We start from the raw sequence: 71,753 nt of genomic DNA, 5'->3' as shown, positions 1-71,753 counted from the left end.
CAGAGACAGAGAGACAGAGACAGGGAGTGGTATGTGCAATTCATTCTCTACCTTTTTTTTTTTTTTTTTTAAAGCAATGTCTCTCATAGAACCTAAAATTCATCAACTAACTAGACTGTCTAGTCAATGAGCTCCAGGGATCTGTTCATCACTGGCATCCCAGCCCTCCTTTTCCTCCCTCCTCCCCCAGGCACTAGGTTATATGGCCAGTGGGAATTGCCTGCCCACCATAAGCTTTGCCCTCTAAGCCATCTCCCTGCACAATATCTCTATTTAAAGCTCATTCTTGTAATCTCAACACTTGAGAAAATGAGGCAGGAAGATTATCATGAGTTTGGGGCCAACTTGGACGACAAGCTGAATTTATAGGTCAGCCTGGGCTTATCTAAACAGAGAGAGAAAGAAAGACAGAGACAGAGACAGAGAGACAGGCAGACAGAAGTGCTCTGGAGCCAGGCATGGTGGTGAATCCTGTAATCTCAGCATTTGGAGGCAAGAGGCAGAAGGATCACATGGTCAAGGTCTCAAAATAGAAAATGGAGTAAAACCTGTGATTTAAAGCTGAGGTGTGGATGCAGTAGGGCAGGACGCTATGCACGTTTTAAGGGAAAGAGTTTACTAAGCAGAGGAATAAAGAAATACTAAAGTCTTGAGATCTGAAGATGGCTGACATGTTGAAGATGAGTAAGCCAGGGACAAGCCAGATGACAGAGCTACTTGGAAAAGTAGGAAGGAACAAGATCCTGAAGAACACTTACTTGTTGATTTAATTTTTGAGACAGACTCACAATGGGACCTTGAACTTAAGATAATGCCCAGACTAAACTCAAATGAAGTATCCTGTGCTATCCTCCCGGGTGCTAGGATTCTGAACATAAGCCACAACACTTGGCTCATTTTATTTTCCTTTAATTGAGGTAAAAGTTATATAAAATACAATTTACCATCCACGTGTGCATGTATATACGTGTGTGTGTGTGTGTGTGTGTGTGTGTGTGTGTGTGTGTGTGTGTGTGTACATGTAATTCTGGGGATCAAATCCAGGGCTAGTGCCCTACAGAGGCCAGAGGTCAGGATCTGTTGTCGTCCGCTGACATCCTCCACTTTAGTTTTTGAGATAGGGTCTCTCACTGAACCCAGAGCTCACCAATTGGGCTAGACTGGCTGGCTAGCAAGCCCCAGGGATCGCCCTGCCTCTACCTCCAACTTCAAGATTACAAGGATACACCACTACAACCCACATTTCCCCCCACGAATACTGGGGATCATACTCAGGTCTTCATGCTACAATGGTACTCTACCAACTAAGCCATCTCCCCATGTTTTATTGTGTCGTTGTTGTTGTTTTTTTTTTTTTTCTTTTACAGTTTATGTGCTTGTTTCTTTGTTTTGAGACAGTTTCTTTGTACAGCTCTGACTGTCCTGGAACCTGCTCTGTAGACTAGGCTGGCCTCAAACTCACAGAGATCCACCTGCCTCTGCCTCTGCCTCTCAAGGGCTGGGATTAAAGGTATGCAACACACACACACTCGCCATGCACATATAAATATGCTTAGCACTACTGAATTGTAGTGCTAAACGTATTTACACACAACCAACTCAGTTCTTTGTACGCATGTTTGTTTTTAACACAAGGTCTTATGTAACCTAGATTGGTCTTAACTCACTACATAGCCCAGGATGATCTTGAGCTACTGATCTTCCTGCCTCAATCTCTCAACTGCTAGGATTACATACGTTGTTGTCCACCACATGACGGGGCCTGTTGCAGGGCTCACTCTGGAGCTGGTAGAGAGCAATGGGCAGAAGAGAAGGATGGGTGTGTGAATTATGGAAGCCAATAGAGCCAAACACCCAAGGGGGAAGGTTCAGGACAACAGGTCTCAGAGCATCGGAGAGGGTTTTGAAAGGTTGAAAAAAAAAAAATGGTAAGAGGCAAAGCTCCTCAGGACAAGGTGTCAGAGTGGCAAGGCCCAAAGTGTTACCTCAGTTTACCCAGTCCTTTGGCACCAGCATGTTGATAAGAAAGAAGAATAAACCTGAAGTGCTCGTTCACTGCAGACAGGCCCTTTGATAATGTTGGCCACTCACAGTAGGAGGCTGGAAAACGGGGAGCTCCAACAGCAGCCAACAGAACAAAGAAAGTTCCTTACTTTCCTAAACTTTACAAGGGAAGGGTCTCAGCTTAGCAGATTGGTGGAGGTGGCAACCACCTGACAAGGCCATAATTTAGGAAGTGATCGTGTTGTCTCGCTGGACCTTGGAGCTAGGAGTTTAGCAACTCCAGGAAGCTATTAGACAGGATGTGAGGTACAGCAGACTGTTTACAGGGGCAGCATCTGTGATCTAACATCTCCACTGTCCAGGCACTGTCTTCAAGGCCCAAGTTTTTGTCTTGTCCACAGGCATGAGTCTGCAGGGAGAACTGGGCAGGCCCGCCAAGCTTTTGGAAAATATATACAGCTTTCTCTTTTAAAGCAAAGAACAGAGTTTGGGTCCCTTAAGGAGAGGGTGGGGGTGGGGAGCAGTGAATTTTCACCAGGATGAAAACTAGGCTAGAACTAGGGACCTCACATCTATAGAACCTCACATCTGTAGAACAATTTGTTTGGTTGTCACCACAATTATCACATTGGCTCCGGACAAAGCCTAGTCACAACTGAGGGCAGCATCTTAAATCACGACTTTCCAGAGTCTCATTTAGTAATTGGTTCTGATTACAATGTTTAATGAGTAGCAATAAAATGCTCGATATTTATATTACAGTAGGCAGGGGAAGGGCTCAGCTAACCAGGTAATTGACAGATGATATGGAGACCTTGTATAAGGGTCGGGGGGAAAAAGCAGGAGACTGGGAAGTTTTTGCTCATCTCTGGTTTTTGGCTTCTCACTAGTGATGCTCGCTTGACTGAATTCAGAAGAAATTGCCCTGGTCCTCATGAAAGCCCAGAATTGCTTCCCAGAAACCAGACACTGAGATAAGAATTGTCATTTAATGGGATTTTCTACAGCTGGCTAAATCGTTTGCTAAGTGAGCAATTTCGACCATCCTTCCTCTATTCACTAGCAGGGAGTTAAGCTTGCTTTTCCTCTGGCTTGAACCCCCACCTCTCACAGCCTCATCCCCTCCCCAGCCTTTAGTTACAAAGAAGGTCTTGGTTGAGACACAGACAGAACCAACTGTAGCAAGATTTGCTGGGCTCAGCTGCAGTCAACAGATCACATAGCTGTAAGAAAGTCACAGATAGGGTTTCAGCTCAGCTAATGAGTGCTTTACCTGGCATGCAGGAAGCCCTGGTGTTCAGTCCTCAACATCCAATAAACTGGGCATTGTGGCACGTTTCTGGAAAGCTCAGCACTAGAAGTAGAAGCAAGAGAAATAAAATGCAAGATCATTGTTGGGCAAAGAGCTTGAGGCCAGTCTAGATTGTATGAGACCCTGTCAAAAGAAAAGAAGGAAAAGAGGGAGTGAGGAAGGGAAGAAGAGAAAAAGAGAGTCACAATTCTAATCCCAACCCCATATACCCAAGAGTAGAGCTCCGTTGGAGATCATGCCCATCTTCCATAGGCCAGTATCTCCTGACTGGAAGCCAAAAACATGCCACTCCCACCATCTTAGCCCTCTAAGGGTGTAGCTTAGTTGATGCAGTGTTTGCCTGGTGTGCACAAAGCTCTGGGTTCTATCCCTAGGTCTTCACAGACTGCCCACGGTGTCATAGGCCAGAAGTTCTGCTCTACAGGTAACAGTAGAGTGAGCGAAGTTCAAGGTCATCCTCAATCTCATAGTATGTTCTAGGCTAGCCCAGGCTAATGAGGCCCTGGTGGAAAATTAAATTCCTGTCTTTCTCTAACCTTCTCCCCATTGCTTTGTTTTCTTGAGACAATCTCTCTCTGTAGCCGTGGCTAGCCTCATGCTTGCCATGTAACCTAGTTTGTAGAGTTCTGCCTGCCTCAGTCTCTAGAGTAAGATTGCAGAAATGAGTTGCCATGACTGCCTGTAAATACCCTCTTTTGTTTTGTTCTGGGGATGGAACCCAGAACCTCAAGCATGCCACACAAGCTACTGTATGGCTGAGCTATACTCCGCGCATCTTGTCACATTGAGACAGGTTTGTCAACAGGGGCCTCGTATTAAATCTCACAAATCAAGGGATATTTAGTATCCCTATAAATACCTATTTACTAGGTATTTGGAAGAGATACTAGAAAAAAAATGCAGAAATAATCATGGTGTTGGGGAGCCGGGTCATCTTCTGATATATGAACTAAAGCTAGGGTGAATCAAAGACACATCTGATGAGGAAGAATTCCATTTCCCAAGATCCTCCCTCCCGGCCAGCCTATGACTCTTCTGCACCCGAGTTCTCTGCTCTCTATGGATGAGCACTCCTCTCCTCTCTGCTTCCTCCTGCTCTTTCCTCTCTCTGCAGGCCCCTCCCTGCTCCCTCTCTTTGGGATTGATGGGTTGTGTCCCAGTGAGGGTGGAGGATGCTCTGTCTTGAATGTCTGTCCCCTCCAAGGTTCATGAAATCTAATACTATTGTGACATCACTAAGAAACAGGATGTTTCAGAAGTATTTAGAGGCTGAGCATAGTGGATCACATCTATAACCCCAGTACTGGGGAGGCTAAGGCAGAAAGAGAATGAGCAGAAGACATTATTATAGCTAAGATACATGACTGTTGTATTTTAAGATAATTTTATATTATTATTATTTGACTTTTTGAGACAGGGTTTCTCTGTGTAGCTCTGGCTGTCCTGGAACTCACTCTGTAGACTAGACTGGCCTTGAACTCAAAAATCCACCTGCCTCTGCCTCCCAAGTGCTGGGATTAAAGGCGTGCGCCACCACTGCTCGGCACTATGTCCAGTTTTATGTGGTCCTGGGGGTTAATCCCAGGGGCTTATGCATGCTACACATGCACTCTACCAACAGCAATATCCCAGGCCCCAAAACTTTTAAGACAATAAAAATGTGAGTACTTTGCAACCAAACTTCAGCTCTGACACCTGTTGACTCCACAATCTTAGGAACTTACTGTCCCTAGTGTTCTTATTTGTGAAATGAGCATTAGGTCATCACGAGGATTAAGTACATTACAAATATGTGTAAAAAACCAGCCTGTAGCAAACATTTAGCAAATGTGAACCATAAGGAAGAGTTAGAAAAATACCAGTTAAAGAAGAAAACTGAGTCAGGTGGTGGTGGTTCACACCTTTAATCCCGGCAGAAGCAGAGGAGCCAGAGGCAGAGGTAGGTGAATCTCTGAGTTTGAGGCCAGCCTGGTCTACAGAGTGAGCTCTGGGATAGCCAGGGCTACACAGAGAATCCCAGTCTTGGAAAAAGAGGGAAGAGGAATAGGAGGGGGAGGGGAAGGGAAAGAAGGAGGAGGAGGAAAAAGAGGAAGAAGAGGAGGAGGAGGAGGAGGAGGAGACAGTGGGTTGAAAGAAGAACCAAGTGTTTGATGACAGCATGGGCCACATTGCAAGGCACCCTCTTGTTAGGTGTGGTGATGGCACAACCCTGCAATTTTAGAACTTGGGTAGTTCAGGCAAAAGTGTCAAGAGTTCAGGCCAACCTTGGACACATGGAAAATTTGAAGTCTACCTGGGCTATAGGAGACACTGTCTAAGACAGAAAGACGAAAGTGGGGAGTAAGGGTGTTGGGAGGCAACCTTTAGCAGAAAGCGGCTAGAAAGCAGCTATCCACATGCTAGCCACAACTCCAAGGCTTACATCATATCCACGCACCTACAAGGGGCATGGCAAAAGTGTATAAATACCCTAGATTTCCCTTCAAATAAAGAGACTTGATCAGAGACTTGATCAGAGACTTGATCAGAATCTCTGTCTTGTCTCCATTCCTTGTGTCTTTTCTCCTTATCCTCACTCTCTCTCTCTCTCTCTAGACCCTGACCCGAAGACTGGAGTGGCAGTTTGAAGCCAGGCAGAGTGGAGCAGGTGGCAACATAGTAACTATTCAGGCTTGTTAAGTCTTTTTGTCTCAAGCCAGGTAGAGCAGAGCAGGTTGCAACAAAGGGAGAGAAGAGAAAAAGGAGGAGAGGTAGGAAAGGGAGGGAGGGAGAGAGAAAGGGAGAGAGAAAGAGAGAGGGGAGTGGGAGGAGGGAGATTAACTCAATTTGCCAAATCTGTACAAAAGGATCAAGCATTCATAGGTGAAAAAAAAAAATCCTCCCAAATGAGCCAATAGACAGAATAAAATCGTGGATAAAATGCTCAGAGCCAAAGGAAGACTATGGACGGAAGGAGACTTTGAGTTGGCCCGATGAAACAGGGAGGCATGGACTCTGGTTCTCTCCTCTATGAAGGATATGAAGCATCCTCCTCTGGAGAAAACTGGGCAACCAGAGACAGAAGTCTGAAGAGCAATTGTAGATGGGTTCTGCTGGTCCCTTGTGGGCCCTGAGCTGGCACTCAGTAGCAGGCAGGACCTGTTCTGGTGCACAGTAAGTAAGCTGAGCCTTGGAAGCTCCTCCCTGCTCCCCGAGGCCCCGCCCATCCCACCCCTTGCCCCTGAGCTCTAGATCTGCCTCCCACCATACCTCTTTTGGGGAGCAGAACCTGATGCTCTGGGGGCAGAGCATGCTGCCTCCATCACTCCTCCCTCTAGTGACTCATTCCCAAGACTGGGGGTGGCAGGAAGTGCCAGGGCCCGAAAACTGCGGCCCCATCCGGCTGGCAGCTTAGAGACATCCTATACTCTTCCCTCCTCCCTCCACCCCCGCCACCTCCCTCACTTCCAGCACTGACTCTTGACATTTCTAAGTAAGAGACACCCACCTCCCCCAAAACTCTTCTTGCCTTTCTGTTACCTCCTCCAGAACTTCAACTGCATCCCCAGAGGACTGCTGGGTTGAAACAGCCTCATCCCAAGAGAAGCAGGCACAACTCAGACCTCCAGCCCTTTTCTGGGGAAGGTGACTAGGTCTTGGAAGGGGAAGGCTCCTGATCTAGAAAGCACTCTGGCACTTCAAACGACAAAATGATTTTCCTACATGCTCAGCTCTTCACATGCTCTACCTCATTTATCCTCACATCAACTCTATGAAGCAGACACTGTTTCACTGGCGCGCTGCAAATGAGAAAAGTGAGCGAGAACTAACTTCAAGGAAGCCAAGCTGGGGCTCAAACCCACACCTTGCCTCCCACACCTAAGTCACAGGTTCTCCTACCATCCTTGTGACCACAGGACAATGTCGGCCCCTCTGCATACAACCTTTGAGCAACTATGGATAGCATATGCCATCCTCAGGCTTCAGTCCTGTGGCTTGGGGCCTGTGAGGGAGGGGCTCCAACCCTAACTGCTCTCCTGCTTCAGACAGATCCATCCTACCCTCCACTCCAGTGAGCTGGGAATGGTAAGAGCTGCTCAGGGAATTTTCAGCCCCCTTAATCTTCCTATTAAACCTGCAGGACAAGCAAACATCTGTGTGACTCTGGGGTGCCTAGGGACTACCTACCTAAAAATAGGAGAGAGGGGAGCACGGCTTATAGATATGGACAGCAAAGGGAAGCTACAGACACGCATGCCTAGGATTAGCTCTGGGTTGCAGACAGAGCTGACATCTGTCAAACCAAAAGCAGAAAGATGGCCCACATGACAGCAGAAATAATAATACCCTTGAATTATGTAGCACTTGCTAATTTTTCAGGCACTTTACAAACATTTGGTCCTCTAGATGACCTCCTAGGACCCAAGAAAGCAGAAAGCATCTTTTATTAGCTGCCACAACCTGCCAAAATGTACCCTAAGAGCAGGCAAGGTAATGAGCGAGTTAAGCAGACTGAAGCCTCAGTGGGTAATTGATAGTTTTTATGGCGGCTCTATCCTCAGGCTCCTTAGATGCCATATTTTCATTGGATTGCCACATTTACATAACAGTGCAGGGTGAGAGACCCTGATAAATCTTCCCTGCATGGGGATAAATACAGTGAAAATGTACTTCTGTTGACAGCAATTTGTTTTACTACACCACTGCCCTTCAATTTTGGAAGAAAAGAGCAGGCTATTGCTTTATGAAGAGAGGGAAGGAAGGAGGAGGAGAAGGGGAGGGACAATGATGAGAGAGCCAGAACCAGAAGAATGAATAGAGGGGAAGATGCTGAGGGAAAGAGGGCTTTAGGCAAGATAGACAGAAGCAATGCATAGAAGGAAGCCCACTGTCTCTGCTGCCAAGGTTCAGCAGCAGACATGGGATGGGTGCGCAGAAGCCAGGCTAGCTGCTGGGGAGAGTGAGAAAGATTCCAGGTCATTTTTGTGTTGCTGTTTGTTTGTTAGACAGAGCCTCACATATGCCAGGCCAGACTAAGATTCCGTATATAGCTGAGATGAACTCAAACCCCTGGCTCCATGGCTGAGGGGGCCAGGATTATGGGCATGGGCCACCATGCCCAGCTAAATTCCCAGGTCTTTAGAGGCTGTGCCAGGCTCTCGTTTTTGTCCTTAGTTAGGAGAGGGTAGGAAAATAAGAAGCGCCACAAGGTTCCTTTTGAGCTCACTTTTGATGAGATATCAAAGTCTTCTAAGGCTTGTATCCCATGACACCCCATAACCCCCTTCCCCACAAGCCTTTATTCAGAGAATAAGTGTGCCCTTGGGCATCCGAACTAAACTCAAAGAATCTCCAAACAGGAACTTAACTGAATATATTTAATCCTGTAACCTTTTTAGTCCTCCTACTCAGTCTCTCTGCAGCTCAGGCTGCAGTCAAAGGTACAATCCTCCTGCCTCGGCCTCTCCAGTTCTGGAATTACACACATACACCCCCATTCTCAGCAACTGTGGCTTCTCTGTGGATCAAATGGGAACCTATCTATTTGTCTGATCAATATTTACAGATTGTGTCCCACACAGTGTGCTATCGGGCTGACTATGCAATAGAAAACAAGTCCTTTGCTTCGAAGGGTGCTCAGCCTGGGCTGACAGAAGCAGCCAAGGCAGAGAGGGCTTATTCTGGCTTACAGTGCTGGAGGACAGAATTCATCATGGTGGAGAATAACTAGTAGCCGACAGGGGAGAAATGGTGGCAGAAACAGGAAGTAGGCCAGGCTATAATACTTCAAGGCCCACCCTTTCTGACCTACTTCCTCCAGTGAGGTTCCACCTCCTAAAAGTTCTCAACTTTCCCAAACAGTGCCACCAGATGGAGACCAACTCCAAATGGGAGAGCTTATGGGGGATGTTTCATATTCAAACCACAGTACCGTGCAAACATGAGGACCTGAGTGAGTCTCCAGAACCAGGATGGCAGCAATACATGCAACCCTGGTGCTTAGGAAGCAGACAGGTGAATCCCAGCTAGCCTGGCTGAAATGTCAAGACCGCAGTTCAGTGAGAAACTCATTCTCAAACACTGGTAGAGGCCCAGGCATGGTGATGCACACCTTTAATCCAAGCATTCTGGGGGCAGAGGCAAATAGGTAAGCACCTTCAGCATATCAAAACAAACAACGAGTAGCAAAAGAGGAAAAGAGATGGCAGAGACAGGAGGGGCCAGCCAAGCTAGCCCCATCGTTGAACTCCAAGTTTAATGTGAAAACCTATTTCAGAAAATAAACCAGAGAGGTAGCTCAGCCACTAAAAGCAATGACTGAGCTTCCAAAGTTGGAGTCCAACCTCCAGCACTCACACGCTGGCTCACGGCTGTCTTTGACTCAGCTCCAGGGGATCTGGCGCCCCCTTCTGGCCTCTGCAGGCACCAGGCACCCACATGGAGCACAGGCGTGGTTGTGAGCCATTCTGTGGGTTCAGGAAAGAAAACCAATTCCTTTGCAGAAGAAGCCTCTGCTCTTAAGCATCAGTCCACATCTCCAACCCTATGTACATGCCTTTCCACGTCTCCACATAACTGTACTCTATATCTGGGGGCCTTGGCTGAGGCTCCTGAATGGATCAAATAAACGCCTGGGCAATATGCAGGTCTACAATTCTTCTCAGAGAACCTGGACCCTGGTGGAAGGTAGGAGGGGAAAAACATGGAGGGTGTGAAAGTTCAGGACAGTGTTGAAGTTGCTAAGCCCTTTCCTTTTCTTCTTCAATCTTAGTCTCCTGGTCTAAAGAAGCACATACACCAATGTCTGCTCCTATGTCTCATCTAAGCACTCTGACACACGTCATAATTTGATCTGCATTAACTGTGTCCTGGTCCTCTTTCTCTTTAGGACACTATGTCTCAGCACACGCATGCTGAGTCTTTTCCCAACGCCTGCCCCAGGTCTCTTTTATGGCTTTGGCTTCTCCATATTTGATACAAAGACAGCAGTGAAAGACTATTTTGTTTCCAGAAGAACAGCTCGTGCAAGAACTTGAAGGGCCTGATACAATTTTATGAGTGACAGTGTCATGTTTAATCTAGAAAATTACATTGTAAGCGATGGGAGAGGAGCCAGGATGGCCAGGTGAAACTGTCTTTGATTGATGTGTTAGTCTGTGCTGTGCTACACAATACCTAAGAGTGGATAACTTATAAAGGACAGGGAGTCGTTTCTTACACTTTTAGAGGCAAGATTAACGGCTAATATCTGATGAAAGTCTTCTTGCTGAAGCATGCCATGGCAGACTACAGATGGCGAGGAAGCATGGGAAGGCTGAGCTGTAGCTCAGTTGGTACCGTGTTTGACTAGAATGTACAAAGCTGTAGTTCAGTCCCAAGCACTGGGTGAACCAGGTGTGCTGGCACACACTATAGTTCTAGTCTTTAATCCCAGTGCTTGGAGGGTAAAGGGAAGAGCATCTGAAATTCAACATTGTCCTCGGTTACATAGTGAGTTCAAGGATGGCCTGAGCTACATGAAATCCTATCTTTTACTTATTTTTCATTTTTAATTTTTTCTTTTGTGTATGAGGGTTTTGTCAGCATGTATGTGTACCACACACATGTAGTGCCTGCAGAGACCAGAAGAGGGCATTAGATCCCCTGGAACTGGAATTCCAGATGGTAGTGAGGCACCATTTGGGTGCTGGGAACAAAATGGGCTGGATAGGTTGATAGCACACACTTCTAATCCCAGCAGTCAGGAGGCAGAGGCAGATGGATCTCTATGAGTTTGAGGTCAGTTTAGTCTAATATAGCAAGTTCCAAACCAGCGTGAGCTGCATAATGAACCTCGTCTCCAAAACAAGGATGGGGAGAGGGGTGCTGGGAAGTAACTCAGTAAAGTGCTTGCCATCCAAGCATGAAATGAGGATCTGAGCTCAGTCTTCAACTAGAGAGCCAGGGGTGCAGTGTAAAACACTAATCTCAGAACTGGGAAAGCAGAGACACAAAGACAGGCAGATCCCTGGGGCCCACTGGCCAGCCAGTCTAGCCTAATGATTAAGCTCCAGGCCCAAGTGAGAGATTCTGTCTCAAAAAGCAGGCTGGAGCCGGCCGGTGGTGGCGCACGCCTTTAATCCCAGCACTTGGGAGGCAAAGGCAGGCGGATTTCTGAGTTCGAGGCCAGCCTGGTCTACAGAGTGAGCTCCAGGGCAGCCAGGGCTACACAGAGAAACCCTATCTCGAAAAACCAAACCAAAAAAAAAAAAAAAAGCAGGCTGGACAGCTCCTGAAGAAAGATGCCCAGGCTTGATCTCTGGCCTCCACACAGAGGCAAGCGTGTGTATATGGATCTGCATACACACCAATGTGCAAATATATTCAAGAAAAACAAAAACAAAAGAGCATAGAAAAGGAAGAAGGTAAGAAGGAGTTAAACTTGCTTTTCTAACCAGTCCACTCCAGGAATGCCAAAATCCATTCCAAGCAATCTAAGAACTAGTCATTTCTCATTGAGCTCCACCTCCTGGGGGTGTTATACTGGGGTTTGTTTCCAGTTCGTGAACTGGGGACAACACTCGAATCATAGCAGTGGACAGTTGTGCAGTGTGGGTTATGGAAGCCATAGAAGACTTCTGAGCAATCGGATCCCACTCCCCTCCCCCTCAGTCCTCTTCTGTTGCATCCTGTTCTCTTTCTGCCCTGTGTGCTCTGCTCCATTTGGCTGACACCAAGAACACCGACAATGTATAGTGAAGCTTCATTAGGGGATTTTTCTGTTCACATTAAGCTCATTTCAGGCTTTCAGCACCAACAGGTGAGAAAAGTGGCTCCATTAAATTATTTGCTCTGAGTTACAAAACAAGGAAGAGGCAGAACCCAGCCTCTTAACCATTATGTTAAGTGACTCACACTCTCTACCTTTTTCTAAGTCTTTTCTTTAGGGAAAAAAATAGAAATATCTGTAGGATGCCTTTAGGTCTGTAGGCAGAAAAGAGAATAAGTCAGAAACTTGTCTTATTTTTAAAATTACATTATTCTGTGTGTGTGTATAGTGTGTGTGTGTGTGTGTGTGTGTGTGTGTGTGTGTACATGTGTCTGCACACTGGTGTGTGGAGATCAGAGGACAACCAACAAGGGAGTCAGTTCTCTCCACTATGTGGGTTCCTGGGATTAAATTACGGCCATCAGGCTTGTTGGCAAATGCTTTTAACTGCTGAGCCATCTTGGGGGCCCAAGTGACCCATTTTAGGATAGGGACATTCAGATTTTTTTTTTGTTCATGTTTCACAGTGCTGGGGATTAAATCCAGAGCCTTGCACACAGAAGGCAAGCATTCTACCAAGGAGCTAAACCCCCAGAGGCATTTTCAGATTCTGATAGAATACAGTTAGGCCAACCTTGCTTGCCTATCTGCCCAGCAGACCATCTCTTTCTACTCTCCCTAGCCCTTGGCCTGGTCCACCTGCTCACTTTAGCTCTCACACCCTCATTTACTTCCGTGGACACTGTTTGCACATCTTTTGGGCTTTGTGTGATGTATTTGTTCCGTTCTTGCAGAGGGTGGCTATAACCTCTCTCTCTCTCCTTCCTTGGCTCTGACAAAAGGAGTCTGGTCTCATCCTTAGCTAGCAAAACTTTCAAAGATTAGCTCCTCTGGCCTCGTTTCCTACCATCTACTCCTGTACCCTCTCACAATCCAAAGATGTACAACCACATGAACTTCCTAGAAGATGCTCAACTCTTGAAACCAGGAACATCTCCAAGCATCCTCAACTCAAAAATGTCCTTCCCACCTACTGGCATCATCCCCACTCCCTAGATGATCTCCAGGAAAACTCTCCCTCTGATCTTACCTTTTCTGTCTTTAGAAAGCACCCAGATATTGTGATGCATGGTGGCACTCACCTTCATTTACAGCACTCAGGAGACTGAAGCAAGTAGATCTCTATGAGTTCAAGGATAGTCTGGGCTACACAGTGAGTTCCAAGCCAGCCAAGATTACACAGTAAGACCCTATCAAGAAAGGAAGGAAGGGAGGATGAGAGGAAGGAAGAAAAGAGAGACAGTAATCTAAAATGCAGTTAATTTTATTACTTCCCTTCTTAAAACTTTTCAAAGTTTTCCCCACTCCAGAATAGCACACTTCGAGCTATTCTGTTCACCTCTCCTGCTCCTTGCCTTCTGACGACCCTTACTAGGACCCTTACCTTTGCTCAGCTCTTTGAAACTTACTTTCTCCCTTGATCCTGCATGATATTTATTTGATCTAGACTCTTTCCCTATTTTTTCCAGCTAAATTCTACTAAATCTTTATGGTGGTTCTCAGCTTAAATTCCATGCTGGATGATTTTATGTCAAATTGACACAGGCTGTCATCGGGGAGGAAAGAACCTCAATTAAGTAAATGCTTCCACAAGAACTGGCTATAGACAAGCCTGTAGGGCATTTTCTTAGTTAGTGATTGACTGGGGAGGGAGAGCCCAGCCCATTTTAAGTGGTGCCATTCCTGGGTCAATGGTCCTGGGTTCTATAAGAAAGCAGCCTGAGCAAGCCATGGGGAGCAAGCCAGTAAGCGGCACCCCTCCATGGTCTCTGCATCAGCTCCTGCCTCCAGGTTCCTGCCTTGCTTGACTTCCTGCCCTGACTTCCTTTGATGATGAACAGCGAAGTGTAAGCTGAATAAACCCTTTCCTTCCCACGTTACTTTTGGTCATGGTGCTTTAGCACAGCAATAGCAGCCCTAACCAAGACAAACTCCCTCCATTAAAAAGCCTCCTAGAACTCTTAAGACTGGGCAAGCCACTCTGTTTTCTGCTATAACACGGGCTTACACCCAGTTATTGCCTGTTTATTGCTCCTCTATCTCCCACATTCAACTTGTTCAGGGGTTCTCAACCGGAGAGCTGCAACCCCTTGGGGGGGGTCACAGATAAGATGTGCTTCATATCAGATATTTACATGACAACTCATAACAGTAGCAAAATTACAGCTATGAAGTAGCAATGGAATAATTTTTTAGTTGAGGGTTACCATAACCTGAGGAGGGACTATATTAAAGGGTCATAGCATTTGGAAGGTTGATAGCCACTGAACTAGTCACTGAACTGAATATAATATATCTTATATATAATATATAATATATAAATATATAAACATATATATATATATATCCAAACACACACACACACACATATGTATCCCAGTTACACACAACTAATTTATTTATTTTTATTTCATGTGTATTGGTGTTTTGCCTGCATGTATGTCTGGGGAGGGGGTGTTGGGTCCTCTGGAACTGAAGTTAGAGACAGTTGTGAGTTGCCTTGTAGGTGCTGGGAATTGAACCTGGGTCCTCTGAATAAGCAAACAGTGCTCTCAACCACTAAGCCATCTCTCCAGCCCCTTGGTATTTGGTTTTTTGAGACAGGGTCTCTCTATATGGCCCTGGCTGTCATGGAACTTATGTAGCCCAAGCTGACCTTGAACTCACAGAAATCTGCCTGCCTCTGCCTCCAGAGTGCTGGACTTAAAGTATTGTGCCACCACATCGGGCTCTCAACTAGTGTATTTTTAACTACAGCCCTGCATCTGGGCTGTTGCCAAGAGTCTAGCAGGTCACAGGGATAACTGCTGAGTGCGTAAGTGATTGTTTCTTCATCTTCAGGATACAAATACAGGTGCCATGTAGCTTTTACCCACGGCCTCGCCCTCTAGTCTAGTTACAGATGATTAATTGGGTTTTCCTCTTTTCTATTCACTGGGATTGCTTTTTTATGTTTTTTATGTTTATTGCCTTCTACAGAGCTCAGAATTCATGTTTCTGTCTCTCTGTGTACATGTATGTGTATGCACGTGTGTGCTGGTGCACATACACACGTGAGCATGGGGAGGACAGACATCAGGCATCTCCATGTATTGTTCTTCACCTCTTTTTTCGCGACAGGGCCTCTCATTAGACCTGCCTAGGCTGGGTAAGGACCTCTAGGGACTCCAGCTCAAGTTCTCACACTTCCATAACAGGCATTTTACCAGCTGAAAGACCATTTGCTCATTATTTTTAAATTTCTCTCTGTGTATGTTTGTCTCTCTCTCTCTCTCTCTCTCTCTCTCTCTCTCTCTCTCTCTCTCTCTCTCGGTGTGTGTGTGTGTGTGTGTGCGTGCGTGTGCATGTGCGTGTGCGCGTGTGCTACATGCATATAGGTTTCCTCATGGGCCAGAGAGGGCATTTGATTGCCTAGAACTGGAGTAAAGGCAGCTGTGAGCCTCCCCACGAGAGAGCTCGGAGTTAAACCAAGGTCTTCTGCAAGGGCAGCAAATGCTCTTAACTGCTGAACCATCTTAACAGCCCCGCTCATTCAGTTGCTTTTTAATAACTGTTTATTGAACCTCTATTATGTGGGTACAGTAGGGAACAAAAATAGGCAATGCCTATCTTCTGACTGACATTCCAGTGACCTATGAGCTTCCAGTGAACCCCTCAATCCTACTGAGAAACCCCTTTCACCTCTGGAGATAGGAAGCAGGGAACACAGGTGCTGGAGAAAGAAAATACATTCTTTTGATAACTTCTGGACCTCCTTGTGTCTGGGCCTAGCTGGAACTAGCCGTCAAGCAGCAGAAGGGAATAGGGAGAGCCCCCTGGAAAGAGCCTGAATCCCTGAAGACAGGGTGTTGGTGTGTTGGTGTGTCAGCGACCTAGTGCCAGCGCCTTTTCCCTTGTTTAGTAACAAGGTTCTTCCTTGTACTGGAGAAGAGCAGAGAAATTGGTCTTTAGAAGGGAAAGGGTAAAGTGATGGATGACAGAGAAAAAGGAAGGAGGAGAAAAAGCAAGGAACGCCAGGAAGGGAAGGAGACTGTTGCAGGGAAGGTCTTCAGGGAATGCTGGAGTCTGCAGGTTGGGTCCCAGTCCAATCTCAGGCAGGCAACACTAGGCGTAGCTTCTCATTTGGGTCACTGGGTAAGGGAGCCGGGAGGATTCAGTGTTTCTAAGCCCCAGAAATTCCGTAGGTGTTTTCCAGTACCCGGTGGTACCACCTCCAGTCACCCTGGCTGCACCTGACCATCCCAGGAGTTCTTTCAGAACTAGCCATCCCCTGAACCTAGGACAAACCCCTCAAAGTCAGTTCAAGAAAAAGAGTTCCTTCAGCCATCGATTTTGATCTGTATTAGAAAAGATGCTTTTTTAAAAGGCTCTCTGTCCACCACCTGTTTTCTGATTGAGAGCCCAGCTTTCTGAAATTCCAGCTCAGACAGCATCTTCATTTGCAATCACAGAGCAGAAACTTCTACCTCAAGAGCCTCCAGATGCTAAACTAGCAGCCTGCCTTTCTTTCAGGGCCCTGCACTTGCCAGGAGCTTCAGCTGCTCGCTGCTGAGGCTACAGCGCCATCTGCTGCTCATCTGAGGAAACCGACTGAGACTGCAAAGGCCTTGGAGCCCGGGAGGAGGGGGAGGCTGGCTCTGGGCCTCAAGAGAACCTCGTCTTTGTTCTGGACAAATCCAGTACTGGCCCTCAGGGACAAGGCAAATGTTTTGATCATTGTCGTCAGTCATTCATCTTAGGCAAGGCAGGATGCCTATCTCCTACAAAAAGGAACTTGGGGGTTCTGAAAGGATAAGCCAGATCTACTGTTGTTCATAAAACTCCAGTGTCCTCTCAAGGTTAACTTACCCAGAGGAGTACCAGTCTGCCTTTGAAATTCTGTAGATTTCCTCAAACTGATTCTTGTTTCTGTGCAGGTTCAAGATTATTACAAGTTGAGTTAATTGGATGGGTAAGATAATGAATGCAAGCCTGGAAGAATCAGACCTTTGGGAGGGGGGGTGCGGGGGGATAACAAGCTTGCTCTTGCTGAATTGACACAGATTCTCAGCAGCTTTCTTAATCTGTGTTATTCCTGTTCCAGCCTCTCCCCAGAGAGAGTTGTGAGCTCCAGTGCTCTGAGGACCACACAGTTGAAGAGATGGTTAGTTTGAAGGTTTATTACTATTATTAGTACTATTGATGGTGGTGGTGGTGGTGGTGGTGATGGTGGTGATGGTGATGGTGGTGGTGATGGTGATGGTGGTGGTGATGGTGGTGGTGATGGTGATGGTGGTGGTGATGGTGGTGGTGGTGGTGGTGGTGGTGATGGTGATGGTGGTGGTGGTGGTGGTGGTGGTGGTGATGGTGGTGGTGGTGGTGGTGGTGGTGGTGGTGGTGGTGGTGATGGTGGTGATGGTGGTGATGGTGGTGGTGGTGATGGTGGTGGTGGTGGTGGTGGTGGTGGTGATGGTGGTGGTGGTGGTGGTGGTGGTGATGGTGGTGGTGGTGGTGATGGTGGTGATGGTGGTGATGGTGATGGTGATGGTGGTGGTGATGGTGGTGGTGATGGTGATGGTGGTGGTGATGGTGGTGGTGGTGGTGGTGGTGGTGATGGTGGTGGTGGTGGTGGTGGTGGTGGTGATGGTGGTGGTGGTGGTGGTGGTGGTGGTGGTGGTGGTGGTGGTGATGGTGGTGGTGGTGGTGGTGGTGGTGGTGGTGGTGGTGGTGGTGATGGTGGTGGTGGTGGTGGTGGTGGTGGTGGTGGTGGTGGTGGTGATGGTGGTGGTGGTGGTGGTGGTGGTGGTGGTGATGGTGGTGGTGGTGGTGATGGTGGTGGTGATGGTGGTGGTGATGATGATGACATATGCTGTGTTATATATCATGTTATATATTTAGAGATCAGAGAACAACTTTTGGGGGTCAGTTTTCCCCTTCCACCATAGGCTGTAGGCTCCAGAAATCACTTTTACCCACCGTGCTATGCCCTGAAGAGGTTTTACTCACCGATGCCTGCCCTTGAGGAAGGGTCTAACAGACCAGCTCCTACAACAGCCTCTAGTGAGTCCCCTGTTCCGATTCTCAGGCATTTGTAGTCCCCTTCCACCTGGTGCCAGGATTTCTCTGTATGGCCAATGGCACATGGCAGGAGTAATCCTGTTTAACTTCCAGGATTAGGTTATAAAAGATTCTTGGTTTCTTCTTGGTCACTTCTCTTGGTCTTATTGATCACTGGTACTGGAGAAGCCAGTTGCTATGAAGAAGTTCGTATCAGCAGCCACGTGCACAGCCTTAGAAACAGGTCCTCCAGCCCTGGACAAGATTACATCAGATCTGGGGATGGGGATATAGCTCAATGGTAGAGCAATTACCTAGCAACGACAAAGTCCTGGGTTTGGTCCTCAGCTCTGGGGGAAGGGGGAGAGAAAATTACAAGATCACTGTCCAGTGACTGACTGCAGGCCTACTGGGTGACCTTAAGCCACCTCATCTCCCACCTCTCAGAAACTTCTGAAACAAACACTTGCATTTGTTATTTTAAGCTCTTAAAGTGTTGGGAAAATTTGTTTTGCAGCAACATAACAGACCTGCCATATGGCATTTTTATTATATCATCTTGTTACCTTATAAATCTGGTGATACCTTATAAATCTGGCTGGAGTCTATCCCCACAGTCTCTCTGGCCTCATCCCCTGATACCTGGCTGCCTCTCCAGCTCAGTCTCATCCTTGGCCCAGCTCTAACTCTCGCCCTTTGAGTTAGTTTGTGTTTCCTTTTTGAGACAGGATGTGAGTCAGGCTGACTTTGAACTCCTAGTGAAGTCAGGAATGACCCTGAACTCTTGATTCTCCTGCCTCTCCCTCCCACGTGCTGGGATCACAGGTATGAGCTACCTCACCTGCTTTATGCAGTGCAGAGGATGAAGGCTTACCCAGGCCAGGCAGGCACTTCCGGCAAAGCCGAGGCCCCAGCTCCTTTAGGTCTTTTCTCAAATGCTACTTTCCCAGAAAAGCTTTTTTTTTTTTTCCATTTTATTTTAAATTTTATTTACTTTTTGTTTTATGTGCATAGGTCTTTTGGCTGCACATATGTCTGATCATCACATGCGTGCCTGTCAACCTCAAAGGTCAGAAGATACTATGGGACCCTAGGAACTGCTCGTCAGATAATCATGTGGTGCTGGGAACTGAAATGGGGACCTCAGTAAGAGCAGGAAACCATCTTAACCACTGAACCATCTCTCTGGCCCTAGAGTAACTGTTCCTGATCCTTCCCTGTCCTTTGAAAACTACATTTTAGGGGTGTGTCTTTGTGTGTGTGTGTGTGTGTGTGTGTGTGTAGGTACAGGAATGGCAAAGTACACTTGTGGAGGTCAAAGGACAACTGTGGAAGTTAGTTTCTCCTTCAACCATGTGCAAGCCTCTTTACCTACTGTGCCATCTCACTGGCCCTTTCTCCCTCTTTATTTAATTTTTTAAAGATTTATTTATTTATTATGAATATAGCGTTCTGCCTGCATGTTTGCCTACAGTCCAGAAGAGGGCACCAGATCTCATTACAGATGGTTGTGAGTCACCATGTGGTTGCTGGGAATTGAACTCAGGACCTCTGGAAGAGCAGCCAGTGCTCTTAACCTCTGAGCCATTTCTCCAGCCTTCCTACCCCCCCCCATCCCCTTCTTAAATTGCAACCTCTATGTCTTCCTATCCTATTCTTTAGTTTATTTTTATTCTTAGCTGTTGTAACTACATAATATATAATATAAAGGGATAATAAATATATTTTATGTGTATGTTATTTCTGTTCCCACACACACACTAACTAGAATGAAAGCTTCACAAAAGCAAGAATTTGTATTTTCATTGATGTTTATTATTGCTCTTTTTCTAGTCTATGGAACAGTGTCAAAACATAGTGGATTTATCATATTTTAGTTAACTAGAAAAAAATTGGATGTCAAGTTTACCAGTTTATAGTATGTTTTCTAGTTCTCATATAATATATCATATCCTATATTATGATAGGACATGGCTACATTATCTTTAAATTCATTTCGAGGCAATTCAGACAGACTAAGACTGTAAATAACTTTGAGTTGGGCATTGTGGTGATGCAGGCAGTAGCTAAGGCAAGACGCTCATGAGCTTGAGGCCTCCCAGAGACATAGTAAGACTCCTCTCTCAACACACACACACACACACACACACACACACACACACCAATAACAACGGGAGACCTGCCTGCTTGTTGGCTAATTATGGACTACTGATCAGGTATGTAAACTCCCTGGTCCTCAGCATTACTCATCTATAAAATAGACTAATACAAATTCTCTATCCTATTCTAGGGTCATTGTAATGATCAAATTAGGAAATGAATGTGAGCGTATTTAAGAAAAATCTAGGGCTGGGAATGTAGAGTATTTTACCTAGCATGAATGGAGGACTGGGTTTGATCACCAATAATACACAAAACTAAGTATTGTGGTGCACAACTGTGATCCCAGCAATCACACACACATGCACCTCTCTCTCTCTCTCTCTCTCTTTCTCTCTCTCTCTCTCTCTCTCTTTCTCTCTTTCTCTCTCTCTCTCTCTCTCTCTCTCTCTCTCTCTCTCTCCTCTCCCTGGGTTATAGACTTTGTCTCCCAGCTCTATAAAGAAAAAAATAGTCTAAAAAGTGTGGGAAATGTGCAGTCCAGTACTCTAGCTTTCCTGATCCTTCACATCAGCGTATTAAAACTTTCAAGTCTGTGGTGCTGGTGAACACCTTTTGTCCCAGAACTTGGGAGGCAGAGTCAAGTGAATCTCTGTGAGTTCAAGGCCAGGCTGACCTACAGATCGAGTTTCAGGACAGGCACGGATATACAAAGAGAAACCCTGTCTCAACAAATGAAACAACAGCAAAAAAAAAAAAAAAAAAAAAAAAAAAAAAAAAAAAAAAAAAAAAAAAACCAAAACCTTTCAAAAAGCAGGTGTGGTGGTGCACGCCTCTGATCCCAGCACTTGGGAGGCAGGGACAGGTGAATTCAGCCAGCCAGGTCTGAATATGGAGTTCCAGGTCTGAGAGGTAGAGTTGGTGATGACATTCAACAGCTGGGATAGAAACTAGGAGGAAAGAAGAGAAAGGAAGGGAAAAACAGAGAGAGGAGGCACAGGAGGGGAGCAAGGGACAGTGAGAATGGGGAAAAGAAGGAAGGGAGGGAGGAAGGAAGGAGTGCTGCCCAGAAGAGAGAAGTCTAACCTTTAAGTCCTTTCCATGTAACTTGTAGAACAAAGGGAACTGAACTTTCCCCAGGGTGGGGCACACAGGAGAGGAGCCTGGGATCCACATTCACCCTTGAGTGTCACCTCTGCCAACTCCAGCAGGGGACCAAATCAAACAACAACCCAAACAGCTGGGACCCAGCTCACACCTTTAATCCCAGCAATCCGGACACAGAGGCAGGCAGGTCTCTCTGTGAGTTCTAGGCCAGCCTGATCTACAAAATGAGACATTGTTTCAAAAACAAAAAATTAAACTTAGCTAAAAATTAAACTTGGTCTTTCTGATTCTTGCTTATTTCACTTATATGATCGCCAGTTCTGTTTTATTGCGAATGTCATTAATTTCAGTATTCTTTATAGTGGAATAAAAGTCCATTTTGCAATATGTGCTACATTTTTCTTACCCATTCATTCATCTATGGCTAGTTCCATACACTGACTATTGAGAACAGTGCAGCAATAAGCATGGATTCCTAAGGATCTCTATGATTTACCGACTCACTGTAGAATTCTTTAGGCTTATGGCCCAGGAGCCATGCAGCAGGCTCGTGTAGTAGATGTATTTTTATATTTGGGACGCCTCACACACCAGATTCCACAGTGCCGAGTCACATCCCACCAGCATTTTTGGTGTACTTTTTTTTTCTTTCTGTCTCAAAACCACTTTAATTTACGTTTTCCTGATGGCTAAGGTTTTTGTACATTTTCTCAAATATTTATCATCGATTTGCATTTCTTCCTTTAAGAACTGTCATTCTGGGGAACTGGACAGTTGGCTCTGCAGTTAAGAGCACTGACTGCTCTTCCAGAGGTCCTGAGTTCAATTCCCAGCAACCACATCATGTGCCCTCTTCTGGTGTGTCTGAAGACAGCTACAGTGTAAATAAGTAATTCTTTTTTAAAAATGTCATTTTGATTCATCAGCTCATTTGTTGACTGTATGATTTGAGGTGCTGGTGATTATTTTTTACTGTTCTTAATAGTCTCTAGATAGTAACCTCCTAGATATTAATTAGATATATTAGCAAATTTTTCCTCCCATTCGTCAGGCTGTCTCTTCGATGACGATTGTCTCCTATGCTGTGCAGTTGCTTTTTTGTTGTTGTTGTTGTTGTTTTGAGACAGGGTTTCTCTGTGTAGTCCTGGCTGTCCTGGAACTCACTGTGTAGACCAGGCTGGCCTCGAACTCAGAAATCCGCCTGCCTCTGCCTCCCAAGTGCTGGGATTAAAGGCATGGCCGCCACTGCCTGGCTTTTTTGGGGGGGAGGGGTGCAGTTGCTTTTTAATTGCATCCTATTTGTTCATCCTTGAGGTTCTGTGCTATATTGCTGAGACCCTCTTCAGAAGCCTTCCTGTCCGTATCTGTCTTGAAGCATTTGGCCTGTTTTCCTCAGACAATTCCAAAGTACCAGGTTTTGTGTTAAAAGTTGTTGATCCATTTTGAACTGATGGTTACACAGGGACCTGTTAGGTGAGTGTGAAAGTAGTTACAATACACATACATACACACACACACACATACACACAGCACCCCTAAATGCACACATACACTTTACTTTTTTTTTTTCAAATTTAAAGTCAGTGTCTCACTAAGTTGCCTAGGCTAGTTTGGAATTCACTGTATAAGCCAGGCAGGCTTTGAACTCCTGATTCTCCTGCCTCAGCCTCTGGAGTGATTGGTATTACAGGTCTTTGCCACCAGAGCTGTCCTGCATTTATTTATTTATTTATTTATTTATTTGTATTTGTTTTGGGATAGGGTCTCATTTAGCTCAGGTTGGCCTCAAACTATATAGCTAAGGATGACCTTGAACTTGATGCTTTTGCTTCCATCTCCCAAGTACTAGAATTAAAGGCAGGCACCAAGAGGTCAGGTCCTGTGTGTGGCTCATCTTACTTAGTGCCTCCTGGCCCACTCTGTCAGCAGTACTACATCCCCAGCTCATATTTACTCACTTTTACAAACGTCATTAATCTGTTTCATATGTATATAAGAGAGAATGAGTATGTGTTTACACATGCACGGGCACACATGTACCATGTAGAACATGTGGAAATCCATTTCTACCATGTAAGTTCTATGGACCAAACTCAGGGCATCAGGCCAGGCAGCAAGCACTTTTACCCACCACACAGTTTCAATGGCCCACTGACCCATATAGTTTTCCACTGTGAAATTCAACGGTAGGATAGAGAAGAGACAAGAACTGACAAGCAGGCATTTGTGTGGCCTGTTACATGATATAGCATTTGATCCCTATAACAACTCTGATGAGGCTACTGTTCCACTGTGTGAGCACATGGATTTTAACATGTGTTTGCTCATAGGTGCAGGTGCACATGTGTGTGAGGAAATTAAAGGCCAGCTTTGGGTATTGTTCTTCCTTAGGAACTGTCTACATTTGTGTTTGAGACAAAGTCTCTACTGGCCTGAGACTTGATGATTAGTCTAAAGTGGCTGGCCTGAAAACAGTCTCTGCTGGGATTACAAGAGCATGCTGCACCTGGCTGGTGGTGTCACCATTGTCCCACAGCCTTTACTTTACTGCCTAAGCTGTCTCCCCCACCCAGACTCTGATTTTATTTGGTTGGTTTTTCAAGGTAAGTTTTCTCTGTGTAGTCCTGGCTGCCCTGGAACTTACTCTGTAGACCAAGTTGACCCCAAACTCACAGAGATCTGCCTGCCTCTGCATCCTGAGTGGTGGGATTAAAGGTATGTGATACCACTCCTTGCTCAGATTCCTATTTTTTAAATTAAAAAGAAAATAAAGGTGTACATAAGAGGCCAATAGAACTCTGTAGGCTGAGACAAAAAGATTGCTGTAAGTCTGAGTTCAGTCTAAGCTACACAGTGACTTCCTGGACAACCTGAACTTCAGAGTGACCACGACCACCCTCACCCCTGTTTCAAAAAAAAAAAAAAAAACCATTTTAAGTAGGAAGAGGTTAAACTACACACACACACACACACACACACACATCTTTTTTTTTTTTTTAAGAGATTGCATCCTGGTACATTGCAGCATAGCCCCAAATCTGGGCTTAAACAATCCTCCTGGCTCTGCATGCTCCATAACTGTGACTATAGGCACATGCTGCCATGCTCAGATACTGTTCTTAATTTATAAGTGAGGAAACTGAGGCCCAGAGGTCACTTATCTCAGAGTCGAACTACTAATTTGTGAGTAGGTTAGTCAGACTCAAACCTTTATCTGTCTCCAAACCCAACTTCTCTCTACCCAGGGGACTAGGATATATCACATGCATGCCAAGGCTTTGTGTTTTCTTACCTGTTTGGGTAACAGGCTTATTTCCTAATAAACATGCCAGGCTTCTGGCTATATTTACATCCCTGTTTACTGGGAGGTAATATATCAGAACGGTACAAATATATCCTTGCCAGCTTTCCAGTGAGCAAATCTAAACCCACCCTTAGTCCCCAAGGCCCACCTTCATCAGGCTATAACTCCATAACAACAAGGACTCTGCCTTTCCATTCACCCCTCCTGGTGCCTAGCACAGGACCTGCTGCATGTCAAATAAATAATGAAGTCAGAAACAGACTCCAAAACGCGAGATGAGACGATCTGTAATGAGCTCAAGGGTGAAGCTGAAGCTGGGATAAAGACTAAAAAGGGCAGCGTTTAGTTTGAGGAAGAAGCAGCAGCACAAAGGGGAGATAGCCAGGAAGGGAACGAGAGGGTGCAGGAGAAGAGAGTTCAGCACAAACATCCAGGACGAAAATAGCCTCCCCCCACTGTCCTCTTAAAATTACTTTCTATATTGGAGCCTAAGTGACAAGTGAGATCGCCTCTGTAATGTCCCATGTGTTCAGCTTAATGAATTTCCGGCAAATGGTTTCAGGACTGGAGGGCCAATTTGGACAGTGTGGGGGTGGGGGTGGCGAGAAAATGAGGGGTATGAAAATAGACTAACAAACTGAGTCTAGCAAGCAAATGAAGGGGTGATAGGAGGCATGTGAGGGGGAGTCAAACCCTGGAGCTTGCTCAACTGTGTATGCAGCAGAAAGGATCCAATGGCCCAGGCTGCCTTGTGACTTTTTGGGTTTTGTTTTGTTTGTTCTTTGAGACACGGTTTCTCTGTGTAACAAGTGTTGGCTGTCCTGGACTTTGTAGACCAGGCTGACCTTGAACTTACAGAGATCTCCCTGCCTCTGGCTGGGATCAAAGACTGTCTTGTGACTATTATTAGCACCTCACTGCCTTTTTACTTAAAAAGCTGTATTTGTTTATATAGAGTTCATTGCCATAATAATTTAATTTTAAACATCAGAGAGAGTAAAAGAGACACTGGCTCCTTTAAGTCCTACGTGTTTGTATGTGGGAGGGACATCAAACATGTTGAATGGAGCCATCCTAAGATGCGGAGTTAGGGAGTAGAAGGATGGCAATCAATGGAACTCTTCCAATCTGCTATGCTGCTGGACCACATGCCTTATGTTTTCCCAGAGACTGGGGAAGAAATGCTGAAAAGCAACAGGACACAAAGTAAAAAGTCCTTTCTAGCCCTTAAGATTGGCAAAAAACTAAACCAAACCAAAACACATTAGCAGTCTATAATTATATGCAGGACTGAAGATTTTTCCAGTCTCCAAGTATTCTTTTTTTTTTTCAAATTTATTTTTACATGTGTACGTTTTTTGACTTTGTGTCTGTGACTCACATGCCTTGTGACCTCAGAGGTCAGAAGAGGGCAGCAGATCCCCTCAGACTGTAGCTGAGATGCCATGTGGGTGCTAAGACTAGCACCTGAGTCCTCTGAAAGAGCACACAGCACTCTTAACTTCTGGGCTATCTCTCCAGGCCCTCCGTATTCTTTCCATTGTTATTTTAACATCTTTTTCGAGATATAATTTATATACAGATTATCCACTCATTTAAAGTATACAGTTCAGTCAGTCATCCACTGTGGTACACACCCATAATTCCAGAAGCTGTTGTAGGATGATTGAAAGAGTTAAAAATTTTTAAACCTTCCACAGATGGAGTCAAGAGTGCAGATCAGCTTGTTCTGCGCTCTGGGTCCTAGGAAACTAGCTATCCACAAGACAAATTAGATGAGATAGGAGTTCAGAGCTGGGAGGCCCGTGCACCCTGGATACCAGGAGAGTTTGAGTTGAGAGTTCTCAGCGTGCCCGTACATCCTGGATACTAGGAACAAAACTAACCATAAGATAGATTGAATAGGGTTTGAGCTGGGAGTTCAAGTTAGCATGCCTGTGCATCCTGGATACCAGGAACTTGGCTGATAAATGGCTGATTACGTATAGGCTCTTAGAGAATAGCCTGTTCCTTGTACCCTGTCACAAACTGAATAATGGGCTGGGACTTTCCACAGGTGCTCTCCAATAGCCCTCCCTTACTCCCCCTGGGTTGTGGTCCCCCCCCCCAGTTGTGATTTGGGGCTTTAAATTCTTTCTGTCTCCAAAGCCCCGGGTTCAGACCCCATTGCTCCTTCGTGGGCTACAGGTCTTGACCTCAGTATACTGATTAAAATATGCCTCTTGCTGATTACATCAAGTTTGGTGTCTTACAGTTAATGGGTGGCCGCGAATTCCCGAGGCTTGGGTGAGGTCCTCCATTCATGGGGGCCTTACATGATCACCAAGAGTTCAGGGCCAGCTTGAGTTACATAGTAAATCTGAAGTTAGACTAAGCTATATAGTGAGACTCTGTGTCAAGAAAGAAAGAAAGGAAGAAAAAAGAGAGAAAGAAAGAAAGAGAGAAAGAAGGAAGAAAGAGAAAGAAAGGAAAAAAGAAAGCTGGTAATGGCGCTGCCTTTAATCCAAGCACATGGGAGGCAGAAGCTTGCAGCCTCCTGTAAACACTTAGGCCAGGGAGAGAGAATCAGCTACCTCTAGAACTCTCCCTGCCATGCTACCTGCTAAAAGCTATATGTGTAATGTATGATATTCCCTACTAGACTATAAACGTTGCACAAACAGGAATCTCTATCTCTCTGACCTTATCTGCATCTGTTGAATGGTTAAGTGAACAAATTATTTAGTATTTTTCTGCTGATGGTCCCTGTTGAGGTAGAAAAGGAAAAGAGCAGTCTGGATGGCAAAGGGGACCAAGGAAGAAACAAGGACGGAGAGAGAAGAGAAGGGGAAGGCAAGGAAGAAGTAAGATGCTCAGGGACTGTCCCTCCGGGCTGGACTTCTGTTCTATGGACCATCATCCTTCACTTCCCACGTACCTACACTGTTGGTCCGGAAATGTTCCTTCATGGGCTACATAATGAGTTTGTGGCCCAGCTGAGCTACATAGCAAGGTCTCAAAGATCTGGGATTTAATTCTGAGCCCTGTGAAAAAAGAGAAATGTTTCTTCTTTATTTTATTATTCTCCCCACAGCCTTGTCTCTGAAGGTATAAGAGTCAAAAATATGGGAAAATGGGGGCTGGAGAGATGGCTCAGTGGTTAAGAGCACTGGCTTCCAGAGGTCTTGAGTTCAGTTCCCAGCAACAACATAGTGACCCCCAAACATTTGTAATGGGAATCTAATGCCCTCTTCTGGTGTGTCTGAAGACAGCTACAGTATACTCATATAAAATAAATAAATAAATAAATAAATCTTTTAAAAAATATGGGAAAATATTGATAATACAGATAACAACAAAAGACCTACATATACATAAATCTACCTTTTCCCTGACTTAAAAGGATGCTTTTTTTTTTTTTTTTTTTTTTGGTTTTTTGAGAGAGGGTTTCTCTGTGTAGCCCTGGCTGTCCTGGAACTCAGAAATCTGCCTGCCTCTGCCTCCCAGGTGCTGGGATTAAAGGCGTGCGCCACCACCGCCGGGCAGGATGCATTTTCTTTGTTTGATTTTATTTTTTCAAGTCAGGGTTTTTCTGTGTAGCCTTATCTGTCCTGGATCTAGCTCTGCAGACCAGGCTGGCCTTGAACTCACAGAGATCTATCTACTCTTGAGTGCTGGGATTAAAGAAGAATACCACCACCCGATGACTGGATGTGCTTTTTAAAAGGCAGACTATGAAGGATTTTTTTTTTACTATGAAAATAAATCATAATCCAGTTTCTCCTCCATAGGGCACTAAATGTTCCATCCCTAAAAAGAAGTTGACTGTCTTTCTACTATGACATTAGAACAGGGCTCACCACATAGCCATACTCACAATAACTTTCTTTTACACAATTCTTGCCTTCTACTTCTGCCTAGACTAAGTTGTGAATACAACTGGCATAAAGTGATTGGTCTCTTTCTCCCCAAGACTCTCACATCTTCCTATGTTCAATTACTTCTTGCCTCCTCTCTGAAGTCACAAATACACACATGCACGCACACACTGCCCTCATCTTTCCCTCTTATGAACTCTGCATGTCATCCTGCCTTCTCTACTTTGTGGGTTTGGAAGGGAAGAGAGCAAAATATATGAGGTGCCCATGCCTTTAGCAGAGCTCTGCAGGACAATTGCCCAGGCAATCTGTCAGGTTTAACAGGTCTCATAACCCTCCTTTTACAAATACGCTGTGACAGCTGGATGCTGCATTGATTATGACAGAGCCCCTGCCTTCCAGCCCAGCACTGACCATGTGACCTTTTAAATTACTGTATTTATGTAAGCCTTTCTCTAGCCAGGGGTAGTATCCAAGTCCATCAGACCTGGAGAGGAAGACTGGGGATTGTTATTTCTCTGGTAGTTTTTTGGCTCCATAGCCTAGGGTCTCTTGTCGGAATCAATTTGGAGCACCATGTGTTTTCAAAGGTGTATGCTAGGGCTGGAATGCACAGGACCCTTCCCCCCTTTCACTATGAAGGAACTGAGGAAATTGATAATAAAATCATGTTGGCAGATGCCAAGGACAGTGGCTGATTCCAGAGGTTTGCCTGATCATTATTGATCAGATATTGATATCCTCCTAGGAAAGGAGGATAGGTTGGGAGTCCGAAAGCAAAACTTGAAGGAGTTACAAAATAGATTCAGGAATTACAAACCTAGCAGAGAAAGCCAGCCTTAGCTGCTGCCACTCAGTTAAGGATTTCAATGAAGGATGTCAGGGATGTGGTCTGCAGGGTTAGACTACAGCATTGACCAGCCTAATCTAAAGAGCATCCAGGAAAGATGCAGAGCACATGACCAAGCGATCTGCGTGTGTGGGAGTTCCATTAACCAAGTAACAACGCAGATGATGAAAACCAGAAAGATCTGCACTTGTAGGTGCTAAAAGCGTGGGCTAAACCTGCAGAAACTGCGACCGCTAGCACTAGGTAGGCAGTCAGCCTGGCTCCCATTAGGACACAAGGGGCTCTGAATTTAGCAGCTGCAAACCCAGGGTTCATATACTTAAGGAACCGGATGGGAGCCCAGGAAATGTAGCCTTTGTGCAGAGACTAACCAATTCTCAAACCCTTCAAATGGGTCACTTCGAATGGGGATCTCGCAGTCCTCCTCCTCTGCCTGGTGTGTTTCTAGGCCCGCCTTTCTTGGGCGGGACTCATCGCCCCGCCCTGCAACCGCCCCAGGGCGGGGCTCCCGCCAGCTCCCGGCTGCCCTTTTCCTCTGCGGCCTCTGCCGAGGCTGCTGCGTCCTGCGGAGCTCTGAGCACGTGCAGGTAAGTGAGGTCCCAAAGAGCAAGGGGTCTAGAGGATTTACTGGCCCAGGCGAGAAGCGGGGTGAGGAGGTTTCTGCTTGGGCAGAGAAAGAAACTGGGGTTTGTTTTCTAATACCCCCGGCCTTTGAGGTCATCTTGAAGGGACTAGCCCGAAAAGTCGCCGCCAGTGAGGTGCGGTCCCTATCCATCTGGGGAGTCACCTGGAATCCGGCTCAGTTTAGCATTTCCGGAGCCCCGGACAGGGACTGAGAAAGGTTCGTGAGGAACACGTGTCCGCAGAGAACCAGATCTGCTTCAGCCCACGCCCTGAAGGTGCTTTTAGACATAAAATGAGGCCTGTCTTCGTTTTCCTGTTCCTTTAAATTGGTTGGAATTGATTAGATGTGCAGTTTGTGCTTGGATAACTTGCCCTTAGATAGGTTAAAATGGAATGTAAATCGCCAGCCTTGGAGGTCCGAGGCACAACTCCCCTCACTACATCTACATTCAATTACTGTTCGAAGTGTTAACTTTTATTGTCTTTTAAAGTGTCTTTTAAAGCTGAATTCAAGCCTGCGGTCTAGATTTAGTCCGCACTCTGGGTAACTTTTCACCCATCCCCCACCACCACCATCTTTACTAAGGTCATTTTTAAGAGTGGGACTCAGTGCAAGATGGCTGGTTCTGGGGGCAGTCTGACTGCCTCAGCTTCCTATATGCTAATATTACAGGGATCAGCCGCTAATCAGTGCACTGTGGTCCAGTCTACCTGATGTACAGGGGTATTGTCTGCTGCCGTTCTACAAATGAGAGCTCCAGGTAGTGGGCTTGGTTAATGGAATGGTTATTTGGGAGTAGAGCTCCCAGAGCTAAGCTGTTAATCTACTACTGTTTCTTTGACTCAGCCCAACAAAGTGAAGGGGGTTTGAGGGCCAGAGCTGGTTTTGGTTTTTTGTCTTTTAATTGCACAGGTTTTGTCAGCTGGCTGGCTCTAATCTGGGGTGTTTTGATTTCATAGTGCCCAGCTGCCAATTTGAGGAGATGCCTGCCCTGGTAAGTACAGTTCAGCTCCTTCATTCCCGTTGCCCCAGCTGTAGGCAGCTGCCTAGGTTTCCTTGTACCTAGGCAAGTGTTAAACTGCTGGGAGAACAGCAGCCAATAGCTGGTTGGCATTCTGGGCCTGGTTCATGCCAACTCTGTTGTTAACTATACCAGGATGTCAGCATAGTTGCTTACCCATGAAGAGAAGAGCAAGTTCTGTAGGAAGAAAGCTAAGATCCAGGTCTTCTGACATGGAGGTTACTTAAATCACAACTTGGAAATGGAACTGAGTAAAAGCCGGTGAGGGATATAAATAGGGGGAAAATCAAGTTTTAGTGCCTGTGAATGGTCAGAAGTGAGCCTGAGGCAGTGGAAGGAGTTACTGGACTGCATTTTCACTAAAAATATAGTTTTCTCTCTCCACAATAATAAAAGCTAACTCATCCCTTTTAGTGAGCTTCCTGTTGGAAATACTGAGTCTGGTGTAGTATGCAGGATCCCTTCAGATTGTCCAGGCAACCTAGATACCAAATCTCAAAAACTATTAGTATTCTTGGTTGTAGCCAAGCTATGCACAGGCTACCTTAATTTCCAGATGTCTCTTTCTTACCCTGCCCCCTGAATGTCTTGTGGGAGGAACCCTGTAAAAAGGCCGGTTGCCAGGCCCACCAAGCACCCCAGACTGAGCATCTTCTGACAGGTCCAGTCAGGAACCTCTATTGTTCACCTTACCTTCATCATTGTCCTCCCATTTACATCAATATCCCCTTTGATCCTCAATGTAATACCTAGGCTACCTACGCACACACGTGCGCGCGTGCCTTTAACCAGTCAGAAATTCATCGCAGTTACAACAGGAAAGTTACTGCCCCATATTACCCACTCCTAATCCTCTACCCCTCCAGCTACCTGCTCTTGGATTCATTCCCATAATTACTTTGTTACTACTGCTCCTAAATAGCACCAGCTTAGCTTTGGAAAGACCCTCCATCCCAGGAGGCAGAGGCAGGCAGATTTCCGAGTTGGAGGCCAGCCTGGTCTACAGAGTGAGTTCCAGGACAGCCAGGGCTACACAGAGAAACCCTCAAAAAAACCAGAAAATCCCCTCCAATAGCCCTGAGACTGACTTCCCTTTGGCCTGTCCCTCTGGTGCACTAGCCCTAACATAACTTTCCAGGTATCTATTCTCACCTTTCCTGTTCCTCAAATTCTTACTCCTCCCCTGGCATGGATCCCACTTCTAGCAAGAGTAAGTTCACTAAACCTTATTTCTAAACTCAGTTTCCCAGCTGCTGTTGTCCTGTACCCAAAATAAAATTGTCCCCTATCTTTGTTCTTCCTGATCCATATCAGGGAAGATGTGATTACTTTTTTTTTTTTTTAAGTTATCAGACTTTCCTATTCACCTCTTACAAGGACTCAGTTGAGCCTTGAGGGCTTTGTGTGGAATTTGGGTTCAAGTGTTAATGGTGAAATAAACTATTGTAAATAAATGGTCTTCAGACTGGTGATCAAAGGGTGGTTGCTTGAAGGCAAAACTTAGTGGGATATGAATTATATTTTGTGTGTGGAAGGGAGTTCGGGACAACTTGAGTCATTTCTTTGTTTCAAATATGTGGGACCCAGGGAGGGAAGGTTATTTATTTACAATTTTAAGTGTATTAGTGCATTGTTGAGGTACTATGGGCTGCTAAAGCTTGCTTGCATTTTTTAGGATGACTTGAAAGTAGGGTGGTCTTCACCAGGCTGAGAGAAGTAATGATCCACAACAGGGTGCACGTGTGGTTCTCAGGTGAGCGTCTCGACTGAAGAAGCATTGACTACTTGGTACACACCAGGAAAGAGTGGGAAACAAGCTCACTCTTGGCAGTTACTGTAGAACTTTGGTATTTTTGTTTGAAAGTAGTATAAAGTATTTTTGGGTCTGCCATTCCAATTAAGGAATGACTTATAGGAATATTATGTGTCTAAGAAGACAATGTCTTGTTTCTGTTCACTGCTAAGAGTCTATCTAAGCTTAGTCCCTGCCAAATGGCAGAGACTGAATACAACTGAAAGCATAGAAAGTACTTCTGTGCATTCTGTATTCATGTCTGCTACCTGGGGTCGTCCTGGGATATGTGAAATGGAAAGGGGGAGATTTTTCCAGAACAGTCCATCAGTTGTCAGCTATCCAGGCTGTGGTGCCTGTGATTGTGTTACACTGTTGGAAGAGTAAACACTGCTTCATTGAGGGTTGGCTCCGAGCACTGTTTTGGTGTCCGGTGCCGAGTACCTTCGAGCAGTGTATTGCATCCCTGAGAGTGGACTGACTCCTTGTGGAGTTGGTCCTGGTCTAGGTGCAAACAATTTTCATGATAAAAGAAAAAGGGACTGGGACTGGGATGTCACATGTACTTAGGCCCTGTACCTTGCTGACAGCATGTCACCTTCTCCTTAAATTCTAGATCTGAATGAGATCAGCCTCCATCAGGACTTCGGGTTTCTGACAACACCCTGTCTTGAGTAATGTATGTGGTCTCTGTAATGTAGAGTTACTTCAGTTTAGATGGGGAAAATTAAGTTTGCTTTAGAGGATTATGGAACTGTGATGTAATTCCAGAGAATGGTTGTAAAGTCCAGCTACCCTTTGGCAGATGAGGCAGTGAAGGAGCCCACACCCATGGCCTCTGAGTTACATCTCCAGCTATAATTTTTAGAGGGACTAGGTGATGTCTGTGTACTACATGTGGCTGGCTACTTGCTAATTAAAAAGTAAGTGGTTTTCAGACATCTACTTGGATGGTGGCCATCTTAGGACAGCTTAGAATGTTCCAGAAAGTTAAGAATACTGCTTTTTAAAAGCAAAGGTTTGTGAAGTTCCTATAATGGCCCAGATAGTATTGTTAATATTGTCTTTGGTGTTGCAACTATGTTGCTTTTGTGTGTGAAAAGCAATGTATCAGCAAATGAACATGGTTATATTCCAATAAAACATACCTGATGAACACTGACATTGGAATTTCATTGGCATTTTCAGGGTCAACATTCCCAAATGTTTGAAAGTTTAAGATTTTTCCAAGGAACACTTACAAAGAGATAGCAGAACATTTCTGACCTTTGAAGTTTAGGCCTTGGGGCTTGAAAAGCATTAGTCACAGCATCAAAATATATCTTTACACTTTTTACATAGTCCTCCTGGGTCAGCCTTCCAGAGTCATGAACCACATGCCAAGCTTTTGTATTCCTTATTGTAGAGGAATAAGGTGACTAAATTATCCTGAAGAACCAGAACATCTTTTTCTTATCCCTGGGTTTATATGGCTTCTATCATAGTGTTTTTCTCTGTTTATAGGGAGCTTAAAGTGAAACTTAAACATGTGTATGACATGTATGTGTATGCCTCTGGAGGGCAGAAGAGGACTTTGAATCCCCTGGAATGAGTGCTGAGAACTTGGTGCTCTAGAGGACCAGCAAGGTTAACCACTGAGCCATCTGTCCAGATCCAACACTTTTTGAGATAGGTCCTCTTATTTTTGGTTGGCCTCATACTCAAACTGCCTCCATCCTTGAAGTGCTGGAATAATAGGTGAGGACTACCACATCTGGCAGATCCTGCAGCCTATCTCCTGAGTCATGAGATTACAGATGCCACATCTGGTTGATCACAGTCTTGTGTAACCAAGACTGGTCTTAAACTAAATACAGAACAGTAACTAACCTTACTGTGTCTTGAAAGCATTCGGGTACGTGCAAGTACCACCATGCCCTTCCTACAGCAATTTTAATTTCGTTAAATCTACATTAAGTATGGGAATACATATGCTACTCACAACACCAGTGGACATCAGAGGCTAACACTTTCTACCATGTGAGTCCTGGGAATCCAACCCATTAAGCATCCGACAGAAAATTGGGTCTTGGACTGTTGAGGTTGCCTTCCTGGCCACAGGTAGGGATGCCCATAGCATAGTTTACTGTGATCTTGAAAGAGGATAATACTGTGGCTATTAATGCACGGATTCACTGGCCTACATGGTTTCAATGCCATAGATAATTCAATTAAAGCAATTTAATGGGATTTTCTAATTGATAAGTGGAGTTAATTAGTACTTATTCCAGTTGTCCTGGTCAGTTCAAGTTGAATCATTAAAGCATTCAAAACAACTTACAATGTTTTGTTTTATTTATTTTGTGGAGGGAAGTTGGAGAAACAGTTGTTCATCACTTAAAGGGCCTGGCTGCTCTTCCAAAGGACCTAGGGTTCAATGCCAAAGGTAGTTTGAAACCATCTATAACTTCAGACCCAGGGGATCTTAATGGCTTCTGTGTAGTACACAGGCAAAACACCCATTCACATGAAAATAAAGCTTTGTAATTTACATTTGTTTTATACATACCAGCTTTTGCCTGCATGTATCTATGTCCCTTGTTCCTGGTGCCCATGAGCTCAAGAGGACAGTGGATGCCCTAGAACTGGAGATAAGAATGGGATGTGAGCCACTGTGGGGGCTCAGACCTAACCCAGGTCCTGGACAAGGGCAACAAGTGGTGTTAGCACATTGCTCTGAACAAGTTTTAAGTCCCACATGTATATAAGTTAAAAGGAACCTGTGAAGAGTTTAAACAAGTGACATTTGTCTTGAAATACTGGGCCAGGTCTCAAATTACAATCAGAAAAACAAAACCCAGAGGGATAAATTCTAGGGATCCCAATGGGACACACAAAAAGCCTCTCTAGCCCAGAGGAATTTACACAGGGAAAGGACAGGTAAGAGCAACTAATTAAGGACTTAAGAAGAGTGGAAATGACTCAGGAGACTTGTGAATAGCTCCCATAAATGGAGCTGTGGAGAATTCTTAGGAGAACAATTCCACTGAGCTAATGAACTAATAGTTGAAATTTTTACCTAGCAGCACCCCTGCCCTAACTACTGAAGGCTTGCCTACAATAAATCAATTTGCTAAATCATGGTTTTCAATTAGGTGCCACCCTAAAGTTCTCCTGGAAAGGAACTCAAGCAAACATTAGCAACATTGTATAGAGGTAACATCAACACTTGCAGTTCTTTCTCAGGGATAGGTTTCTCAGCTAGGATCTCCATTAACAGCCAAGGATACATAGTGATACTCTCTGTCTAGGCAGTTTTCCCAGCACTTGGAGGTCAAGGCACAATGACGAGAAGTCTGCTATACATTCTTGTGTGTTGAGTGTGCTAGAGCCACCTGGCTCCACTTTACCTGGTAATTGGTGAGAGTTGTTCAACCTGACTGCTCTCACAGGCCTGTTGGCTAGCATTTTAGATTCACAGGGAAGATCCTAGTAAAGTTAATTTTCATGGAGAGTTGCTGAAGATTGAACATGGGGCCATGTTTAGCCATCAAGTGTACCTTCTGCTCTTTAGTCACTTAGATAATGGATGTTTTATTTAAAAGGTTATGTTAATGATAGAAATTTCCTGTGGGCCCGTGACTGCAGAACTGTGGAAGGTGTTCCCTGGAGCATTTGTGAACCACCTCTTCAAGGTGTCTGGAAACTGAACTGTAGTCCTCTACAAAAGAACCATATTCTTTTAATTGCTAAACCATTTCTCCCAGCACCTAAGCTGCTGCTTTGTGTTTTTGAGTAAGAAGGTCTTGACATGTAGCCAAGTACTGCAGTTACAGGCATGGTAAACCTCTGCATCCAGTTTAAGCTGCTCACTGTAAGACATACACATTTTCCCCTATTGTTGGGAAATTGAACCCAGGACCACTTGAAGGCAATGGATAAAACTACTAGACTCCTAACTCCATGGGAGAGAAGACCATTACTGTTTGTGGCTAAGTTCATGGTAGATTATATTAAAGATAAATGTAAAATTATTGTGACTTGGTCTCTGTCTTGTTATGTACTACCCTTGACCCTCCAGCCTGACAGGCCTACAGACACTGTTCAAATTATGTTATAATGTTGAGGACTGAACCTCAACACAAGGCTTCAAGTAACCTACCAGCTAGCTGTGCTACATCCCCATCTTTTGTCTTGAGTTGGAGACCTTGTTCAGTCATAGGGCCCTTCTTTTATGAGGTGCTGGGGTTCGATCCCATGCACTAGGAAAATGAAATACTGCTCTTTTTTGTAACATATAAGTCCCTGTGTTTAATCTGCAGTGCTCAAATATATTGATAATGTGCTTACTTTTTTTTGGTTTTTTGAGACAGAGTTTCTCTGTTAGCCTTGGCTCTCCTGGAACTCACTCTGTACACCAGGCTGGCCTCGAACTCAGAAATCCACCTGCCTCTGCCTCCCAAGTGCTGGGATTAAAGGCATGCGCCACCACCGCCAGGCACTTTTTTTTGGGGGGGGGGGCAAGGCTGGGTCTTATAGGTTAACCCAGACTGTTGTCACACTTGCCTCAATTGAGGTTGCAGGATGAGCCACCCAAATGCTTTAATGCATTTTGTCCTACATAGATGGCATGCTTTTTCCTGGTTGGAAAGCCTTATTATCAGGTCAGGTCCTGAGCCGACCTCTTTTTTTTTTTTTTTTTAAAGCTTGGCATTGGGAAGTCCCATCATGTATCTGTACCAGGCTGGTCACCTAGACCTTTAAAAGTCTTAGCAGCTTTTCCTGCTTTTGAGGGCTTCATTCTTACCATCCCCGGTGGAGGCCACACCACCAAAACCCAAATAAGAGTCCTTGATATGTCCTGGCTCATAGCCTGGCCCTCCTTAAGGCCAAATGTCTGCCTTATCAGACAACTTTCCAACTTTGTATCCCCAAACTACTATAATGTACTTTATAAATACAATCTTTCAGATCTTTGTCTTTGTTGTAAGTCTCCTAGGACCTGTAATTTGTCTTCCACTTCACTGAAGATCTTCCATAAGTAATTTAAAATGTTTGACTTTAAAATCATGAGACTGTTAGAGTTCTGCAAATGTTTGGTAAAGTGTAGTGTGACTTGGAGTTTGACAGGGCGCTCTTGATATTTCAGTGGCCATTGAGTCTTATTATTCCTTGAAACCCTGTGATCTTGGTTAAAGCCTTCTTTATTCCTGTCCTCCAACTCACAATTTAACTCGCTCCACATACAGTTGTCAGAAAAACAAAAGCCATTTGATTAACACTCTTGTCCTCCAATAAAACTTTCAATTTCAGCTCTATTTTATATATATATATATATATATATATATATATATATATATATATATATATATTTAATTCTTCGAGACAGGGTTTCTCTGTGTAGCCCTGGCTGTCCTGGACTATAGACTGTAGACTACCTCCCAAGTGCTGGGATTAGAGGTGTGCATCACCACTGCCCAGCTATAATTTCTTTGGAGACATTTCTATTAGTAACTTCTGTTGTGTTGTTTCCTTTTTCCAACCTCTCCTTACCTAAGATATTCTCCCTGCCAATTATATTTAGTAGCTATGGCTCCTGTCATAGTAAAATCAGCTTACTTCAACTCTGATTTCTGTTGCTACACATTCCTCATTGAATGGGCTCTGTTTCCCTTCAATATATTCAGAATCAAGTTGCTAAATTTTATTTTTAGTCATGTTCTTGCTAATCATTGTGATTTTTCCAAGTATTCCTTCACTTGCTCACTATTTTTGGAGAATACTATGATGTGTAGCAATGACTTGCTTCCTAGTTCCTTCTTCAGTCTCCTGAGCAGAAATTTCAGGCACATGCCACTGTTTCTTGTACTGCTCCTTAACAACACTGTCCTGGACTTCTCTTATAAACTCTTTGCCCTTGCTCTATATTCACAGTGGACGCAGAGATGGTTTTTTGAGGTTGTAAATATGGTTCTGCATGCTTTGTGTTTTCTGGATTTTTTTTTTATGTTAATCACTCTATCTGATTCTTCTTGGGTGGTGCTTGTTTTACCCATCTTCGTTGCACTTGCAACCTCAGGGAGAATGGCTCTTCAGTCTTGAATGAAATTTTTTGATGTTTACCTATAAAACCACTAGTCTGACCCCCCTAATCTTCCATTGCTTTCTCAGTCTTAAGATTTCTCATACGCTAAATTTATGTACATTTTTGTTTCAATTACCTGCGTGTAGTGTAAGCTCCATGAGGTCAAAAACCTGTAACAGTTGACTTTTTCTCTCAGGCACTGACGAAATCATAAATTGGGGTAAAGTGCTAATTGGGAGGCTGAGCCTTCATCTTTTCACCAGTCAGAAGGAACTGGTTATGTGTGTCAGTAGCCTTGCCACCCCACAGAAAGCTGTTCATAACTAGTCTATATAGGAAGATTCTTTGCCTTCCAAATTCTAAGTTCTTGAAGGGTGTTTGCAACCTGCTGGGCTCTATTTTATCTCAAAACGGAAGAATCGTGGACTTCATAAAATCTGGGACCAGCATCTCAAGCTCCCAGACACAGTGACGAGCCCTTAGCAGTTAGGAGCTAAAACTCCGCTTAAACAGCTAAAAGTTTTAGTGCCTTTTGGGCACGTGTCCTTACCCGATAAATCGGAGAGTATAGATTCCCGCCTAGCGCTGCTAACTAATAATTTATTTGCAGCACTGTGTAGATGTTGAGATAGATGCACAGCGTTTTTTAGAGAGGTACTCGAACCTGAAGACGAGCTAGTGCCGTTTTCCCGCCTTCGCTAGAAGAGGGCTCCTAGGCCTTGGAGAACAAGGCTAGCCGCGTGGGTCAAGTCCCCACCCCGCGCAGGGGGAGGGGCTTAGCGCGTGCCAAACTAGAAATGGGGCGGGGGTGGGAACCGGCGCTCTCGCGAGACTAAACTCTCGTTCGGTCGCCACCTCCTGCCAGCGCCGTTGCTGCGGGGGATTGTGGGAGCCTCCGCGTCCCGCTCGCTGAGAGAGGTATCTCTCCTTTTCCTTCTCCCTTCCCCTAAGGTAGGCGTGAAGAGGGTAAGAGTCCGGGCGGGTGGCTGGGGGCTCTGTGCGTCTGACTAGAGCGGGACGGCCGCCGTGGCTGAGGCTGTAGGGAGCTGGCACGCCGCTCCCGCTCGCTCCGGCTCGCCCGTTCTGTCTCCTCCGGCGCTGCGTATGTGAGTCGCCCGAGCGGCGGCCGCCATGTTAGGAGTGCAGTGGCGGCGCAGCCTGCCTCCTCGGGCGGAGGAGGTGAGCGGTTGTGGTGGAAGGTACGCAGCTAGGCAGCGGCCCGGGATTCTGCGGGAGAGTCGGGGGTCCGGAGGTGTGCTTGTCCGCCGAGCGTCCTGCGCCCGAGACTCGCAGTGGGCGGGGGCGGGACGAGCCCGTTACACGCGGGCCGCGGCGCTGAGGAGGAGGGAGGAGCGTTCGAAGCCTGAGGGACCGACCGAGCGTCCACTGGGGCCTGCCATTTGAGGAGGATAGTTAGAGCTAAGTAAAAGTCGGTGGGAGCGCAGGTCCCGTATAGTGCGCTTGCCTTTTTTCCTCTGAAAACGTACCCAAAATGGAGGATTTCGTAGGATGTGAAAAGCTTGCGTGTTTTGACCAACGTTTCTTCCTCCGGTGTCAGTAACCTCGCCATTCCTCACCCATCGCCTTGTATTGCCCCATTCCCAAGACTCCCGCGTCCCTCGCCCGCGCGCGATTTTAGCCAGACATTTGGAACAATTCCTCCCCACCCCACCCCCACCCCGCAGTTGCGTAAAAATGGCCGAAAATGAAACGTTAACGCTTGGAATTTGAATTGCGTCTTTGGTGAAGCCTTTTCGTGCTAGGATATTTGTTTGTTTAATCAGTTCCCACACAGTTCTTTTCTCCATCAAAATAGTCCAGGTTCTTCTGGACAGGATTGTGCGATGTGGGACCTTCCGGTTTTCAGACAAAGGGTTTGGAGGGCCGTGGTGTAGTCCTTCAATATTTTCACTGCTAGTGCTGTGCCATGCTTTTGTGTTTTTCTTTATCGTAGGTGTTTGTCCCTTAGGCGCGTTGCTTGTTCTGTGACTCTGTCTTATGGAATAACCCCTTCTGTGAAATATTTCTAGGTTGGATAGGTTACAATTATCCATCTAGACGTTTCTAGAACGTCTAGATGTGGTTCTGAAATTTCTAGTCTTTCTGGGGCTCTGAAATGTTCATGTCACTGATTTCATAAAGTGTTCTTGGGACTTTTGTGTTGATACTGCGTGCTGCATATTTAAATGAGCTAACTTGTCAGTCGGTTCAACATGTTTCGTCCAGGTAAATTTAGACTTGACTGTGCGGGCAAAATTAATTACACCTTAGGCGGTTTTCCATAGGTGTTGAAAAGCTCCTTGAAAGCTCTTAATTGTTGGGCATAGTGACGCAAACCTGTAATAGCGTCACTCAAGAGAACAAGGCAGGAGAATTGCTGTTACTTGGGGACCAGTCTCGGTAACATCTCGATTGTCTCAAAACATTATTGTACTAGCAGTTAAGTTACTCTACGCATTATGTAGATTTCTTTTTGAGACAGCTGGAGGCTGTTTTTGAGAGGCTGTGCCTCCTGTCTCAACCTCCCTAGAGCTAAATTACCTACAGGCTTATGCCACAACACCCAGCCCAGTTATCTTTATAACTTTTGAACATTAGTATTTTAGGAATCTAGAAGGGAGGAGAAAGTATTTTACTGCAAAAAACCCCAAGGTTGCCTTTTCACTTAAATGTTTTTACAAACTCAAATGTCACCGAAGTACTACAAGAAGATTAATCTGGTTGATTATATAATCCTTTAAAAAGATAGCTTTTACCCAACAGGTTTTGCATTGAGGTTATTTTAAGTTTACATTTCTAGGCACTTAACAAGTATTTAGTTTATACTTCTACCCATAGAGGTAATTTTCCCTTATTCATCATCTATATACAGCTTTTATATAGCATTTTAGACATGAACTAATTTGAAACTATATTAACTTTTTACCTGATGCTGATAAACTAAGTAATAGTACAACAAGGGAATAAGTGAAAATTTAAAAGCAGGAATGCAGTGATAATATATCTTACATAATTGTAGAAGTATGGTTCACATAAATGCTATGGTAGAAGAGTTGTCTCCCCCCCCCCTTTTTTTTTTTTTTTTTTTTTTTTTTTTTTGGAGACAGGTTTTCTCTAGAATTTGATTCGTAGACTAGGCTGGTTTTGAACTCACAAAAGTTCCTCCTGCTGCTGCCTCCTGAGCACTGAAGTTAAAGATGTTCACTACCATGCCCAGCCTGAGAATCTAAGTCTTAATTTTATAATGACAATGCTACCAGTAGGGTCCTTAATAGTGGTCCTAAAATGGAAAGGTTGCTCTTAAATTTATCCTAACAGTCAGATTGTGTTTAGTAAACATTAATAATGGCGGTTTTTAAGTATGATATTTTAGTTGATGGAGTTGAGTGGTTTCAATCTTATTATTCATTTATGAGCAAAGGCAGGGTTTGTTAGTAGGCACATAAAATTTGGCTCTGAAAACTTCAGTTTTTTCGGGGGATCTGTCTTGTTTGGAAATGGAAATCTGTAAAGCTACTTTTAAATAACATTTTAAGGGGAGGGTAATAATGGGAAGCAATTATGCTTACTTGGGAAGGAAAGTCAGTATTACTGATGTCGACTTTGATTTATTGAAGAAATGTGTAAAAGAAAAAATATGCACCCAAAAATCTTGTCTCTGATGGTTGATACACTTGGGTTGATTTCTTGCCTGGTAGTTTTTTGAAATTTGAAAGTTATATTTACTATTTGTTTGGATGTGGGTTTTTTTTTGTGCATTGGATCATGGTCTTGGCACTATAACCCAGGCTGGCCTCCAGCTTTTCCTGCTTCTGTCTCCAAGTGCTAATGCTAAGACAGCAGGTATGTGCCACTAAACAAGCCTACATTTGCTTTTGTAATGTGGAAAAATGAGTATGTGGGTATAATAGAAGCCCTTATCAGATCAGACTCATGGTTTTTAGTATCTCATACATTTTTAAGAATTAAGATTAGAAGTAGACTAGCTTCTAAAAAACTCTGGAAAGTAGAATATTCAGAAATGACAAAAATCTAGTACTTGTCTTAATATCAGATAATGGTTTGTTAGGTGTTCTTTGTATATCTGAACAGAATATGTTCTCTTTGTTCTAAAATCCCTTTTTGTTTTTAGTTTTGAAACCAGGTCTCATTGTGTAGATCAGACTGGCCTCAGTCTTTGAGATTGACTGCTGCTGCCTCCCCAACAGTGGGATACAAGGCATGCAACACTACACCCAGCTGGTCTGAAATAATAAAAAAACTTTGTGTGGAAAACTATAAATAACTAAAAGTAGAACAGAAAGAAAAAGTATTTAAGGTTATTTGTAATGAAATGGATAGGATGGCCTCCCTCTGCCCCTCAAATCCAGTTAAGGTATTCCGGTTGTTACTCAGGAGCACATATTAGAAAATAAAATGTTTCTGGGTTTTTGTTTTGTTTGTTTTTTGAAACAAGGTCTTGTTATGTAACTTCTTGTGTTTGTGCAGGAGCAAATGCAGGCTCACATGTATAGACACTCCAAGCTAATACTCCACCCCAAGCTAGCTGGTCTTCTAACTTTTGGGATCTCCTCTATTGACTTTTTTGTCCTGTATAAGTGCTGGGATTAGACATTCATCCTATGCATTTGACATGTCCTCATACTTGCACAGAAGTCATCTCTAGTCCTGTGCTGGTAACTTTTATTAAAGCCTTCTGCAAGGTTTAGTGAATGATAGGGTTTTTGTTGTTGTTGTTGTTTTTTGGTTTTTGTTTTAATATTATCTTGATGATTCTAAGGATTGATCTTAGTACTTTACACATTAAGTGTTCCACCAGTGAACTATATATATCCCAGTCTCCAAATGAAATTAAAAAAAAAAAAATTGTGTGTAAATGTGCACCACGTTATGTGCCTGATGCCCACGGAGGGCAGGCATTCCTTGAAACTGAAGTCACTGATGCTTGTGAGCCACCATGTGGGTGCTGGGAATTGATCCCTCTGAAAGAGTAACCTGTGCTCTTTCATGGCTAAGCAGTATCTCCAGCCCCACCAAATGAAACTTTTTTTTTTTCCCAAATGAAACTTTTAAAGAATATTTGTCAACCCTGTCTTTGAACATGAATTTTACACTGCTCTAAAAATCTTCCACTTGGGCTTGGAGTGTATAGCTCTGTAGAAGAGTATCTGCTTATCATGTATGAGACTTTTGGGTTTGAAACTCAGGAGCCTAGTGAAAAAAATTTAAGAGTCCTAGTCTTATAAATACAATGGCTCATACCTGTAATCTAAAGCTTCTGAGGCCTTTATAAATGATATTGACTTGAGATTGATAATGAACTATCCATGCCACCTGCCAGTAATGATATATTTATTGTTGTTGTTTTTTAAACACATTTAATGTTTTTGACTTTAATAAAACATTTTAAGTGTCAATGAGTTGGCACAATGGGTAGAGGTACTCTACTCTTCTAATTTTATGTATATGAGTGTTTTGCCCCCATGTATACAGGTACACTGCATTCATGCATGGAGATACAGATAGTTTATAAGCTGCTATGTGGGTGCTGGGAGCCAAGTTCAGGTCTTCTGCTAAGCCATCTCTCCACCTCCTAGAATTGATTTTTGAGAGTTATGCGCTAACTTCTATATGTGTAAAATGGCATACACATGCCTGCCCTCAAAGAACATACCCAAAAGCAGAAAAATCTAAAAAGTTCTTGCCTTTGCCATCCTTTTGCATGGCTCATAAGGAGAAAATAATAAAAGGATTGAGGTTTTGTAGCTTTTTCTTTTTTGGTGAGCATTTATAGAGTTTATAATGAGTGATATTGCCTGCATGTTTCTACTTTTTGGTTACGTCTTAAACTACCACTTGTGGTTAAATCACCATCAAATTAGTTGACTTCTAGTAGTTTTAATTTGTTCTGTGTTTTAGTTTTAGAGACTGTCTTGCTATGTCACCATGACTGGTTTAGTACCCACTCTATAGATCAAGTTAATCTAGAAATTTCCCTTTCTCGGCCTGACCAGTATTGGTATCACAATATGAACACCACGTGCAGACTTAAATGTGTTTATAAGAAGCAATTGTTTTCTATAATTGAGACTGTAGCTCAAGATGTGACCTCAAGATGTTAAAAGATACCTTTTAACAGTTTTTTTCTTTTCTGGCATATTTTAGTTGTCATTTTTTAAAGTATGAAGAAATGTGTCAAACAATTCCAGGTGTTCTCAGGAATGCCATACATCTTCTTGAGACCAGGTCTCATTTGGCCTGACATTACCGATTAGACTACAATGGTTAGTCAAGCAAGACCCCAGTCTCTGACTCATTGACGAAATTATAAGCTCCTACCACTATGCCCAGCCTTTTAAAACTTTACTTCAGGGGATTAAGCTCAGGTTGTTGTGTTTGCAGGGCAAGCACTTTACTGTCTGAACAGTCAACCTAGACCTAGTATTCTTTTTAATTTAAAAAAATCCAATAAAGAATATTTAAGGGTTGGAGAGATGGCTCAGTGGTTAAGAGCACTGACTGCTCTTCCAGAGGTTCTGAGTTCAATTCCCAGCAACCACATGGTGGCTCGCAACCATCTGTAATGGGATCCAATATACTCCTGGTGTGTGTCTGAAAACAACTACAGTGTTACTCATATAAATAAAAATAAATAATAAATAAATAAAAAGCTTCTTTTAAAAAATATTTAATACTCAGGAAGGGGAAGAGGTTGTTCTATATGTAAATGTATATTTTTTAGTAAATTGGTCAGTTTTGATTATTAGGCTAATTTGCTTTTAGCCAAGCCTGACATCCTCAGTTTATCTAATCCCCAGGACCCACATAGTAGAAGGAAAATATTAATTCCTGCAAGCTATCCTATAACCATACTCATGTTCACCTCACATAAAATAAAAATATTTTTGTTGTTTCATTTTGAGACAGGACTTACTATGTAGACCGAGATCTTTTGTATTTCAAGTATAAAGTAAACTGATTTTCATTTTGTAGTAAATTGCATATATTCATTTATTTTGTGTGTGTGTGATACTGGCAGTTGAACTCCAGTCTTCTCAAATCTGCTAGGCAAGCAAGTAGTCCACTGAACTATTCCCTCCCCCCATCCTACCTAAAGTGAAATTATAGGTCATTTTGGTAAGTTTTGTTTGTTTGTTTTCCTGATTTTAGAGGGTGGGGATGCTTTGTTTGGAGCACAGAAGATTGTGCACTCGTGGATGGACATTTAGAATTTATAGGTAAATTGTATTTTGACATTACATTTGTAGGTTAGTTCTCAGAGAGTCCAGGCAGCCTTGAAACTTTTTTTTTTGTAGCTGAAAATGACCTTTGCTAATGAGCCTTCTGCCTCTACTCTGTCAGTCCTCTGGAAGTAGAAGCAAGAACATCTTAGAGTTTGAAGCCAAGCTTCAAATCTGGACATTATGCTAGGATCACAATTGAGTGTCATTTTATGGGTGCTGGAGGTTAAGCCCAAGGTTTTAAAAGCACTCTACTCACTGGGTAACATCTCAACCTTTCAACTCCTTTATTTTAAAAAATAAATTTTGTTTACTTATAATTGAGGATAAGAACATGCCGCAATGAGAATGTAGCAAGTGCCACAAGAAGACAATTCTGTGGGGTCGCTCCCAAACATTTCTATCTGCTCCAGAGATCAAACTTGTATAACTGGTCTTTACCCACTGAGCTATCTAAATGATCCCCAGCTCTTGATAAGTATTTCAGTATTATACTAATTTTACTAATGAGTCAAGTCCCATGGAAATGAGCCCTTAAAAATGGCTTGTTAGGTTCATTGACTAAAACTACTAGTGGCACCATTTTCATTGTTTTTCTGAGCAGTGCTTTTCATGCCTGATTTCTCTTCCTTTGTTCTATAACATGCTTCTAAGTTTTTCTGAAGCCAGGTTCCAAGATGTCTTAGAATGTGTGTGTGGAACTGTGTAGCCTCAAACTCCCAGTACTCCTACTGCCTCAGCTTAAGTGCTGAGTTTATATTTGAGCACTACTGCTGGCCCAGTGTGGGGGTGTGGCAATTTATTTGGTTTATATCAGTTAAAAATCCAACTTAAGTTCTTTTCTGAGTAATACTAGTTCAGTGTTGTTCTTAGCATTTTGAAATTAAGTATGTTAAAGGTAATAAAGAAGTGGTTCTTGTGGAATTGCACTTGTCATAGGACTTGCATTGTTTGTCCTTCCTTTTCTGAGTTTTTCTAACATCCATTTTTTGTTTTGTCTTTTACCTTAACTTGGTTTTCCAGATCCACTGTTTGCATATAAAGTACAAGAATGTAATTGATGTCTCTGTAACTTAATGATTGTTTCCTTAAAATATGGTCTTTTTTGTGCACAACAAGATACTATTATAACCATTTTTTTTTTAAAGACAGGCTTTTGAACAGTAGAAGGCTTTGATTGTAATATTAAAGTCAAAGCTGTGGTAAATATTAACCCTAATGTTTTAAAACTTTTATTTTGAAAATGGCCTTTAAAAAAAGTATATATAAAAATGTAGTCATTAAAACTAATGTATATAGTATTTTAGCCTGCTATCCTGTGTTGGCATTTTAAAGATACTGTTAAAAAAAAAACTTTCATCCACTATTCACTAACTCTTCTCTTCATTAATCTTAACTCAAAGCTTAAGTAGATTACATAAGTGGATCTTGTCTAGAACAAGTTTCCTTGGTGTCTTTCTCAAATTCATCTTTCTTGGTGTACAAAAACATCTGTAATTCCAGCTACCACTGATAGCATTTGTGTCTTACTTTATTACATCTATTTTTTTTAATCTAGTCCAAATCTTTCTTGCCTGTAACTTTTTTTTATTCTTCCTCTGCCTCTGTGTTCGTCCAGTATATCCTTCCTTTAATCTATCATTGATGGAATTGATCCTATAGTTGACTTTTAATTATTGGATATTTTCTGGGTTTTAGTATAATAAATTTTACTAAACTACCAATTAGGCATATGGCTAATCAAACAAAACTGAAAAATCAGTGCATCATAGTAGAAGTCTGTGGCAAATTGATCAGAATTATCTTGTATGTGGTTGTGATTATAAAATTGCCCTACAGAAACATTGGTTGTGTTGTATCTTTTAACTAATGCTTTATGGGAATCACATGTTAATACTTTGCATATTCTTTTAACAGTTTTGAGATACAGTGCAGCAGATTTAATAAGATAAGTTTCATCCAGAAACACATCTTGAAGGATCATAATCAGTTAAAAGGTTTCAAGCTACTGGGCTATTCTTGTGAAGAATTTACAGAAATCTGTTAACAAGATCTTAGATTTCATTTATAAACTTTGAACTCTAGAGATGTTATAGCCTTGAACATTAAATGAACAATAATAGGTGCTAACTTGGGATGTTTCCCTTCTTTAAATCACCTGTATTTCTTATATCTGGGTTTTTTTCTTGTTAGGTCTGTTTCTGTACTGACCAAAAATTGCTCTCCTTACCTTACAAGAGTAGGTATCAAATAATCACTGCCTGGTATATAGTTGTGTGGCTTAAATTTGGGCAGAAATCCTTAAATTTGTAGGAAATTACTTATTTTTCTTATTCACATCTGTCTTCACCTCAAGTTATTTTTGCTGCATGAAAGTCTCAAGTGTTACTTGATCTTAGATCTTACATCAAATGCTTGACCCCCCCACCCCCCAAGCTTCATTTACTTGTGATTTTACTTGGTTCTTTCTGAGAGTGATAATAGGTCTCATTTTCTATAGCAGAATACGACTGGTTCATCTTTGACTTGCTGACTTTGAATTTTTTTTTTAATTTTGATTTTTTTTTTTTAGTCTTCTAGAACTTCAGCATCGTACAATAGATAGAGTATATTTTTATTCTTCTAAAAGAAGAAGCCCATCAATGTTTTCACTGCAATTTTGATGCACCCAAACATCTCGCCCTTGGATTTAAATGTTTTTAAGCCCAATTTGAAATTTCCTTTGTTAAATTTCAGCATGAAAAGCTACTTTTTAAATATCTATATGCAGGCTCTGCATATATCCAGAATTTGTTTAAGATATGTAATGAATTCCTTGTAAGTTTGAGATCTTAAGTGGTTTTTTTTAAATCAACATGATGCGTAAATTTTTTTTCTTTAAAAAAAAAAACGGCATCTACTTAAAGGGATTTATGACTAAAACTGCTTATTTTTCTACAGAGTTGTCTGCTGGTTCTCAGCTTGAAGAAGATTCTACAGTCCTTATTGATCCTTTTTCTTGGCGTTACCATTTTTTGAAGCAAAGTTAACCTAGCTTTCTAGTTTGAGCTTTCTTTTTGGCCGTCTTTTAAAACTTTTTTTTTCTTTTTTGATCTATAAACTAGACCAGAGATAGTTCTACAATGTCCAAGTCATTCCAGCAGTCATCTCTCGGTAGGGATTCACAGGGTCATGGGCGTGACCTGTCTGCAGCAGGAATAGGCCTTCTTGCTGCTGCTACCCAGTCTTTAAGTATGCCAGCATCTCTTGGAAGGATGAACCAGGGTACTGCACGCCTTGCTAGTTTAATGAATCTTGGAATGAGTTCTTCATTGAATCAACAAGGAGCTCATAGTGCACTGTCTTCTGCTAGTACTTCTTCCCATAATTTGCAGTCTATATTTAACATTGGAAGTAGAGGTCCACTCCCTTTGTCTTCTCAACACCGTGGAGATACAGACCAGGCCAGTAATATTTTGGCCAGCTTTGGTCTGTCTGCTAGAGACTTAGATGAACTGAGTCGGTATCCAGAGGACAAGATTACTCCTGAGAACTTGCCCCAAATTCTTCTACAGCTTAAAAGGAGGAGAACTGAAGAAGGCCCTACATTGAGTTATGGTAGAGATGGCAGATCTGCTACACGGGAGCCACCATACAGAGTACCTAGGGATGATTGGGAAGAAAAAAGGCACTTTAGAAGAGATAGTTTTGATGATCGTGGTCCTAGTCTCAACCCAGTGCTTGATTATGACCATGGAAGTCGTTCTCAAGAATCTGGTTATTATGACAGAATGGATTATGAAGATGACAGATTAAGAGATGGAGAAAGGTGTAGGGATGATTCTTTTTTTGGTGAGACCTCGCATAACTATCATAAATTTGACAGTGAGTATGAGAGAATGGGACGTGGTCCTGGCCCCTTACAAGAGAGATCTCTCTTTGAGAAAAAGAGGGGCGCTCCTCCAAGTAGCAATATTGAAGACTTCCATGGACTCTTACCGAAGGGTTATCCCCATCTGTGCTCTATATGTGATTTGCCAGTTCATTCTAATAAGGTGAGTTAAAGCAACAGATGCTTCTAATTTCTTTTACATTGTAGTGCCTATTCTGTATTTATCTATATCTTTTACTCTAATTCCTGATGACATTGAGTTGATCAAGAATTGTTATACTTTTGAGAACACTTTATTTGGAAGGTAATTGTTTTTGGGCAATATAAACCAGGGCTTTACATTAATAATACAATCTACCTAGAATGCTTCTTGCCACAAAACTGTCATCCACTGGAATTATCTTGGTGGTTTTTATTGTTTTGTTTCTTTTTTTTTTTTTTTGTGGGGTTTTTTGTTTGTTTTGGGGGGGGCATCAGTATGTTCTTCTTAATCATATTTAAGCAGGCTTTTTTCTCCCCAGTCTGCTTTGTTGAATTGTTTTAAGCATTTTTTCCCCCCTGAAGTCAATGTGCTTTCCATTTAGGATGCTAGATTTCAGCTTTCCATCTGTCTTGATTGCTGATTTATATGTAGTCAAATATATATTCTTATACAATTCTTTTTTTCCTTATCTGTGGCTACAGGGAAAGAGTTAATGTAGAGCCCTGGTGTGTATGTTTCATATTTTAGATTAGTTCATTCTTCTGTTTTTAATTTCCCTTTAACACAAACTCTCATACTATGACTGAAAATTTTCATCATTTTTTTTCTCCGTTTCCACAACTTCCTTAAACATACTTCAAAGCTCACTTTTTATTATCCCATATTTATTGCATCTGTCCCTTTTAGAGATTCTGATAAATCATTGAGTACATTATTCTGCTCTGTGTTCCTTGTTTAAAAAAATTCTTTTTCTGACTTAGGCTTATTGTACTTCTGGTATAGTCATTTGTGGGGGAAAAAGGAAACCTAATTCTCCTTTGATTATCACATCTGGCAAAATGGAAACCATTTCAAAATGCCCTTTTAAATATGTTGTCCTTCTCTTTCAACTTTTTTAGTGTTACTCATTTTCCTGGGGTTTTAAAATCTATTTTTCAGGATATATTGCAGTTGACTTAAAGTCAATGGTGCTGCAGCACCCCACTAGCTTGTTCTGTAATCTATGACCATCCATTTTTCCCCCCCCGATGTGCTTTGTAGTAACCTACCTAACTGGAATAAGTGCTACCATGAGATTGATTTTATGGTTACTGTTACAGGGTTTTTCTTTACTGCAACATCTGGGACATTTTCTTTTCATATCACTTTCTTTTAACTTCATTTTTTAGTGTTGACTTTTTTTTAATCCACCTGTTAATTTTTTGTTTTGTTCCCTTTTCTGTGATTAGATCTCAGCATTTTTATCTTTTAATCTTTTATCCTATGTGGAATAAGTTAACATAAATGCCAAATTTAGATTTGTAGATTTTTTTTTTTTTTTTTTAAAGAAGTGGAGCCTCTGGGCGTGGTGGCTCATGCCTATAATCCCAGCATTGGGGAGGCAGAGACAGGTGGATCTCCAGGCCAACCAGGACTATATAATGAGACCCTGACTCAGCAAAGAAATAGAACCTGGAGCTCTAAGAGTCAGCAAATCTTACTTGTTAGACTTTTTTATTTTTCCCAATTTTTTAGATATACTAAATATGTCATGGTTTTACTCTGTACTAACTAAACTTTAAGATTTATTTTAGTGTAAATTAAAACAATGAAAAAGGTCAATTAAATTTGATTGACTTCTATTATCTCTTAACCTCTTTAACAAGCAGAAATTACTTGATTGGTGTTCTCAGAGAAGCTCTCTAAATTTTAAGGGAAATAGTTACAGTGATCAATTAAAAGAGATCTTAAAGAACTGTGAATCTTTGCTATTAGAAGAAAGGAACATAAGAGCATTTGTCAGATAAAAGTTTGGTCTTTTTTTCCCTCCAAATTTTACTACTTCCTAGTTCCTAAAGAAGACTAATAATTTAAATGAATTTAAATTAACAAAAGAGCAGTTTGAAATTTTTGCTGACAATTTGGATTGAGAAGTTTTTTTTAGCCTATAAAAATGCTTGGTTTCTAGTTAGCTTGCATACTCTTAATTATTAGGTGTATTCAACAATTATTCATGAAGACTTCTGCTTAACCATTGGGTTTACAAAATTGGTGTTTGTAAGTTAGACCAATTGGAACAAGTTTTAAGTATGTGGATTTTCTAAGTATTTTATAGTTTTACAGACTCAATTTAGCCGATGTTTTCTGTGTATCTACTTCATTGAAAAGGCAATTATTTACTTCACCAATAAACTGTGAACAGATAGACATAAAACATTTTTTTTAAAAAAATCTTGTGATGGATGTAGACAATGAAAAAAAAATAAGTATCCTGCTCTCTGGTATCACTGCATAACTTGGAAAATCTGTTGTTTTCACTTAAGGCTAATGTTAAATAGCCTACATTATACAAAGTTCACATGAAAAGCAAGATGTAACTTGTCATTATGAAGTGTCCTTATATTTTTAGGTGATTTTTAAGGAGTGGTCTTCCTTTGAGCTCTTTTCAAGGTCATTTTAAAACATCAGCTAGCATACAGTCTCAAACTTCTTTCAACTTACAGAAAATACGCATTGCAGCATTTTTGTCTTAGGTCTTAAGTTTCTTTTTTTCCTTTTAGTATTAGTTAGGTCTTTAAATTACATTCTATTCTGCCACTTTGGAAATGCTTTTAGAATGATTATTTTTAAACTAACATAATCAAGAAGGTTTTTGGGTTTTTTTGTTTGGTTTGGTTATGTTTTTTGTTTTGTTTTGTTTTTAACTGTTGGATTCTTGGTCCTCATTTTAAGCTAGACAATAAGAGATTAGATACAGTAGAGCCGATTAATGATGGATGGGTGGGAGATGTGTAACTAAATTTCTGATCTTGGCCTTCTTTCTAGTACTTGAAAGACTAGCCACATTTTTTATCATAAACTTGAAACTTAAAGGACATGGGGGATTGGATATAATTTCTTTTCAGCTCTGTGTCCTTTCGATTTCCTATAAATTCAGAAGCATGCTTAATATGATAACATGTATTCTTTTCCTAAAACACTTTCTTAAGGATCAATACTTGTATCTGAAATTGTTCTGAAATTCTTTAGGTTGATGGATTTGATTTGTTTAGTCACTTTCCTGAATTTTGTGAATTTACCTATGGCGCCTCTTGCTTCTAGCCATTTTTAAAATGGCTTCCAGTAATGGTCTGTTGTGTTGCAAGTAGAAACTATTGTATAACATCAATAGAAATCTCTCAAGTTCCTATTAGTTATAACTTTAGAAAGAATATAATTTTCAGAGTTACTAAGAATAGTAGTTGATAGCACCTCAGATTCTAAGCATTATTTTGTTTGGCTATGTTCCATTTCAGTTCTTTGACAGGGTTTTAGTTAATTTTCTTAGAGCATAAAATACATGAATACTGTAACAAATCAATTAGCGTCCAATTTATAAAACTTCATTTTGAGCCTTCATAAAAGGCAAATTGTATAAATTGAAGCTATATTTTCCTTTAGAAATTACCATCCAATTTATAAAACTTCATTTTGAGCCTTCATAAAAGGCAAATTGTATGAATTGATGCTATATTTTCCTTTAGCTGGAGCTCTCTAATGCCCATTTGAGAAAATTATATCGTCTGCCCATGTTTATATTCCATTTAGAACTTTCAAGAACAGTGCATATTTTAGTAATTGATTTGTAGGAATTTGAAAAATCAAAACTACTTGTAAAACAGATTTTTGAAACAGTTCAGTATAGATAACTTCATATATTTGGGAGGGTTCTGATGGTTTGTTTACCTTTATTCATTGGTTTTTCACCACCATAGAAGATTTCTGTTGTAGTGAATTTAAATAATTTAAACTTAGGAGACATAGTTAGGAAATAATTTAGGAAATAAGCCAAGGCATTTTGGTGGCAAAGCCCACTTTAACTGTTAATACTGCATAAAAAGTTAAACTGGATTTCTTTTATCCCTAGAGATAGGGAAATTAAATCAAATTTAGTTAGTGCCTTATATTTTAAACTAAATCTCAAAAAAGAAAATATTGATGAAATACATTGTTTCCCTCAAATTATGGGGAAAGACACATGTTAAAGATTATATATTAGGGAAATATGGAAACTTAAAATTCTGATAAATGAACATTTCTTAGATAAGCATTACATTAAATCATGTTGGCCTTTTTGACAGTGCTTTTGTTGTTGCTGTTGTTGTTGGTTTTTTGTTGTTAATTTTTGGTTTGGGGGGGTTTGTTTTGGTATAATAGAAAGTATAGTATACTTGGAATTTGTTTAAAAGGCTAGATGAAATTAAAGTTTCCACTTTAAGCTAATTATTCACACACATTTTCTAGAAATCTAAGTATATGGCTATTTGAACATGCAGAATATTATTAAATATCAGTTCCAATAACAGTGGATACTTGAGCTTGGTCCACAGCAGTTCCTGTGTGCTCAGCTGACCTCAAGGTCCATATTTCTTCTTGATCTTTGCTATCTACATCTTTCCATTATCAGGTCTCAATTATGTTGACCAAGTTAATCCAGTTTTTCCAAGACTGTGCATAGAGTATTTGAGGGCAGGATCAAGCTTTAAGGGCTCAAGAATTGTTTTAACATAAACCATTGTGATTTAATGTATCAGGAAGTGTTTATACAACCTGATATGCATAAACATAAATGGTTCATATAAAGGTATTTTAGCTATTAATTTTTGTTAATTCTACTAATTTACTTTGCTGCAGGAGTGGAGTCAACATATCAATGGAGCAAGTCACAGTCGTCGATGCCAGCTTCTTCTTGAAATGTAGGACTTTGAAATACATATAAAGCATCCCTATCATGAATCAGAAACAGCCATTGTTGGTTTGGGGGATTTCATCATTTGCTTATGCATATGGTGTTACTGTCATAATTGATGTGTGGTTAATATTTAATAACAGATATATAAGTATATCTCTTGACGAATAATAGATGTAATAATGCTTTGTTACTTGCTTTTTAATTTCTAGGATAAGTATACATTGGCCTGTTAAAGAATTTCAGTAGAATTAAAAGATACCACTTTAGTAATAGTTAATACATGCTGTAGAACAAAAGAAATATGGAAGAATAATTTAAAATTACTAGAAACCAAGTGAAGTTCCACATGGAAAGCTTTTGACATACATGGCTTTAGTTCTGAATTTTGACTGCTACATTGAAATGGAATTCAAAGAAACAGCCTACTGTAGCACATATTATCCATACATACATAATTCCTTTGGGGCTGTCCTTTCTTTCTGCTGCCATACCTTAACTCTGCTATGATTCCTAATATTGGGGAAGGAAACTGTTTTTTTTGTTTTTTTGTTTTTTTTTTTTTCCTTTGTATAACCTGCTTTCTAATTACTTGTGCAGCATTTTCCCTGCTTACAAGTTAACATTTCAGCATGTATCACTTATATTTACAACTCCAGATTTATTCCAAATCACTTGGTGTCTGAAGTTCTTTTTGAAATATCTGTTAAATGCTTTTGACAATGTAGATTCTCAGATAACTAATAATCATCTCTGTTTTAGAGGCTTAATAAAATTACTTTGTGAGAAGAACCATTTTATTTTAAAATTAATTTTCTGATCTTTTTAAAGCTATCCAGAATGGAATCCTGACAATGACACTGGACACACAATGTAAGTTAAAATTTTTTATTCTATTTATTGTTTATAAAGGAAATCAATGTAAGGAATCCAAGTTTAACTTTCTCATTTTATAAAAATGTTTTTTTTTTTTTTTTTTTTTTAATTTCTTCACCAAATTTAAGAACTAGTTTTTTGGGGTTTTTTGTTTTTTTAAGTACCAGTGTAAGGAATTTTCAGAAAATAATGTAGTGATTTTTTCTTCTTACACTGTTACACATTTTCTACTACTTTATAAAAATAGTTCTAAAGCTTAACATAATCACAGTTATTTAGGAGGTACTTTATATCTGATGAATCTTTATATTGTACTTTACTTACTTTGTTCTTATTACTAGGGGTGATCCTTTCATGCTGCAGCAGTCTACAAACCCAGCACCAGGGATTCTGGGACCGCCACCTCCTTCATTTCATCTTGGAGGACCAGCAGTTGGACCAAGAGGAAATCTGGGTGATTATATGAAATTCTTAGTGCCAATAATAGCAATGTTTACTCTAACTGCCTTTAGTGTAATTGGTGATGTAAGAATGTTCAATGAAAAGTTCTTTCAAAGTAACATAAAGCATGAAAAGACAGTCAATTTTAAATGTCTTTGCATTTGTATTTGAAAGATGTCCATTTTAAAACCAAAACTACATTGCTTTGTAAAGGAAATATACTTATTGTGAATCATTTAAAAAAATTTTTTTATTTCCTCTACACAGGTGCTGGTAATGGGAACCTACAGGGACCAAGACACATGCAAAAAGGCAGAGTGGTCCGTGATATAGCTATTGCTTCTATCCATAATTGCTGTTGGGAATATGATTCCATTTAAGTGATTATTAATTGAATCAGTTTTTGTGGGGATTGAGGGGATTTCAAGACAGTGTTTCTTTGTGTAGGCTGTTGTAGACTAGGCCTGGCCTCAAATTTAAAGATCCAACTGCTTTTGCCTCAGAATGCTGGGATTAAAGGCATGTACCACCAGTGCTTAACAGTTCATTAATTCAGTTTGAATCACAGTCCTTATAACAGGATGGGTATTTTAATTTGAAAACTATTAGGTTTGCTGGGTATGAGGGCACGTACTTAATCCTAACTAATTCAGGAGACAGTTAGGCAGATCTCTGAGTTTGAGGCCAGCCAGGGGCTATATAATGTGACTTTATTTTTAAAGAAAATAAATGAAATATTTTTAAGCTGTTAGACTTACATGACTGGTAGTAGTAGTAAAAGACCTTTCATAAACAGAATTAGCTTGGAAAGATGGCTCAGCAGCAACAACTGAGTTTGATTCCCAGGACCCACGTGGAAGAAGAAAAGAACCACCTCCCACAAAATGTTCTCTGACCTCCTCACTAACACCATAACATATGAATGCCAGCACATGTAATTTTAAGAATGTAGTAAGGGCCAGGTGGCAGCCCTCTCTTAGTGCCAGGGCTATAGAGACAAACCCTGTCTTGAAAAAACAAAGAGGAGAAATGATGTGAGAAGGATCAGTAGAGAGACTGTTTTTGAAACTTGATAATAACCACCATTTGATTTTTTTTTTTTTTTAATTTGTTTTGTTCTGTTCTGGGGTTTGGGGTTGTTTTTGTTTGTTTTGTGGAAGAATTTATTCCAATTCAGGAATGGTGGCACATAGCAGTCAGGAAGCAGAGGCAGGCTGATTTGCATAGTGAGGTTTAGGACAGCCAGGGATACGTGTGAGATCCTGTCTCAAAAACCAGAAAATACATGAATTTATTCCCATAACATTTAATATGCTCTGAACTTTAGATTCTCTATGGTGCTAAAAGTTAATACTGTTTTCAGGTTGAGTATAGAGTAAAAAAGTTTAATGTATAAGAAGGTGTTTTTTGCTAGCCTTTTATTGTGAATCAAACCAAGGGTCTTGGCTATGTTAGATCAAGTACTTAACCACTAAGGTACATACAACCTCTTCTCCCTCCCCTTCTTTTCTTTGTTTTGAGAGTTGATCAGGCTGGCTTTAAACTTTGTTGTGCAAGGGGGTGTCTCTGCCTCCCAAGTAGCTATATTACCAGATCCAGCTTTTCTTTTCAATAAAAAATATATTAATTGTAGCCAGGTGTGGTTGTATATGCCTTTAATCCTGGTATTGGAAGCAGAGGCTCAAGTGAGTTCAAGGTCAGCCTAGTCTACAGAATGATTTTGAAGACAGCCATGGCTGTTACACAGAGAGGCCCTGTCTCAAAAACAGAGCAATGTATTGTAATTGTATTTTCTCCCTAACCACCCAAAACACGCCACCCCCTCACATGTGCGCCCCCCCCCCCCCAAACATGAAGGTGATGGGTGGGGGTTAGACTTTAAAAAATACGTTAGTATGGGGTTCAGCAGTTTGTAGTAACACGTACTGCTGTTGGAGTTTGTTGAGTAGCTCACAGTGTTTTTTTATGATTCCAATTCCTGGGAATCTAACCGTCATCTGGTCTCTACAGGCACTAGTGGGAATACCCACACACATTAAAAAAGTATGTGAAAGTTTTATGTGTGTGTATGGGTGGGTGTGTGTATGAGAGAGACACAGAGACAGAATTAGTGCTAGGTATTTAACCTGGGGCTTTATGCTTACTACATGCTAAGTATTAATATACTATTGTCTGGGAAATACATACTTTAGTTTCTCAAAATGCTTTTTAAAGGACTTTTTAAAAATTTTTTTGTTTGTGTGTGTGTGTGTGTTCCTCTAATGTGTAGGAAACCAGCCGAGTTGTTCACATCATGGATTTTCAACGAGGAAAAAACTTAAGATATCAGCTATTACAACTGGTAGAACCATTTGGAGTCATTTCAAATCATCTGATTCTAAATAAAATTAATGAGGTATGAGTTAGACATTTAAATGATTAAATACAATAATGTAAAACCTGTAAATATTTGGGTTAACGTTTTTAGAAATTTCTTTTTGTGTAATTTTTAGGCATTTATTGAAATGGCTACCACAGAAGATGCTCAGGCTGCTGTAGATTATTATACAACTACACCAGCATTAGTGTTTGGCAAGCCAGTGAGAGTTCATTTATCCCAGAAGTATAAGAGAATAAAGGTAAAGAGAATAAAGCCTTTCATTTGTCCTTGCATCTGGGTTTTATATATGTAGTCAGCTTAATTTATCATTTCTCTATATTTGTTAGCTTGGTTGATTAAAAGTTAGGCTGTTAGTAGTTGTAGCATAATTATCAACCTTTGACTTGTCTTTTAACTTTTTTTTTCTAATTTCCTCCCTGGTTTTGTTTTTGTATTTTGTTTGTAAAGAAACCTGAGGGAAAACCAGATCAGAAGTTTGATCAAAAGCAAGAACTTGGACGTGTGATACATCTCAGCAATTTACCTCATTCTGGCTATTCTGACAGTGCCGTCCTCAAGCTTGCTGAGCCTTATGGGAAAATAAAGAATTACATATTGATGAGGATGAAAAGTCAGGTAACACACATGGGCAGGTTTTTAAAGAGTGCGTTAAGATAATTTGGTTTGCTGGGCATAGATGTCAGTAGTAGAAACGTACTGATTTGTGGGTTAATCCTAAACATACATACATATATATATGTGTATATATATATACACACACACACACACACACGCGCAGATGCCCATGATCAAGCATTAAAATTATGAAAAGTACAAATTGGGAAGTAAAGTGTTGTTTTTTTTCTCTTGTTGTAGTAGTACTTTTAAGAATTTTCTTCCTAACAGTCTTATACATATGTAGACACCCAGCTTTGAGGATTTGGATACTGGTTGTAGGTTTTGCTTGGTAAGTGCCAGACTTAACTTGAGACATGGTCGCCAGCTTTTCAGAATCTAGGCAGCTGAATTCACTTTATTCATATTTGAAATTTTTATGTAAAGAATTCAGAGGATGGGATGAACCAAGTCTTGGGATTCAATCACCAGCAATCTCTAGAATCAGGAGAGTATTGGTCTTTTGATTTCATGATGTAGAATAAAATACTTTTAATGCAGTACCAGAAAAAGTAATGTTATTTTGGGTTTCTCCTCCTTCCTTCCTTCCAGGCTTTTATTGAAATGGAAACCAGAGAAGATGCAATGGCAATGGTGGACCACTGTCTAAAAAAGGCACTTTGGTTTCAAGGGAGATGTGTTAAAGTTGACCTGTCTGAGAAATATAAAAAACTGGTGCTGCGGGTATGTATTGTTTAATAAGGTCCCTGGATTCTATTTACACTCAACACGGGTAGACATAGATAAAAGTAAATATTACAGACTTAAAGTTTTAATGACTTGCTGGGGAAGAAGAGCACTTGATATTCTTGCTAAGAACATGGGCTCAGTTCCCATCACCCACATGACTCACAACCACCTGTAACCACTCGTTCAGGATCTGACCTGTAGTTGTACCAATTTAAAATTATCCCCTTCCTGTGACCCTCAACCAGGTAACTGAAAAGTTACCTATGTTTATTCCCTCCAGTAATTGGTGTGGACATTTTTATGCAACCAGTAGTTTAAAGGAGCAAGATTTGCCCAACAAAAGCTGCTATTCTAGAGAATTTCACTCATTTGAAGGCAAGGAGACCTTGCAATACATGGCAACAGACCAAAACTCATACTGACCCTCTATTCTATGTGCATCAGAGTTGTATGTGGTACATTAAATACATTCAAACAAAACCCTTATAAAATATAAACCCATATAAAAAAGAGAAAAATCTGGGCTAGGCATGGTGATACACACTATTAATCCCAGCACTTGAAAAAGCAGAGGCAGGTAGAGCCAGCTCCCTTGAGCTACATAGTGAGACTGCCTCAAAAAAGAAAAAAAAAGGAAAGAAAAAGATGTTGTTTTGTCTAGAGTTTTTCTTAATCCTAAAAAAGAACCTTTTTTCCCAGTATAGATTTTGTTTTATGAAAGCATCTTCAATGTTTCTAACCTGTTTAAAATTTTTTGGAACAGTTACATTACCAAGATGTTGTATTGCTTACTTCTATATTGATATGGTGGTGAGATGACATTTTAAAATCCAGACAGATTTTGTTCGGTATGGTTGTAGAGATTTATAAAATGGAGGGTTGCAGATTGTTACTTGATTGATAATATTCTACAAATGAGTAAATTTTAATGTATTTAACTTCTACAAATTTTTTTGTCTTTTAGATTCCTAACAGAGGCATTGACTTACTGAAAAAAGATAAATCCCGGTAATTTAATTTTGCTTGTGTCTCTATATTATGTAATAATTATTAGTCTTTTGCTGTGACAAACTATCTGACCAAAGCAACTTCAAGAAAGAATAATTTATTTTTGTTCAAATTTCAATGATTCTGTCCAGCATAGATAGGAAGTAATGACAATGATGCATTGAGAAAACTGGTCTTATGTAACATCTATAGTGAAGAAGTAAAGGAAGACAAATGCTTCCATTCAGCTCACTTTGTTCTTTTTATTCAGTCAGGAACCTCAGGCAGTCCATGGGATGGTGCCACCCACATTCATTGCTGACTTGGTGTTAGATAGATATTACCTAATTGGAATCAATATTGACCATGCTTTGACTTTTCAACTCCACAATCAAAATGTCTCCACAGGAAAAGATCCTATTCTCCAGATGGAAAAGAATCTCCAAGTGATAAGAAGTCCAAAACTGATGGTGCTCAGAAGACTGAGAGTCCAGCTGAGGGTAAAGAACAAGAAGAGAAGTCGGGTGAGGACGGTGAGAAAGACACCAAGGATGACCAGACAGAACAGGAGCCCAGTATGCTTCTTGAATCTGAAGATGAACTGCTAGTTGATGAGGAAGAAGCTGCAGCACTACTAGAAAGTGGTAGTTCAGTAGGCGATGAGACCGATCTTGCTAATTTAGGAGATGTATCTTCTGATGGGAAAAAGGAGCCTACAGATAAAGCTGTGAAAAAAGATGCAAGTGCTTCAGCAACATCCAAGAAAAAGCCTAAAAAGGTAAAGTTTTATATTGATGTTTTAATTAGAATATTAAGTCAGATCAATTTTTCTTGTAGATTTTTCTTTTTTTTTCCAAACAAGGTTAGATATATCAGGTACAGTTCAAGATAAAAGCATTTAAAGAGGCAACTATGCAATAAAAATATTTCCTTATAGCTGAAAAAAAGTCCACTTTTAAAGAAAATGTGTAATAAAAGTACAAGAAAGATATCAAACTACATAAGCTTTTATATTGTAGTATATGTATTGAATTCAGATATGTTTGTTTTCGAGAAGCTCTTAGCTATACTGGCATGGCTATGTAACCTCAGCAATGTAAGTAAAGACAATAGACTCAATTTTAAGATTTATTTATTTATTTTATGTATGTGTGTGTACTACTGTTGTTTTCAGACACACCAGAAGAGGACACTGGATTCCATTGCAGATGTTTGTGAGCCACCATGTGGTTGCTGGGAATTGAACTCAGGACCTCTGGAAGAGCAGTCAGTGCTCTTAACAGCTGAGCCATCTCTCCAGCCCCTAGACTCAGAAATTTGAGGTTCAGTTCACTAACTCAAGTAACTTTAAATCATTTATTTTTGAACACCAGACATGGTAGTACATGCATTTCCAGGTGAGGGGCAGAAGGAACCAGATCTCTGAATCCAAGACAGCCAGGAAAACAGAGATCCTTTCTCAAAAAAAAAAAAAAAAAAAGGTTTTGAGGGCTGTAGAGGTGGCTCAGCAGTATAGCTAGGTGGGGGTGGGAAACACTGAAAAACAAAACATAAAACTAAGGGTTTTTTGAAGATTTTTTTTTTTCCCTAAAAAGTTTATGTCATTTTGGTGGTTTTTGGGTTTTTTTTTTGTCTGTTTTATCTTTTTTTTTTTTTTTTTTTTTTTGGTTTTTCGAGACAGGGTTTCTCTGTGTAGCCCTGGCTGTCCTGGAACTCACTCTGCAGACCAGGATGGCCTCGAATTCAGAAATCCACCTGCCTCTGCCTCCCAAGTGCTGGGATTAAAGGCATGCACCACCACCACCCGGCTTGTTTTTGATCTTTTGAGGTGGGGTTTCTCTGTGTAGCCCCTGCTGACCTGGAACTTGCTGTGAGGACCAGGCTGGCCTTATTTTGGATTGCCTGCCCTTGCTTCCTGAGCTCTGGGATTAAAAGTGTGCATCACCACTTACCTAGATATTGTTTAGTGCCAGTTGTTTGCTTAATATTCACAAAGCTCTTGAGTTCAATCCTGAGTGCCACATAAAAACTGTGTACATAGAGATTCACACCAAAAGTTCCACCACTCAGGATCAGAGAAGCAGAATCAGAAATTCAAGGTCATCCTAAATTATCTAGGGAACTTGAGGTCACCACAGAATACATGAAAGCTTGTCTCCTCAAAGTAAAAGGTAGCTGGTGTCTAATGAATGTCAGCCAATATTGTCCTCTAGCCTTCATATTCATGGGTACATCAAGATGTAAATATAGTGTTTAATCCTAGCACATGGGAGCAGGATGCAGTCATGATCTCTGAGTTCAAGGACAGCCAGGTATCAGTTTCACAGAGAAACCCTATTTGAAAACAAAGAATGAAATTTTTTTTATTAGTATTTATTTATTTTATGGTGCTGAGTATATAGAGCCTTAAGCATGACAAGTCTTAAGCAGGCTTTGTCATTGAGTTGCACCCTCAGTGGAATATAAATACTCTCTCTTTTTAAAGTTTTTGTGAATTTTTAATTTTTGTGCATTTGTGTTTTGAGTGCATGTGTGTCTGTCTGAATGTGTCAGATTCCTTGGAAACTAGAGTTATAGACAGTTTTTTGTTTTTTTTGGGGGGGGGGCGTTGTTTGGTTGTTTGGTTGGTTGGTTGGTTTGGTTTGTTTTGTTTTGTTTTTCCAGACAAGGTTTCTCTGTGTAGACCAGGCTGGCCTGGAACTCAAGAATCTACCTGTCTCTGCCTCCCATGTGCTGGGATTAAAGGCATACGCCACCACCGCCTGGCTATAGACAGTTTTGATCTGTCATTTAGGTCCTGGGAATTTAACCTAGGTTGTCTGGATGAGCAGTCACCATTCAACCACTGAGCCATCTCCATCCTAGGTATAAATATTCTGTTTTATTTTCTTAGATGAGTAGGCTTTTTATTTGATGAAATATGAGTATTGGTGGCCTTCATGTTGAAGCTTGGTGAATTTGTTTCTCTAGAGGGTTCTCTAAAGACTGCACATTAAACACTTGATCACTGAGCAACAACCATAAACCTTTTTCTTTGTAACAAACTAAATTGGCCATAATTAGTACTCTTAAAACTGACCATCCTGCCATTCCTTACACTATACCCAGTAAATCTATTTTCTTCCATTTAAAAAAAAAAAAAAAAAAAAAAAAAAAGCTGGGTTCTTTTTGAAGAAATTTAGTGAGTCTAGCAGAAAAAAATATCTCCTTGCTGCTTAAATAATTCTTAAAAGATGTAGGGTGCTGAGGTTTTATATATGTTAGGTAGTGCATCATCTGTGAGCTGCATTCTTACCCAAGAAAGTGTTGTTTACAAAATCAAGTCAGTAAGGATAGCAAAGGGAATCTGAGGGATTATGTTCTCCAGTTTGAGCCTGTCTCAAGGAAGTAAGACCTCCTTTACCCTTTGAGAAAAACAAATTGAAGGGGTGCTGCAAGATTAATTGTTGAAGAATAAATATATCTTAACAACAGCTTTTTCCAGGGAGTATTGGAAGGCCTTGTATAGATAGATGAGGTCTGAAGTTTGGAAGGTTCCAAACTTCAGAAATTTTGTATGCAGGCAAGACGTTTATATCTGATGATAAAAATAATGATGGTTTGGTTGAAATTCAAGGTGGACAAGATGGAGGAACTTGATCAAGAAAATGAAGCTGCATTGGAAAATGGGATTAAAAATGAGGAAAATACGGAACCCGGTGCTGAATCTGCTGAGAATGCTGATGATCCGAACAAAGACACAAGTGAAAATGCAGATGGCCAAAATGATGAGAACAAGGAGGACTGTACAATTCCAGATGAGTATAGAATTGGACCATATCAGCCTAATGTTCCTGTTGGTGAGCTTTAAAGGTTTTCTTCTTCCCCTTTTCTGTTTCTCCCAACAAATTCATTAAAATCAGACTTAAAAGTTGATCTTAGATAAGCTTTGATAGTTTATAAAGTTATGCCCCCTGGTGGGTTAATTAATTTTAAATTTACTCTAACAATGCTCTTTATCTATTTTGTGTCTCCTAATTTTGTGTTGTGTTACCATTCCCACTGTGTTCTCTTCTCATAATGATTTCCAAAACTACACATTGCTTTTTGTTTTGTGTTTGTTATCTATTCTTGTCTTTCTTTTTAAGACTACAGTTTTATGGGATCTTGAACATAAAGAAAGGGTGATGTGATATTGTTGGTGTTTTTAGCTTAGGCCTTACTGGACTTTTCACAAATGTTTTCTTCAAATTATATTGACAGGGAAAAAAAGATTTGAGACTAAGTAAAATTTAAGTTTACTTAATTTGTAAGAATGTATGTTTGTGTTTCTAGGTATAGACTATGTGATACCTAAAACAGGGTTTTACTGTAAGCTGTGTTCACTCTTTTATACAAATGAAGAAGTTGCAAAGAATACTCATTGCAGCAGCCTTCCTCATTATCAGAAATTAAAGGTAAGGCTGAATATAAGAGGAGACTTACAAAAACTAACAAATGATATACGTTATAGAAATAAGTGAGATACAATGTGTGTATGTCTCTGGACCCAGCATAATGTTTTATCTCAAAGTCATTTTCCATAACTGCCTGGGCTTTAAGGAGTTTAACTGGTTCTACAAACTTGAACATCTTTTCACTCAAATGGTTAAACAAGATTTAGTGTTGTACACCCATAATTCTTAGACTTGGGAGATAATAGTGAAGAGAACTTAGCCATCCTTTACCAAATTCTATGTGGCAAATTGGAAAGAAAAAAAATAAGTGATAGTTTCTAACTATATTTTTTTACATTATAGTTTGTTTATTCAAGTAGTTTCAAACTATTCAAATTTCAAAGATGCTAGAGGTCTGCACATAAATAGAACAATTAACCCTGGTGATGGTGGTGCATGCCCTTAATTCCAGTACTCTGGGGTCAGAAGCAGGCCAATCTCTTTGAGTTCGAAGCCAGCCTGGTCTGTAGATTTAATTCCAAGACAGCTAGGATTATACAGAGAAACCTTTGCTCAAAGAGAGAGAGAGAAAGAGACAGAGCAATTAGGAATTTTTGAGTTTGTAGAGTGCATAGTCCCTATTTATTCATTTTAGAAACTGGGTCTCATGCTCTAGGTCATATTAGTTTAAGGATTATTATTCCAGTGTTACTTACTGATGATGCTCTCATTTTTATAGCCAACAGATTATTTATCTTTGCATCACACCATAAATGAGTAAGACCCAGTAGAAAACAAGAACAATTCCTACTGTGTTTTTTAGTGCGGAGCCTCTTATAAGGTCTTAATATTAAGTAATACAAGCAAACTTGAAAGTAGTACTTAACCATAGGTGACTTCTTAATATTAAGTAATACAAGCAAACTTGAAAGTAGTACTTAACCATAGGTGACTTGGTTTTTCATACCTTTTCATTTATAATGTATAATTGTCACCTGTTGAATTATGCCTTATCTGCCAGTCAAATACTCCAACATGGGGCTGGAGAGATGGCTCCAGTGCTAACTGTTCTTCTGGAGGTCCTGCGTTCAATTCCCAGCAACCACATGGTAGCTCACAACTATTTGTAGTGGGATCTGATGCCCTCTGCTGGTGTGTCTGAAGAGAGTAACGGTGTACTCACATAAATTTTTTTTTTTAAATTTTTAAAAATTGCTCCAACACAATACCACATCTAGCTTAGTAGCAGAAATAAATTGTCATTAGAGTGTTGATGTACTTAAAAATATTATGTAAAGTTATATTTGGAGGGCTAGGGACATGGCTCAGTTGTTAAAACTGCTTGCTGTGAAAGCAAGATGACTGCTCCCAGAACTCAGGTAAATATTTGGTGAGATGGTGCATAGATTGCAATTCTAGCCCTCAAAGGTGGAAATGGAGGAGGCTGGCTAGTTGAAACCAGCTTTATCAGCAAGATTTGGGTTTGATTGAGAGACAACCTGTCTTATTGGATAAGATTACATACAATCAAGGAAGATTTCCTGATAACCTATCTTGTACTTAAAAATAAAATTACCTTTAGGGAATAGAGATGCAGCTTAGTGGCAGAGTTCTTGGTAGCATGTTTAAGGTCCTGACTTTGAAGCACCAAAAAAAAAAAAAAAAAAAAAAAACCCTAAAAAAAGGTACTATTATTACCTTTGGACTATATGTTTCATGGGGTCTCATCCAAATCTGAACTCTCTAACACTTGTAGTTCCAAGTGTTTCAAACAAGAGAAACTCTACCTGTTATAGCATTCAATTATCTCAACACCTTTTCTGTGACAGCTGGTGGATAATAGTACCCTTATATTTTAATGAATGATTTGTCCTTTGTTGCATCATTTTTTGTTGTTTGCAAATGTATCTTTTTGTAATCTATATGTCTCCTGCTATTATGGATATAAGAAGAGAATGGTTATTTTCAGTGCTAAGATTCATTTACTTTGGGATGAATACGGCTTCATTCATACTAGAAGTACACTGGATTTTAGGCTATATGGGGTCAAAACCAGTGTTGTTACTTAGAAAGGTACACTTTATGGCTAAGTATTTCCTGCATTATTTAGAGAAGAAGATGCCTCAGCTGCATTAAAAAGTCGCCAGACAGTTTATGTTGCTCAAAATGACACTTTAGATGTTTTGTGGGGTTTTCACCCTTCTGTTTTTTTGTTTGTTTGTTTTCATTTTCTTTTTAAGGATATAATGGCTTTTAACCCTCTCAATCTGCAATAACCAATACTGATATATTTTAACCAGAAACAAAGAAATTGAAATCCTTTTTAAATATCCTTCATGTTCCCTTAGATAGAGTCTTAATAGATCTATATCTAAAAATTATATATTAAAGATCATAGGTGATCAGTCACACTGTTGTACATAAAGTCTTACTAGAGCACAGCCAATCATAGCCATGATCTTTCAAGTATTGTCTATGGCTCTTTTAGGTCAGTAGAATTGTTACAGCAAAGATATATTCTGTTTCTTCCTATATGAATTCTCATTTCTAAAAGTTAGGGTTAATTGCACATTGAAATATCCATTTTCCACATTTGACTTTTTTTCATGATTATTGTGTCCTGAGCCAGTTTAGTTTTGTATGTTAAGATTAATGCATTCATAAAATACTGAAGTGTTAGAGTTAAGTCCCTAAACTTGGACTGGATATTTTATTTATAATTAATACACATACTAGGTGTTTCTTAAATTACTTAGTCCCTGTAATTCTTTTTTCCCCCTCAGAAATTTCTGAATAAACTGGCAGAAGAACGGAGGCAGAAGAAGGAAACTTAAGCTGTACAAGAAGCTTAATTATTTCAAAGAAAACAATGGTTCTTTGATTTTAATGTTAACCTTTTTTAAAATACAATACTGATAGTTAGAAAACTACTGTACTCTTTTGTTTTAGTGGAAAATAATAGATGTCTGTTCATGTGTTTAAGTGTTATAGCAAAAAGTACACATATGGTTAAGTTAATGAAAAAGTTTTGTTTCATCAGAGTGACAACAGACAAAAGTACTTCCTGGAGATTGACTGTTGTAAGCTATGGAAAACAACTTGCACCACTAAGAGAAAGATAACATAGAACCATTCAGAAAAATGAAATTTAGTAGTTTGAGGCTTCAAAGAAATGTCAACTTTTGATTCCATTCAATAAAGAACAAAACCAATTGTATTTTTTATTACTTTTCATCTGAAACATTCCACATTTTACTCTGAGCCTTGCAGACTTTTCATTTGACTTTGGAAGCTGTTTCAGTTGCATTGCATTTTTAGAGAACTTCATTCATGTGAGATTGGCCATTCAAATGCAGGTGCAGTTTTCTTTTAATGTCATGCTGTTTAGATAATAAGAAATATTAAGTAATTGGCTTTAGATTTGTAATTTTTTTCTTCAAGTTTCTGCTAGGTTTTGTATTCTAGTAGTCAAAATGTTATTTCAGTGAAATGTAAAAATATTCTCATTCTCTTTGACCAGTATTAATTTCTTGAGAACCTATTGCTTGTCACTTGAATCCTGTAGTTGTCAATCATCTCTGGTATAAGCAACATTTGATTTTTGAAGTGTGTAAACCATTTATATTTTCAAGATGTAATTTTACATTTCTGCATTTTAAAAACAGTTTGGCCATAATTCTAGACGCACGCTTCTAATTCATGTACCTGCACATGTGACCTTTGTGAGCAGAAATTTGCATGTATAATCTGTGTTTACTTGTAACTCTCTGGTTATTATACTGCTTATATCTGTGGATTCAAGTTACTGAAGTGAATACCAATAAAAAAAAAAAAACCTAGGCCATGTTGATTGGTTGGTTAAACATGTTTGGAATGTTAACCAAAATATTCGTCCGTTGTGACTTTTTATTCACTGTTAAATTTTTATGCATGCTTTAACAAATTCTTAAGTCTATATTGATGTTCTAAAAACTACTAAAGATTTTGGTTTAGTGCTAATGGATTTCTTGTTCTTGTTACATAAGGAAAAATGAGACTTTTTCTTTAACCTTACAGTTTTAAATACCGAGGATGAAGAAATTGCAAAAGTCCAAATTCAGTGATATCCATGCCTTTAACAATAGAATTGAAAATAGCATTGGAAAAATTAGTCTGTTGCTGCTTCAAAATCAGGAAGGAATTTTTGGTGTATTGAATAATCCAAAGACCCCCAAAATTTTTTAAATTATTGACCAATAGTAGTTGTCTTTTAAACTCTCGATCTTACTTGTTTTAAAATTATATTTCAAATATATTTTTGGGTAAAATTTTAGTAACATGCACAAAAAATCCTTATCTATCTTCAGTTTAATTTTAGCTATTACTAATTATGTACTTTTGTTGGTTTTTTTTGTTTTGTTTTGTTTTTTTGTTTTGTTTTTCAAATCTAACAGCAACTAAAAGTAACTGAATAGGGCCAGGCATGGTGGCATATATCTTTATTCCCAGCACTTGTGAGGCAGGGGTAGATTTGCCTTTTGAGTTGTATGCCCTCCTGGTCTATATAGAGTCCCAGACCACTCAAGGCTACATTATAAAATCTTGTCACAAAAGCAAACAGGCAAAAAGAAAACACTGTGCACATACCAATGGAAACATGATATCCATCAGCATTGATAGCTTACATTGTATGGCCTATTGTCTGGATTTAGTAACTTGAGAAATACTGTGAACAGTTTAACTTGATTTGTGTCTTTAAGAAATCAGGTTTTACCCGGGCGGTAGTGGCGCACACCTTTAATCCCAGCACTTGGGAGGCAGAGGCAGGTGGATTTCTGAGTTTGAGGCCAGCCTGGTCTACAGACTGAGTTCTAGGACAGCCAGGACTACACAGAGAGACCCTTTCTCAACCCCCCCCCGTTCCCCCCCCCAAAAAAAAAGGTTTTATGGAACTAAAAGGTTTCTTGGAACTAAGAGGCAGGTGGGTGGATCTATGTGACTGACAGTTCCAGGACAGCCAGGGCTCTTACACAGAGAAGCCCTATCTTGGAAAAGAAAAACAACCAAAAAAAGAGAAAAGAAATCATGTCTATTTTGTTTTGGTAGTGGTTCTGATGGCGTCTAGTTATTTTTGTTTTGTAAATAAGCTACTTGTGAGGAATCTGTAGCACTATTTTTAGATTGTTTGAAACAGAGTTTCTTTGTATTACCTCAACTGTTCAGAAATTAGCTCTAGACCAAAGTGTCCTGGAATTCAGATATCCACCCCAGTGCTCAGCTTAAAGGCATGACTACTACTGCCCAATTTGGCAATTTTTTTTTTTGTTTGTTTTTTTTCCTTTTAGATACCTGTAAATGCAGCTCATTTTGTATTGGCAAAGTACTTTTATAGCATTCACTAAGCCCATAAACCAGGAATAATAGTATATACTTATAATCCCAGAACTCAGAAAATGCAGACAAGATCAGAAGGTAAGGTTATTCTCTGGCAGCAGAAGGAGTTGAGTTCAGTCTGGAATGCAGACCTTGTTTTGCTACTATTTAAACTTCGAATCCTGCCAAGACTTCTGTATACCTGGTCAAATACTTGCTTCCCCCAGTTCTAGTTTATTGCAAACCTATAAATGAATTGTTTGTCTTTACACCTGTTAAAATGTTGAACCTATTTTCTGCTATTTCAGCCTTTAGTCTTCTTATTTTACAAATATGAGGGAAGGTTTTAAGAGATGTTCTAAACTTATTCTACAATCACTTTATATTCATTGCAAGGATGGGAGGAAGTTTGAGTTCTCAGTGTTGTTCCTCTTGACATTTGGGTTACTTGTGTATCCCAGAAGTAAATTTTGTTTTGTGCAGTAGTTCAGCCCACTCTGGTACTTAAGCTTCAGTTTGACCCCAACCTGAGCAGTGTAGATGGTCTTGGTAAGAGGAATTTCTAGCTATAGCATATGCCACTGACACTTTTTTTTCTCTTATGTGAGAACATGTACACACATGCCTTTGTGGAAATCAGAAGAAAACTTTCTAGGATTATTTCTTTCCTCTTGTTCGTTCCCCAGATCAAATTCAACTTGTCAGACTTCTATGGCAAGTGTATTTACCTATTGAATATTAATGGCCCTCTTATGATTTATTTATTCATTTACTTATTTGCTTTTTCCAGGCAAGTTCTCACTCTGTAGTTAGAACTTACTATGTAGACCAGGCTGACTTCCAAAGCAGAGGCATGTGTCTGCCTCCCAAGTACTGGGATTAAAAGCATGCATGACTATACCAGACTTCCTCTAAGAATTTTTAAGATTATTCATTATCTAGAAGGAAGAGGTTTTCTTTCTTTCCCCCTCCCATTTTTTCTTATCCGTGTTTTGTGTTTACAATGTAGGGATTCAACCAAAGGGCTTGTGAGTGCTGAATAAAAGGATCATTCAACCACTGAGCTGTATCCTCAG

At 40.9% G+C, this 71,753-nt stretch overlaps 1 protein-coding gene and 1 non-coding gene across 9 annotated transcripts; both read left to right on the top strand.

Moving 5' to 3' along the window:
* The first annotated feature begins 29,858 nt into the window (after positions 1 to 29,858).
* Matr3 (matrin 3) lies at positions 29,859 to 69,164 on the top strand. 8 transcript variants are annotated; one of them, XM_034517828.2, is made up of 18 exons: positions 29,859 to 29,945; positions 30,943 to 30,977; positions 32,680 to 32,757; positions 33,413 to 33,475; positions 49,042 to 50,135; positions 54,828 to 54,889; positions 55,714 to 55,755; positions 56,100 to 56,212; positions 56,467 to 56,519; positions 58,469 to 58,594; positions 58,692 to 58,817; positions 59,027 to 59,194; positions 59,786 to 59,917; positions 60,888 to 60,931; positions 61,319 to 61,688; positions 64,527 to 64,749; positions 65,225 to 65,346; positions 68,109 to 69,164. In XM_034517828.2, the coding sequence occupies exons 5-18, from the start codon at positions 49,224 to 49,226 to the stop codon at positions 68,157 to 68,159; spliced, it is 2,544 nt and encodes an 847-aa protein (XP_034373719.1). In that variant the 5' UTR covers positions 29,859 to 29,945; positions 30,943 to 30,977; positions 32,680 to 32,757; positions 33,413 to 33,475; positions 49,042 to 49,223; the 3' UTR covers positions 68,160 to 69,164. The 8 variants fall into 8 exon arrangements, with proteins under 8 accessions (XP_034373719.1, XP_034373722.1, XP_034373723.1 ...); XM_034517831.2 differs by lacking the exons at positions 29,859 to 29,945; positions 30,943 to 30,977; positions 32,680 to 32,757; positions 33,413 to 33,475 and adding an exon at positions 39,637 to 39,811; XM_034517832.2 differs by lacking the exons at positions 29,859 to 29,945; positions 30,943 to 30,977; positions 32,680 to 32,757; positions 33,413 to 33,475 and adding an exon at positions 39,687 to 39,778.
* Positions 33,120 to 33,315, top strand: LOC117720281 (small nucleolar RNA SNORA74). The gene has a single exon (XR_004608296.1). It is a non-coding gene; the product is annotated as a small nucleolar RNA SNORA74 (small nucleolar RNA).
* Positions 69,165 to 71,753: the final 2,589 nt, after the last annotated feature.

Source organism: Arvicanthis niloticus, chromosome 14 (assembly GCF_011762505.2).
Source record: "Arvicanthis niloticus isolate mArvNil1 chromosome 14, mArvNil1.pat.X, whole genome shotgun sequence".
NCBI lineage: Eukaryota > Metazoa > Chordata > Mammalia > Rodentia > Muridae > Arvicanthis > Arvicanthis niloticus.
Note: the sequence above shows the minus strand (reverse complement) of the source record. Positions and strands in the feature narration are given on the sequence as shown.

Bases quoted from the DNA above. Each gene is read 5' to 3' on its own strand.
- Matr3 (XM_034517828.2), top strand. From the start codon at position 49,224: ATGTCCAAGTCATTCCAGCAGTCATCTCTCGGTAGGGATTCACAGGGT. The intron at 55,756-56,099 runs GTAAGTTAAAAT...TCTTATTACTAG, and splicing joins AATGACACTGGACACACAAT to GGGTGATCCTTTCATGCTGC. The intron at 59,918-60,887 runs GTATGTATTGTT...TTTGTCTTTTAG, and splicing joins ATAAAAAACTGGTGCTGCGG to ATTCCTAACAGAGGCATTGA.